This window comes from Urocitellus parryii, chromosome 12, assembly GCF_045843805.1.
Source record: "Urocitellus parryii isolate mUroPar1 chromosome 12, mUroPar1.hap1, whole genome shotgun sequence".
Taxonomy (NCBI): domain Eukaryota; kingdom Metazoa; phylum Chordata; class Mammalia; order Rodentia; family Sciuridae; genus Urocitellus; species Urocitellus parryii.
Window position 1 is genome coordinate 114,566 of NC_135542.1, and position 72,089 is coordinate 186,654.

Sequence of the window (72,089 nt, forward strand, 5' to 3'; positions counted from 1 at the left end):
CTTAAGCAACTTTGCAAGATCCTATCTCAAAATAAAATAATAATAATATAAAAAAGCCAAGGAGGTGGCTCATTGGATAAGCACCCCTGGGTCCAATTTCTGGTACTAAAATCAAACAAACAAAAAGCATTGAAACAAAGGCCATCATACTAAGTTTCTGAAAATTCAGTTTTTATTTAGATACACACACACAATTTAGAAGGAAAACTCCAATGTTCCTGTGTAAAATAAGTAATATTTAAAAGTGCAAAAGCTGAGGCTCCATCTCAAGCTACTCAATCAGAACCTTTATGGAAGAAAGTCCAGGAAATCTAAAACCTAAAATAAAGTGTCTGCATAAAAGCTTATCAAGTTTGGGAAACATTTGATCTGACCAAATGTGGGATCTGAAAACCAGTAAATGTATTCTCAAGTATCATTCTAAAACAATGAAGGTTGAAGGCCAAGGACAGTTCGTGAAATAAGTACATTAATGAAAAAAAAAACATTACTCATAATTTTAGGGTCCTCCTGAAGTCTAAAGGAGTTCCCTTAGTTTATTAACATCATCCACTATATTTGAAATTCAGACTACCAATACTTGAGCTATTTCAATGATTTTACTCTAGCCGTGATGGATCTGAGCTGAGTCACATACCCATCCTGCAGCTCCTTTACCTCATGAGATTTGCTACTACACAGTTTACTCACAGTTCACCATGCTTTTATTCTTTAATTAAATAACCAGGCTGGACTATTAACTAAAAAATTGACATCTAGTAAAATATATTTTGTTCAGGCGAACTGACTTGACAGTCCAATAGTAAATTCTCAATCTATTTCTGAATCAATTGAAACTGCCAAACTTTTTAAGGGAAAATGTACTCAGGGTAATCTTTGATGTTGCTTGAAAATATGATATTCAAGAGTCTGGGCTTTATGTAATTACTTTAATTGTATAATGTCTGGAGGGACAGCTACATTTACAAAAATTGAGAATTTTATACTCATTCATGCAGTAGTATACATAGTACTCAGTTGAGGAAGAAATCCTAAAATTGTATCAATAATTAAACTGATGCTAGCAATGTGTTTTTATACTGAGATACTCACCACTCCTGGTAACTCTTATTTCCAACCATCTAATAACTACTGTAAAGAGAGCACTTTATATGAGGTTTTAATATATCTTATTTCAAAGTCTCACAACCAGATTCTAAGGAAGATGTTAAACAAATCCCATTCTTATAACCAAGTTAACTCTCTTAAATCCATTTTACTATTAATCCAAAATGGCATCAAACCAGAAAATGGCACTGATTCCCCCCGCCCCCTTGCAAAGGTTTAGGTTGAGGTAACTTTCATGAGCAAAAAAAAAAGTTACAAATTATGAAAACAATTTTGAATTTCTAAGTTGAAAAGCGACTCTATTCCCTATGTATAAACAAGAACAATGACACATCTAATAAGTGGAAAAATTTTAAAAAAAGGATGCCGGATTTTAAATTCCATGTGTATCCTTTGCCTTATAACATGCTCAATTACAAAGATAAGTATCCATATCTTGATTGCATATGGATGTTGATTAATTTAGACTTCCAGTATCTTCTAAGTCAGGGTTCTGTCATGAAGCTTTCTGTCACTGTGACAAAATATCAGATAAACAACTTTAAGGAAGTAAGGATTGTTTTGGTTCATATTACAGAGGTTTTGGGCTATGGTTGCTTGGCCCTGTGACCTTTGGGCCTATTATGAGGCAGTACATCATGGCAGGGAATACACGAGGAGCAAGACTGCTCTCGACATGCTTGCCAAGCAGCAAAATGGGAAAGACATCCCAGAGTCTCAATATTCCCATTAAGGGTGTGCCTCTGAAGACCTAAATTCCTTCCACTAAATTCTACCTCATAAAAGGTTGCAAAGCCTCCCAAATGGGCCATAAGGTGGGGCCCAGGCCTTCAATACATGAAACTTTGAGGTCAAAAACTTTTTCTGTAGAGGGACATAGGCTTTGCAGACCAAATTAAGTCTGTGTGGCAGGAACATGAATTCTGATATTTCAGTATGAGAGCAGAAGAAGACAACACACAACAAACAGGAGTCGATGAGTTTCAACAAAATTTTATAGCAAACCAGGCCTCAACCTACGTTTGGCCACTGGTCCATAGTTTAACAAGCCTTATCCTGTCACTGTTTCAAATTTTAAATAATTATTTCATAAGTCTCAAGATGACCATGATAAAACTAAAAAGAAAACTCATAGATCTTCATCTATAATTGAGGATTTCAACACCCCCTTTTTTGCCAATCACTCAAGAGACCAGAATGAGTGGAGGTAATGGTCTCTAAATTGGTCACAGAAAAGGCAACAGAAAAACATAATTAACTAATAACTGCTAAAACCCACAGGAACAAAAGGTGACAAGAAGCAAGAATCTGTAAATTTGAATGTTAATAAATTTTCTTATAATACATAAGCAATACCTAAATAATGCACTAACCATCTCTATAAAATTATACAACTATATAAATCACTATATTTACATATACTGTATATGCTAAATCATATGTAATATCTTCCAAAGTTACACGTAGTATACTTTATAAGCATTTATAGAAGTTTGAAGGAGATTTTGTAATTATAGACTGTTGTTATCATATGTGCTGGTATCGGGATGTAAATTCCAAAAATGTGTCTTCCTCATAAAGAGTAATTTTTTATCTTTTTAAAATAAAAAAGTATAAATTTATGTGAGAGTTACACATCTATATAAGAGCAAAGAACTAAAAAAAATATACACCTAACTTACCTGCTTAAACTCTCCCAGGAAAAGATGTGGGAGTTGAGATGATGAGGCAGGGGAGGGGGCAGAGTGAGGGCATAAAGTTGAACAAGGTAAAAAATTTGAGGCCAGATTCTAAAAGGCTATGGATACTCCGTTAAAAGAGTCTATACCCTGCCACAGATTCCTTTTCTAGGATTCATGGGTGCTATATATCAATAACACCAATGAAATTAATATCTTGATTGATAATTTTCAATTTGCAAGGGGTGATGTATCTCTAAATGACAATCAACAAAGGAGTCTGTATTTGTCTGGCTGGCCTAGAAGGAAGCTGTATATCCCCATGTGTCTCAGTCTAGCAGAACTCAGCAAAGGAAAATCTGTTTTAGAGCCTTTAAACTCTTTCCCTAAAAGCAGATATCCACTCTATGTTTTTACCCCCCATCCCACCCCACTTGGTTCTAATAGTATAAAATTTGCTACTTCAGCTCAGACAGGAGAGTTTACCAACTATTACATTTGATTTCCAAAACAATTATTAAAAAAACAAGCATCCCAGGTAGCAGCATTCCCATTTAACAGATAACCAAGGTCTAGTGAAATGATTTGCCACATAGTATGATTTGAATCTGACAACAGTATTTGCAGCAGCAAAAAATAATTATTGAGCAATTGGTATATGCCAAGCACTGTGCTAAGTGCTTTTATCAATCAGTTCATTAAGTTTCTAAAATAATTCTGAGGCACATTAAGGCCCATTTATAGATAAGGAAATGCTAGCTTAAAGAAATTAAATGACCTATCCAAGAAGATATTTTTGACAGTCATAAGATGATCACCTATAATAATATATGCCTCTTGTATTTCAGAATATAATAAGTAAATATAAATAATCATGTAAATAATTTGAATTGGACATATGAACCAAGAAAAATATTTGACAGAAAAAGATTTCTAAAGGTAGGATTACATTCTATGGTTTAAGGGAAAAATTGCCAACTGAATACAAAAAACTCAAATATCTATTTTTTTAGAAATTATTTTCCCCCTCAATTCAGTCCTGATCCTACAACCTCACTAGTAATTTACTGATCATTCTGGAACTTAAAAAAAATGTCTTTCAATAATACACTTATATCAAATGCATAATTCATAAAGTCCAATTGTACTAAATATCTCTATGCAAAAAGTGTGCCAAAATAGTTTTTATAAATACATTTAAATTCAAAATGTAGATATTAACTCTAATCATTTAAGTGTACTTGTCTAATAATATTAGATGATATAGATAAATATTTCCATAACCAACCACTAGGAAGTGATGATGCAGCTCAATTCAGAAAAGAATTGAATTCATCTATCTTTGGCCCATTTCCCTGGTCTTAATACCTAGCCCTGATAATTCGCTTAGTAGTATAACCAGTAAAGATACATGCTTATTTTAAAACTAGTAATTTATGTTTGGGTGGCAACCAAAGGTGGATGAGAGATAAAGAGAAGAGAAAAATAATTTAGAATATTGAGGAGAGAACTGTGTGTCTAGTGGCTTACTTAGTTTCTCATTAAATATGACTTACCTCATATTGTACAAACAACCCTTTCCCTCAATTCTCTTGTTAAATGGAGATATCATTTAACTAATTTCCATCTCAGAAGGAATGTCCTCAAAAGAATAATACATAAATGAAAATGCAGTAAAAAGAAAAAAAAGACAACAAAAGATCTGGAACTGGGGTTTTGGTTCTCAATCCCTTGATGAACTGCAATATGATTTGAGCAAAAAATATATTTCTGGGCTTCAATTGTTTCATAAGAAAAGTAAGTTTTGAGGGTACATTAAATGATTTCATAGGTTCCTTAAAACACCAAAATTTCTACTACTAAGTCTTAATAGAATGTAGTTCCAAAAAAACAAAAGTTTAATACATAATGTTGAAAATCAATTCTAATAAAATTCTTAGGATTATAGAAATATACCCTTGCCAATACAAGACACTAACATTATTAACTGTTCTGAGTATATTTACACACTGAGATATTTTAATATTTAAAAGTATATTAGGTCTCTATGGCCTTAGGTAACCATGATTGTCTCCAAACATATATTTATGATTATCCTAACAATATGTTAATCTGAAAATATTCTGTAATACATTCTCAACATCTCCCCAAAATGTATTTCAATATCCTCTAGTTTCAATGGTCAAAGAGATTTGGGATAAAATGTGTTTCTAACATCAATGTTGATTGCCTTTTCAGAAGAAATTATTTGTGCTCTTTATATTTTTCATGGGGTCATCATTACATTATACACAAAAATTCTCAAATTTATGAGGATAACAAAACATTTTCTCAGGAATATCTATTAACCTCATAATATTTTAAGCATTCACACAGTTCCATTTCCTAGAAAACATGGGTCATTTATGAAACAAACTAGAACACTGATATATATATATTTTTAAAACCATTAAAATTTTGAGATTTTAAAAGTATAAAGTTACCAGTAACTGGAATGATAAAGAGTTGAGATTAAAATTTCCAATAATCTACCAAATATTAAAAATTCTGTGATGATGTCAGATGTACTTTGTTTGTAAACATGATGTCATTTTTAATACCTTTATTTTCTTCATTTATTTACTTTTTATGTGCTGCTAAGGAATCAAACATGATGTCATTTTTAATATCTTTATTTTATTCATTTATTTACTTTTTATGTGGTGCTAAGGAATCAAACCCAGTGCCTTGCTCATGGTAGGCAAGCACTCTACCACTGAGCCACAACCCCAGCCCTGTCAGATATATTTTTAATTTGGAACTAAGAAAGTAAACTTGTCATTGCCTAGGAAAAATTAAGGGGAAAAACACTGATCTCCTCCCAACTGCTATACTGCTCTTGCAAATCCAAAATGACAGGGAGAATGGAACTGAGTCAAATGAATATATCCAAATCAGAGAGCATAAGGATTTTAAATATTTATTTTAAAAGTATCATTAAGTGAGAAAAATAATTGGCATTTTCCTTTGAAAACAAAATGTCATTCAGAAAAAATATATTGTATAACTACTGTTATTATATCCAGGGTCTTAAAGTAAAATTATTTGAGTGGCAGAATCTAAAACATCAAAGTTAAATTTTCAGATTGAGTTAAAAAAGGAATCAACAGTAAGACATACTAAAGAACTAAAAACCAATCTAATAACAGTGCCTGACTATATTCTCTAGTATCATTCTTAATATTTTCTAATACAAGGCTTCATGATCACAAATTGATACAATCAAAATAATACAGTAGGGCTAGTGTTGAACTCATTCATGATCCTCCTGTCTCAGCCTCCCAAGGCACTGGAATTACAGGCACATGCCACCATACCTGTCATGCTTTTTTTAAGTTACAATGATGTTTGTTATTAACTTTTATACTTTATGTCAGGAATTTTAAGTGTTAACCTTTTTAGAGCTTGATTTAACATTTGTTTCTTCAACTTAAAATATATTATAGCCCATGCACATAGATCTGATGCATGGTAGTTATAAGTAGGCATATTTAAAAACATTTAAGATCTTGAAATAGTGGTGCACATCTGTAATCCCAGCTACTATGGGAGGCCAGGGTAAGAGGACTGTAATTTAAGGGCCAGCCTTGAAACTGAATGGGACCCACTCTCAAAATGAAATAAAATAAAATGGGTGGTGGATGTAGCTCAATGGCAGAGTACTTGCCTCACATTTGTGTGGTTCTGGGTTCAGTCCCTACTACTGCATAAGAAAAAAAACTTTTTGAGCTCTGACTTGAGATAACCATTGATGAATAAAACCAACAGTGATAAAATAGCTTTTCTGATTTAAAAAGTTTTCAGAGCAAAGATCAAATGTCTCCATATGATTTCCATGAACTTCTGAGTTGCCAGAATGAAGAATGATTTGCCAGGTGTTGGTACACAGTAATCACAGTCATTTGGAAATGGCCATTTGGAAAAGCAAGGCTGCTTCAAAAAGAAATAACAAACTTATTTTCAAGATGTGTTAAATGAACAGTATATGATCTTAGTGTAGCTATTACTCTAGAGTTGTTACAAAAAGTCTTCATGGAGGGAGTCGAATTGAGGTATATCCTAAAAAGATTTGGATAACTGAAAGAGCAAGGATATTAATAGGGAGACCATAAAGAACTCCAAATTTGTTGCTCTCTTTTAGGTTATATTGTCCTTAGGCTGGAAAGTTTCTTGAGTATGGAAAGTGTAATAATATGTGTCAAATTTGGGGAGACTATTAGAGTTTTTAGATGATGGACTTGAAAGTAAGCCTTATCTTGAAGGCAGTGGACCCTCAACAGTTGAGCTCATTAATCACACCTGATCATCTGTTGGCCAAATGTGTTTCATGCTCTTTTGAGTTACTTATATTTCCTAACCCTAACAGGGTAACTGTACTTCAACATGTTTGGCAAGTCATTTAAACACTCTGAAACTTAGTTTACTTATTTGTATGAATGGTAAAATAATTACCTGCCAGTCTTGTGGGTAAATGACACAGTATAGAGTGCAATGCTTAATAAACAATAGACTTTCCGGAAACATGAATTTATCTCCTTTTTTCAAGATTCTTCATTTTAATATTTTTAATTGCTTAATTATTTTTGCTCCCAAATGTATAACGATTTTATGATGTTGATATTAACATAGATGTTGTGATCTAAACATGAGAGCATATTTTAAGGAAACCTTGTTCATTAAAATCAGTGTTTTAGTTTACCTTTCTTGATAATGGGAAATGTAATCTGATTCAGTTGTCAATTATTAGATTGAGACATTTCCAGTTTGTAACTGCTATATTAACAGTTAGAAGTGGTAATTTCATGAGAGTCACCCTAATTAAATTTGGGATATCACCTGGTAGGCCAGTGGATGCTTAAAATACTTATTTTTTAAATTTCCTTTTTGCTCTTAAAGGTCCTGATAAATTCAGTGCCTTTCTATTTTCTAATGATGAAGAAAATGCTGTTACTGAGGCAATAAATGATAAAAAGGTGGTTTAAGTACTAATATTTTGTCAATACATACCTCTACTGCAATGTTCAGCAGATATTGTAAAAAAAAAAAAATCTCTCTTCCATTTTGAAATAAATTCTGCTTAGTTTTATTCCTGGGAAACCAATACCATTTTTATCTATTTTCCACAGATACAAACACACACACACACACACACACATAGACACACACACACACACGTGTGTGTGTGTGTGTGTGTAAATAAAAGTACTGAGTAATCATGATCATGACTTTAGGGTTTTACTATTGAATGGCCTGCACTTGTCATAAATCTCTACTCACCTATTGTATTTACACGCAGTATCTGCTCATTTTCTACATTCATTTTATACTGTTTTTTCATTTCACTTGCACTGATTAAACAAATTACCAAATAGAAGTCTTCTTTTAGAATCTATTTTTTAAAACACAAAATTTTAACATTTTCTAAACTGATAAAACCTATGTAAACCCATCATATTTAAGAACATGGTAAAAAAATTACATAATTCTATTTTGGGGGATCACTGATGATTGAATTCAGGGGTACTCAACCACTGAACCACATCTTCAGCCATATTTTGTATTGTTTTTTTAGAGGCATGGCCTCACTGAATTGCTTAGTGCCTTTCTTTGCCTGAGGCTGGTTTTGAGCTTGTGGTCCTCCTGCCTAAGCTTCCTGAGCCACTGGGATTACAGGCATACACCACTGTGACAGGCTCAGTTCTATTTTTAAGAGTTCAATTTATATTCCAACAAAGCAGGAATAAGTTAATTAACATTTGATTCAAATTTTCTTGACAAGTTTAACTATATGAAATACCACAAGATTTCAGTATGTGGCACCCTTTAAACTTGGAATTAAAACATACATTTTCTGTATGTATATATTTCAAGTTAAAGACATACACATATCCCAAATCTTTTAAGGATACCAAGCCCCCAAATCTGATGTTTACATACACACACACATATAAATATGGGCAAGCTCTCTACCAATTACTTATAAGAACTACTCATTATTTTAAAGAAAGACTTTAAAATTTTGTTTCTTGAGAATGTATTTTAAAATATATTACCAGATGTCAAAAGTGAAGTAAGATTTCAGAATCTCTGGATTATTTTTTTATAAAGTAGTTTAAAGTACATAAGTGTTGTATACTGTTTAAGTCATAAATTCTGGATATAAGTTCTTCCAGTAATTTACATTGATTACAGTTGCAGTGTGCTTATCTTTCAAAATAAAATGCAAAATTATTGAAAAACTAACTTCAGAAAAATTTTTTTTTCATATACAATGACTTGCTGTTAGATGTCATTTTAGGATAAAATGATATATGATGCCTTTAGGAACACAAAGATGAGCTGACTTTTGAATTCCTCAATACTTCTTACTTAAGTCCAAAGCTCTTTTCTCAAAATAAGAGGCTATGAAATTGTGAAACCAACACAAATACAGAGTATGCTAAAGTTATAAACATATGGTAATCCTTAGTGTAAGATGCTATCATATAGATTCAGAAATTAAGAAAACAGAAATATCATTATCTAAGTCTATTCAGAATAAACTGGCATATGTGATTCTATATAATCATTTTGCATTATAATTCCAACCAACTCTGGATTTAGGAAAAAAATGAATCTTATAATATGCATAAGAGGGCTGTGGTCGTAGCTCAGAGTGCTTACCTAGCACATGTGAGGCACTAGGTTCCATATTCAGCACCGTAGAAAAATAAATAAAGGTATTGTGTCCGGCAACAACTAAAAATATTTTTTAAAAATGCATGTACAGTGATTCAAACACATATGAATAAAAATAATTTGTAAACCAAAACATTTAGCCCTTTCCATGTCTAAGAATGCCACACACTGTTTAATTTCAGTATATTATAGGAAAGGGATAATGTGTTACATTTGTCATATAATATATGTTGAGTTTTTTTAAACTAAAGTTATATTTTAAAGTGTTTCACTCTTGATGCAAATATAATCTATGAGAGTTTTTCCTACAGAACCTTAGAAAGAAAATGATTATAACCCAAGCTCATAAAGCGTTTATATTTCAAAATCATTTTACATTCTTCATTTTATGCACCTCACAGGACAATTTTGAGGTAGTTTATTATGCTTTGCACACAGTTCAACAGATTGAGAGAAGGTAGGTTATCAGGCCAAGGAGAGACAGCTGCTCAATGGAATAACCAAGGTTAGAATTCAGACCTAATAAATGAAGTAAAACATTTTATAATATTCTACATGAAAATTCTTTTTAGGGTTAATAGAGAGAAGCTTATTAAAGCATAGACTTCTATTGTTAAATCAAAATTTTAAGTACTGCTTATTGAACAATAAAATTATTTTAAAATATTATACAGAAGGCATTGAGTTAGACAAATAAAATTATCAGGTTTTGCTTATTATCTATAACTTACTAAATTTGTTTTTATTAAGTAATCACAAAAAGTAGTATCTTTAGACAATGATAACCTTATGAAGAAATCAAGAATTCAGCCACATATTTGGTACAGCAAAGTAGTTGAAAAGATAAAGATTAAAACATTTTTAAATAAAAAAGTAAAAATAAATAAAAAAGAAAGGATAAAAAAATCCCACATTTCCACTCTTCAAAGTAGATTTTTTTTTCCTATTTAACAATCTTAAAATATTCTCAGCTTCAAATTAAGAAAATGTGTAGGGGAAAAAAAACCTAAACCCTAGTTCTTTCATACTAATCAATAAAAGTTAATTTTCAATGAGGAAACCAGAGATGGAAAACATTAAGTTGGAAAATATTAAGGCTGAAATTGAATATTTTTTTCTCCAATGTTCTTCCTGAAATTTATCGGATAAATTACTCTGCCATTTTGGAAGTCATTTTTTTAAAATAGAAAATTACTTCTTTTTTAAAATAGAAAATTACTTTTTTGCATTCCCTGGCTCCAATCATCCTTATTAGCAACATAAAATTACCCAGAAACACTCTAGGAGTGTAACGGAAAAGATTGTGTTATAGAAATTATCCAAGTAGCACTTATTTTTGAATTCCTATTTTCCCTTGACATTTACTACTACATAAGAACAAAGTATATTAAAAGACACCTACTGAGATTCTTAGGAATTAAATTCACCTATAATGAAGTGACATTAAAGGCATGCATAATAATAGTTAAATTTAGAACATATCTGCTGTGGTCACTTTTTAAAAATGTATAGGGCGGCATCCCAAATAGTACCCCTTTAACGAAAACACTAAATTTCTGGAAAACAACAGTCACAATTTAAAGTTAAAAACAGGTGGCAACGTTTCATCCTGACCATCCTGCCGCACACGGAGCTGCATTTTTAGTCACCTGTAGATCCTATGGATGCTGCTCCTGCAGCCGGTTGGCCCCAGGGCCTGGGGGAGAAGGGAGACACCGAGGAAGGCAGAGCGCTCTAAGCTCGTGCCTCCTACAGCAGACTGACACAGGCGGCACAACAAGGACCCTGCCGTCCTGTTTCTTTGAGATGACATTTAATGTATGGAGACCCTTTTCCAGTGGAGGGACACAGCACAATCAGAGCAGGCCTGTGTGGTGGGCGCGTGTCTGACTCCCCCTGTACCTGCTGCCCTGCAGCCGCGGGTCCCCGACTCCCCAGGACCCCAGCCCCGAGGCTCCCGGGAGGTGCCTAGGCTTCTCCGGGGGAAGCAGAAAGGTGGGGACGGTGTCGACCACCCTCCCAGAATTTCGGCCTCGCGGAAACACACTTCGATCCTTCTCCAAAATTAAAACTCTGCTGCAAATATAAACTCTGGATTCAAATATCATCTGCCTCCCCGACAAAGCGCCCACGCCCGACAAAGCGCCCACGCCCGACAAAGCGCCCACGCCCACCAGCGCCTGGGGAGGGGGCTGGGGGGAAGGGGAACCGCCAGCCCCCGGCAGCACCGGGCCCTGGGATCCGGTGGCGCACCCCGCCGCCAGGACACGCCCGTTTCCCCTCCCCACGCGCGCTGTCCTCGAGGAGGCGCCAGGCCGGGGTCAGAGGGCACGGTCTTCCCGGGCCTGCCAGCCAGGCCCCACATGGCTAACCCCGAAGTCCCACCGCCACTCGCCCTGGCCGGCGGGTTCGGAGGGGCCGACCTCCCTGTCCACCGCCAGGGCCTCCAGGCCCAGCCCCTCCCCAGGTGCTGTGGCCTCCGAGGAGGCGCCAGCCGGGGTCAGAGGGCACGGTCTTCCCGGGCCTGCCAGCCAGGCCCAACACGACTAACCCGAAGTCCCACCGCCACTCGCCCTGGCCGGCGGGTTCGGAGGGGCCGACCTCCCTGTCCACCGCCAGGGCCTCCAGGCCCGCCCCCTCCCCAGGTGCTGTGGCCTCCAAGGAGGCGCTAGCCGGGGTCAGAGGGCACGGTCTTCCCGGGCCTGCAGGCCAGGCCCAACATGGCTAACCCCGAAGTCCCACCGCCACTCGCCCAGGTCGTCGGGTTCGGAGGGGCCGACCTCCCTGTCCACCGCCAGGGCCTCCAGGCCCCGCCCCTCCCCAGGTGCTGTGGCCTCTGAGGAGGGGCCGGGACGGGGTCAGAGGGCACGGTGTTCCCGGGCCTGCCAGCCAGGCCCAACATGGCTAACCCGAAATCACACCGCCACTCGCCCTGGCCGGCGGGTTCTGAGGGGCCGACCTCCCTGTCCACCGCCAGGCCAGGCCCCGCCCCTCCCCAGGTGCTGTGGCCTCCGAGGAGGGGCCGGGACCGGGGGAGCGGGCAGGGTCTTCCTGAGCTACCAGCCGGGCCCACCGCACTGACCCTTCAGCCTGGCCGCCACTCACCCAGGTCCCTGGTCCTCAGCCTTGGCTGCCGCCTCGGGCCACCTGGCCCCTCTCACAGCTTTTGTATTCTACCCAGTAAAGGCCCTGCACACAGCGGTGTTGATTGGCCCAGACCTAGAGGTCCTCTGGCCAATCAGAGCTGCGAGCTAGAGGGCTCCTTGGAATTGGGGGGAGGGGCACAGCGGGGCGCCTGCGCCTTGGGCTCCTGGCGGTGGAGGCACTGGGAGTCTGGCAGCTCCGAGTTGTTGGGGCACTTGCCTGGATGAAACGTGGCAGAACCTGGGATGGGAGCTAGGACCAGGCCGCCTTGCCCCAGCTCACCCATTCTCTCCAGAAGGCCTTCACCAGACTCGGCTGAAGCCAGGGCTTTGGGCTTCCTGAGGGCCCTGATTGTTCCAGACCGCCTTGGGGCATAACCCCCAGTCTCCAGTTCCTTCTCTCAATGGCCCATGCTCACTCCTTGGCTGTGTGAAGTTCCCGTGCTAAGAAGTGTCTCTTTGTGAATATCCGCAACCGTTTGATATAGAAATAGTTCCCATTTCACAGAAAAAGAGACTAAAACAAGCTTTGAAGTCCCTTTGCAAACTAGGCAGGTTGCTGGAATTCAAATGCACACACGGAATTTCAAGGCTGTGGTTCTCAACCATGAAGGTGGGTTTTCTATTGAAACAGTCTCCTGTGGCTGGTCTCTGCGAATTTTCCTCACAAGCTGTCTGAATAGCAATATTTGAGTGGTGTGTTGGTCTCTCCAAAACTAACCGCCTCCTCCCCTACCAGCTAGCTCTTTCTCCTGTCTTCAAACCTCACTATGCCTACGTATCACCTCTTGTATTACTATTTCTCTGCACAAAATAAAACACCCTTCGCTAGTTTCTCATCAATTTCTGGAGTGTCAGAACCTCAGCTACACTTTCAAGAACCCCAGTGTGGTTGAAGGCTTTCTGGCCATGTCTCTATGCTCTTTCTAGTACTTACGCAGCTTGACTCAAACCCACTGGCATCAAACATAGCTACATATGCTTCCCCATTTCTTCATCGTATCACCTGGAAATGCATCTGTCCTACTCCATTTCTACCTGGTGCAGTCCTATCCATGCCTCATGCCGCACCCACTTAGTCTTTATTTTGCCTCATAATTTCCATGGTCTGTTTTCCTGTTCCCTGATTTCTCCCAGTCCCAGAGGCCCTCATCAAATTTTACCTAGCGTTATTTCATATGAGTCCCTGTCTGGACTCTTCCCCCTAACAGGAATGTAATCTTGATGAAGACAAGATTTGTCTCACTCATTACTGTTGTGGGGCCTAAGAAATTGCCTCATCAACTTAATGCACCCATGCAATGAATACATCTTGGTAGGAGTTCATAAAGGTTCTCAGCAGCTGGTAGTCTTCCCCATCATTTAGACAAGGGCGTCTGAATTAGCCTCATGGGTCATGTTTACATGTTAAGATCACAGCTTCCCACTCAGTTTTATGATTTTTTCATCATCTGCAACCATCCTTTCTCTTCTCAGTCCCATTTCCATCGAGAGGCTCTTTTATTCCCCAACCCTCTTTTTTTCATGTTTTTCCTTCTTACTTGATTTCATTTCTTGACCCTTTCCTTCTTCCTTCCTGTGATCAACCTCCTCTTAAAGCCCTTCTAGGAGCTTTCACTTCCATGCTCATTTAGCATATTTACTAAGTACCAGTGTCATAGCCATGCTGTGTTGGGCGGATATCCTAAGATTTATTATATAAGAATAGGATATAGATACCATTTTTAAAAGAACATCCAAAAAACTCTGTTTTGGCAAATGAACCCAAGAAGAACTCATAAGGGAGTAAGAGGTTCACAGCACTACTCATGATGCCTGGCATCCTAGGACCCATCTTAGGGTACAAATGACCATTTAGGCCAAATAGTCAGGAGATGGGGTTCTAGTTTCAACTTCCCCTCTAACATTCTCTAAGAACTTCAGCCCCTCTCAGGTGTCTGTTTCTGCACCAGTAAAATTCAGAAATGGGGTTAGGTCAATAGTCCCCAAGGTATTTTTCCAAAGAACACAAATTTTGCAGAAATTTAACAGATATCATGGAAAAATGGGGTAGGGATTGTTCCATGGCCAAAATCTTGGGAAAACCTCTTTCAACAAACTTAAAACTTTCTTTTCCCCCAACTCTTCACAATACCTTTATTAAACTATGCACCTTAAGACTCTTGGGGGACAAGGTAGGAGACTTCATGTGTTGACTGGTAATTCTCTTTGTAATTATAGAAATTATTTCCAGAAGCCATTTCTGTGCATATTGGAGACAATAAAGACAGATATATCATAAGATTTTGAACAAGGAATAATCTACAAACCTATTTCTCCTCTCTAAAGCCTTATTGAAACTAACAATTTAGAAAATTTCAATGTGTCCAAGATATGGGAGGAACAAAGGAAGAAAAAACTTTCTAAAACTGATTAAACCAGTGTGAGAAACATATTTTTGAGTAGAAGAATTTTGCAGGTGACACTGAATTTTAAGCAGGAATCTTGGAATGATTATTCTCAAATATAGAAGAATTAACAAAAAAGAGGAAAATATATAAAAATACACTTAGAAATGTCATTTTTCTAAAGAAATCTTAGCCAAATGGATATTAAATAGGAGAGATAACTTTGATGGACTTTAACCCTAAATACCTGGGCTAATTTAAAATGCAATGTCAGTCCATATTTTGATGTGTTAAACTGATTTCTCAATGGTTCTGTTGAAAGTCAAAAAGGAAACAAAATTAGTTTACACCATTAATTTGGCAATTTGGGGGTAAAATTCATTTGGTTAGCAGAGATACACAAAGCAATGTAGTGAAACATCCTCAAAAACGTGTTCCAACTGGAAAACATGCATGTATATTTATATATGTATGTATTCCAATAGAAGGATATATGTGCATTATATATGTGTGTGAAATATGTGTTTGTACACATACAGATGTCATGGACATGCACTGGGACTTAAGAGGTTAAGCAGCTTATAATTTGAAATGGTGATTTTAAAATACTTTAAAGCATAAAGGGACTTATGTCGATAGGAAGGAAAATACATAGTCTAGGGTATGCAAACTACTATTCTCTTTGGTTGTTGAGTCAATATGTAGGCAAAGCTTTCATGTGGAACATAGTGCAAACATGAAACAAAGTGATTACTCCTTGGTTTGCCTTTGGACTGTACTATTGTCCGGGTTAAGAGAACAGATTCTTCACATCCAGGGTTATTTTATGAGTCTTAATTATGAACCCCTGAGGAACTCAGTGGAGCCTGGGGTTACTGGAGATGATGTCTTGCTTGGCATATTTATCATCTACAAATCATCTGCTATAAATATACCTCAGCAGGCTCCTCATCAGGCTAGCTCAGGAACCTGTGATTTATGAAGGTTACAGGAAACAGTGTGAAGGCTGAAGCACTTAAGGGTAGCTTTCTTTTCTGACCCAGCCCTGCACTCTACTTGAATAGAAATGATCCAGGGAATGAGTGCTCTTTAGCATTTAGAATTAAGCCTTTTAAAATTCCCTTTGGATGTTATTCTTACATCACTGAGTTTTGACATTTAAGAATTTATAAGAAACATCAAAATCACTATGTTAAAGGATAATGTGAAAAAACACTAAACGTAAAATAGAAGCATATTTAAACCTTACTTTTCTTTCCTTTTTTTAAAGTACAAACTGTGCAAAGCATTTTCTCTCAATTTTTATTACACATCTATCATTAGTCTGTATTTTTCTCTGGATAAAATAACAGAACTGACCAAAATGTTTTGGAGATACCATGATTCCAATCTCTGGAAGTTGAAATAAATAAAATGTGTTTCTTCTTTGTATTGCTGAATGTTCTTTGTTTTTGAAGAAAAATGTGTTTGTTTTACAGTGTTTGGATTTTTCCTTGAACATATAAACAATATTTTCTTTGCACATTTGTTTTAATAAATAAAAATTGTTTTAATGAACCAAAAATGACACAAAACAAAGATGCCACCCAAGTTTCTCTCACTGGTGATTTGTTCCTGCAAATACTCTTAAAGCCAACTGGGGAATGATTAACGTTTCCCTTACAGGGTTTTTCTTTAAACACTTATCCTAGAAGAGAAAGCCTTGAAGAGGGTCATTCTATTAACATGTATTAAGAAGTCAAGGGCCAATTTTAATATTTCAAACCACTCGGTTGTTTTCACTCAGCTGTTTTTACTCTAACATTTTAATAAAATATCTTGTTCTTGGCTACATAATCGCCCCAGGGGAGAGGAATAAAAGAGGAATAAAAATGCAGAAGAGCGAGGAGACAAAATGATGGGAAATGGCTTTATTCAACTTTATCTGTGGCTCAAGCAACTCACCCTTAGGAAGACTCCACACTTGAAATGAATTACCCTTTGTGGTCTCCTCCCACACATCACTGCACTGTTTTAGCATTTGTTTTGCAAACCACCAACTGAGTCTACAAGTAGAGACATAGTAAGGAGTCCAATGATATTTTTGCAGCCCATATATTTGAAGCTAGTTCAGCAAATACTTCAAGAGCCTACAGTTTAGGAGGCTAAATAAATAAATAATAAAATATGGGGGGGGGCTCGGAAATTTATCTTTTCCTTCCCTCTTACATGGAGAATCAGGTCCTTCTCTTGGTTTTCCCGGGTTTCTTCCCACTCGTTCCTCAAGCTTGTTACTAGGGAAACTTGAAAAAGAAAAAGATACATTAAGACCACAAAACAAAAGTTTTGACGTCACAACCATGATCCCATTGCTATGCAAAAATCAATGCAAGATTCCCAACCTAGGTCGCTTCACCACAGTCCCTGCAAAGCCTGTACCGAACCTGAACAAACAAGATGTTAATTGCACACTTGCTGAGAAAAACTACTAGGGTTCCAGGCCGAGACCCACAGCAATGGAAGCTGAGATATGCCCCCCTCATGCTGAAAGACACGAAGAGAAAGATGGTCAAGTCCAGCGTCTACTTCCCACCCTCAGCGTTTACTTTCCCCTTCGCCATACGCCCCCCACCAAACCCCACCCTGCCTCACAGAGTTTCTCTTACAGTTTGTCGCCGCCAGCACCAGCGGTAGGAACCGAGGACCAAAACCCTCACAGACACAGAAACTACCGCTTTGGGCACGTGCCTGGGTTTGAGTAGTGGTGACCTGCAGGCACACCGCGGCCCTGGCTGGACCTCCAGGGCGCACCCCTCCCGCACGCTCCCTCTCGCCTCTCTCTCTCTCTTTCTCTCTCTTGCCCGCCCCTCTCTCTCTCTCCCTCCCACCCACCCCTCTCTCTTTGCCCGCCTCTCTCCCTCCCGCCCACCCCTCCCTCTTCCCCCACCCTCCCTCTTCCCCCACCCTCCGCCCGCTTCTCTCTCTGCCCGCCCCTCCCTCTCTCTCCCGCCCCCCACCCCCCTCCTCCCCACCCCCCTCTCTCCCCCACCCTCCCTCTTCCCCCACCCTCCGCCCGCTTCTCTCTCTCTGCCCGCCCCTCCCTCTCTCTCCCGCCCCCCACCCCCCCTCCTCCCCACCCCCCTCTCTCCCTCACCCTCCGCCCCCCCCTCTCTCTATTTGCCCACCCCTCCCTCCCTCTCTCTGCCTGCCCCTCTCTTTCTCCCCCACACTCCGCCGGCCTCTCTCTCTCTCTCTCTCTCTCTCTCTCTCTCTCTCTCTCTCTCTGCCCACCCCTCTCTCTGTCTCCGTGCTTTATATTTTAATTTAAGGGCCCACCCTCTTCTCCCACCCAGCTGCTCTCCTCACTTGCTCTTGCACACACCCGCTCTCTGGAGACAGAGGTCCAAGAAGGCTCCCCAACCTCCAGGCACACGAGGAGCCTCGGGCCAGCTGTCCTGCGCACAGCGGGAGTGCGGGCAGTGGGTGCGCAGGGGGTCGTCTTGCAGGCGCGAGCTCGGGGACCGGCACCTCTCTGGCGCGTGCCCAGGGAAGATGGAGCGCGGCGCCAGCGCACACACTGGAGACTGAGCTTTACTGTCTCTCTCCCTCTCTTGCCTCCCTCCTCCCTGGGAATTCAAATGGCTTTCTGATATCACCAGCCAAAGATATTTTGCCTCCTCTCCTTAGTCACCCTCTGTCCCTCAGTACTTGTGGGGGGTGGGTGGGAGGAGGTAGAGAGAGGAAAGCGGAAAGAAGAAAAAGCATAAGCTTGAGCCTTCCCATCCAACCAGGAGTACTCCTGTAAGAGACCGACCGCACCAACAAATCTGCCTTAGCAACTGCCACCACCACCGGTCACTCCTCCTCTCAGTGCATTCTTTGCTTCTTGGCTAATCGGTTTGTTGGGAGATAGATTTGGTAAAGCAAATCTTTGTTCTTAATCTACTTTCATCGTTCTTTTGTGTGTGTGTGTGTGTGTGTGTGTGTGTTTATTTGTTGAGAGATTTATATCTGTGCACAGCTGGGGACATATCTGCCACTTGATGATTTAAAAAAGCTAGGGTAGACTTAGGCCTTAGTCCAGCCTTAGACAGTATGCTGCATAATTGAAACAGAAACATCAACAGCCAGTGTCACCCTGAGAAGAGCAAGATTGGGACCATATATATGACACCCTAACTAAACAGTTTTCTGTGCTTTCTATTTTAATTTACATTGTGCTATGAAAGGATCTACACATTCATAAGTGCTAAGATCAGAGAAAAAGTGAGAGTTGTCTATGTTCAGCAAGGACCTCCATGGGCTTTAACTCCTGGGATCAGGAGAGAGAAGTTAAATCTAAAAGAACTTGGCTTCTGCCTTTATGAGTGATCAGCAAACAAAGAGCTCCAATCTTGGGTTTTCCCCTGTAAAAATCACAAGACTGACAATTATTTCCAGAAGGAAAATTTTTCATCACTGAATAATAATAGCTTCCGTTCAATGAAAGAAACTAATTGTCTCACATAAAACAAAACACTTGGCAAAAGAATGGTGAGAGGCTTAGGCTGAAGGACCCCAAATATAAAGCCATTTTAAATCCTCAAGGGCTGGGAGTAAAGCTTACTGAATGCGTGCAAATCTCCCCTAGATCACAATCCAATCATTTCTCCTTGCTGTACAAGTTTCTCAATGGGCTGCTAAAATCCCAAGCAATAGTGCAGAGAAGGTGTTAAAAACAACACGTGCCTATTAATCCCCCCAAAGGTTTGCAACACCAAACTCTCGTTGGCTACATGACAGACTGAACTCTACAATATTTCATCAGGGATTTGATGCACAAGTCAAACAGTGGACAATTGTATACAAACACCACTGTTAGAATAGCTTTTATAACCAGGCATGGTGGTGCATGCCTATAATCCCAGCAGTTCAGAAGGCTGAGGCAGGAGAATTGAGAATTCCAACCCAGCCTCAGCAACAGTGAGGAACTAAGCAACTAAGTGAGACCATGTCTCTAAAGAAAATACAAAATAGACCTTGGAATGTGGCTCAGTGTTTGAGTGTCCCTGAGTTTATTTCCCAATAGCCTTCCCCCAAAAAGAGAGAGAACAGATTTTGTCAATAATTTAATAATAACCAAGACTCAAGAAACTACGGATATGGGAAAAAGAAAGCCCTTGTACACTGTTGGTGAGAATGTAAATTTTAAAAAGTCATTTTTGAAAATAGTGAAAACTCTGAACCATTTAAAACACAACTAACATATAACATAGTTAAATTGATTCTGGGTGTAATTTCAAGGTATTAGAATGAGGAAGTTAAAGAAACAAATGTATACCAATTTTTATGTAGCAGAATTGTCAGTAGTTAAAAAATAAAAGAAGAAATAAAAATTTCTTCAAATGAAAGGTGTACCAGGAGATTACTTTAACTGCAGGGCATCTAACTACTCTCCTGTTAACCCTCACACCATATTTCAGACCATTTTCTCTTGTCAACAGAGGACACTGAGACTCAAATTAGCTAGACACTCCAAAGTATATAGACATGAGAGCTGTGGATACCTCAGACACCCCTGAGCCAAGAGAAGGTATGAAAGTGACATGAGGACACATCATCCTGTCAAGTCTACAATGGGGAATCCCCACTCAAAGACTTTCCAATAAGGTATCTGTATCTATGGAAGATAAATAGGGGCAGAAATGAGCATTGTTTTACAAAAAGAGCCAAGTGATCTTCTCTCTTTTTTTTTTTTCCTCTCATATAAAATACAACAGAGAACAATCCCATAAACAGTGCCGTCTAGTGTTGGAGAAAAATAGTTACACAATATTGTGTCTGAAATATAATAGGAGAAACTGTTTATTATACTGTGGAGTAATAAAGATAGCATCAGGAATGTGAACAAGAAGATGAAAATATAGGATATATTCTGAGATATGAATATAAAGCTAAAGGTCAGTTCCAGCATTCTGAATTTGAGTTTCTGCTTCTCAGAAATTTCAGGAAGAAAAAGCAATTCAATCACCTATATACCAGCAAACCTTATGCAAAGAAACAAAATCACACTTGGATTTGGGATTCTCTCCTGATAATCACAGCAATCATTAGCATACAATTTGGGGAAATGCCAGGTTGCCAGAACAAAGCTATGCACATGGGCTTCGGGCCATGATTGAAGATATCATGAATGGAGAGAACAGAAATTCCAAAATTTCAGCTGATATATTTCCCACTTTATTTCCCAGAGGAAACTTAGAAATTAACTGCTCCACAGGAGGATTTATTTTGGCAGACACCGGAGTCTAACTGTAATCGGTCCACAATTTAGTCTTTTTTTTTTTCATATGTAAGACCATTTTATTTAAATGACCCATAGAATGCTTAGAAGGCAGGCATTGTACAAGCTGAGCTATACCTCCAGACCCATTTGAGGGAAGGAAACAAGGGATTGAAGTCAGGGGCATTCCACTGTGCCTGACTTTTGTTTCTCATTTTTAATGTGAATAGTAGAAACTTTAAAATTATACTTATTGAGTCACTTTTTTTGAGGGGAGAAATATGGGAACATAGCTGACTCAGGGAATTGCTAATGAATTTAAATCTCAGGCTGTTTTTTTTATAAGACCAGAGAACAGAAAAGTTAAATAATTTTAACGTAATTGTGATATCATTTCCATAAATAAAAATATATACATATTTATTCACAAATTACTTTAACCATATATACAGTGATAAGTGACAATGCACTTCTCTCTGGGCTGCACTCCAGCAGCAGCTGGTCAATCTCCTTAAAGCCTCCGTCCTGCTGCCTTCGTTTTCTTTTTTAAAAACCTTTTGTTTTTTTAGTTGTTGATAGAACTTTACTTTTATTTATTTATATGTGGTGTTGAGAAACAAACACAGTGCGTCACACATGCTGGGAAATCTCTCTTCAACTGAACCATCACTCAACACCTCATTGTTTTCTTAAGTGAATGAAATTTGACACAATCAACCAGTCCTTGTACTTTTTTTAGCACATGTGATTTTATTTATTACCCATTTATTTCACCTGGAATCTAAACTTTATTTACCTGTTGATTTGTGTGATCAATTTCACAAGGCCTTAGTTGTCACTCCTGCTTTGTATGCAATTTATTGTTGGAAACCACTCTTATTTGCACTAGTACATAGATCACGGATCTGAGACTAGAGGACATAGATACAAGATTTTGCTGAAACAACTAAAAAATCCATCTTCATCTTTCTCTCTTTCTGATATATAGGACATATACCAGCATGTGGAAAAATAACCTGATACATTAAGACTGCAAGAGACAATCCTCATATATATTTAACCACTGATCCACATGTTCAGATATATTTATTTATTTATTTGTTTTGATTTTGATTTTGAACCACCATCTATAAAAATTGCTTATGGCCTCAATAATTTGCTAAGTATAGCTTTGAATTTGCAATCTTCCTGCCTCATCTCCCCATGCTTCTTGTATGAAAGGCAAGCACCATTACACCTGGCTCATATCCTTCTGTTTATAAAGAACAAACCATGTGAGTTGTTTGAGAAGAGGTCACAGGGTATTAACTAATAAACAGAATAAACCCAGAGAAATAAGAACCTGGTCATAAAGAAGACCCCTGACACCATCTATATGAGTATCACACAAATTTACCAACAACTAAGAACTATTTTAGAGTACTTTAATACATAGCTGTAACCCTAGCAACTTGGGAAATTGAGTTCAGAGGATTGCAAATGAAATACCAGCTGGGAGACTTCATTGTACTTTCAAATCTGGTCTCTTAATGAACTTTAGTTTACTACTTATATTTTTAATGCATTGTCTTCTCAGGAACTGCCTATAGAGAATATAAACCTATTGCACTTTGCCTAGGACTTCTTTTGAAATATCTGTGGAAGAATCTATGACATTCTAAATTCAGCATTTTGCAATCCTGCCCTCTCAAGCAGTAGATAAGTCTCTAGGTATCATGGCTATAATGGCCTCTGAGTGCTTAGGTGACTGAGCATTGTGAAAAAACTCCCAAGGCTTCCCAGCACAAAAAGGGTGACCTAGGGTTTCTTCTCAAAAGAATTATTACTTTTAATTCCTACAGAGGGATTTAATCCCTGGGACGGGTGTGGTCAATCCACTGAGATGCCCTCAAGCCATCTTTCTTATTATTTCTAGGTAAGGTACTTAATAGTGTCTCTTTGGTAGCTATAAGGTTTTTAATGACCATCCATATTTTTTTTGAGAGAGAGAGAGAGAGAAAGAGAGAGAATTTTTTTAATATTATTTTTTAGTTTTCTGTGGACACAACATCTTATTTGTATGTGGTGCTGAGGATCGAACCCAGTGCTGCGCCCATTCCAGGTGAGTGTGCTACCACTTGAGCCACATCCCCATCCCCAAGACCACCCATATTTTTAGCCCCATTTTTACTCTGTTTTGTGGCAAAACTTCAAGTTTTTAAAATCTTCCTGTTCTCCTTTCTGTTCATGATTATCACAATAATCTTAGCTCAAAGCTGATAGCAACACCCATGTCAACACCTGAATAAAATGCTGCCTTGAAATTTCTTCCACTAAATTAACAAATTCATCTCTTTAAATTCAGCCTCACAAAAATTGTCAGGAAATGGGTAAAATATTAAAAACTTCTTGCCCAAAATATAAAATGAATGACATTTAGTCCAATTTCCAAGAGTCTCCCTTCTCCTCTGAAACATCATAAAGGTATTTTTTTACCATTCTATCATCATTTTGCTCTTCTGATCTCTGACTAGAATTGCCCATTAAGGTCCACATAAAACAATAACAACTTTTTTTTCCAGTTTGCATCTCTAAACTTTTTAAAAATTCCTTGAACAAATCCCCCAAATCTTCTAAATCTTCTGAATTACATGGTCACATTGGTCACAACAGTGACCCCACTTCTGGTACCAATTTCGTTTTCAGTCATCTTTTTCAACATTGTGACCACAGTAACTGATATGGACAATTTTAAAGGAAAACATCTATTTTCGTGCTCATAGTTTCAGAGGTCTTAATTAAAAAATTACCCACTTAATTACTCAGGTGAAATTGAAAGACATGTCAGAAGAGTATGGTGGATGAAAGCAGCCCTGAAGAAGGAAACAGAAAGGAAAAAGAATTGAGAGGCAGGCAAACTTGGGATCCCCTAATAATGGGGAAAAAATGTATATTTTAAAGGCATGCCTTTAAAGAACCACTTCTTCCAGCCTCATTCTACCAGCCTATAGTTACCACTCAGTTAATCCCTATCAGGGGTTTAATGCATTGATTAAATTAAATTTCTCATAACTCAATTATTTCACATATAAACTTTACTACATTGTATCATAAATAAGCTTTTGGACCTCATTGCCTACCTAAATCACAACAGTATTTATAAGGGAAGAGTTTACTTCTGTGAGTAAACTACATAAAAACAACATGAAACAAACAAAATAGAGACATATCAAATAAACAATCTAAGGCCCTAGGAAAGCAAGAACCAATCAAATAAAAAAAAAAACAGCAGAAGAAAGGAAATAATATCAGGTCTAAAATTAATGAAGAGAATAATAAAGCAATATAAATAATTAATGTGAAAAAGAGTTGTTTGTTTGAAAAGATAAATAAGACTAATAAACACTTAGCCAAATTAACCAAAACAGAGAGAAGATAAACACAATATTTTTAAAATTGGAGATGGAAAACCAGGTAACAGAACACATCACTGAAATGCAGAGGATCATTAGGGACTATTTTGAAAATATGTTTCAATAATTTGGAAAATCTTTTAAAAATGATACATTTCTATAAACATACAACCTACCAAAATCGAATCAAAAACACATAGAAAATCTAAACCATATAAAAAAATTGAGATTGAATTGGTAATACAAGGCCTCCCAACAAACAAAACACCAGAGTGTCAGCTGAATTCCACCAGAATTTTAAGGAGTTACTACTGATAGTTCTCAAATCACTCAATGAAATGGAAAAAGTGTGTGGAGCATAGATATTTCCAAAATCATTCTAGGAAGCTGCTATAAGCCAAATACCTAAGGACATATCAGGAAGATCAGGGTACTATAGACCAATATATTTTATGAGCACTGTTGAGAGCCACAGCCAAAGGGGCCCCAGCAAACTTCCAGCTGCCAGCAAACTTCCAGCTGCCGGCTGATGATTGGCTCACAGTGGCCCCAGCAACATCTAGCTGATTGGCTCCTCTGCGGTGATGTTCATTGGGCTGTTTCCCTGTCCTTCAGACTGCCAGCTGATGATTGGCTCACAGCGGCCCCAGCAACATCTAGCTGATTGGCTCCTCTGCGGTGATGTTCATTGGGCTGTTTCCCTGCCCTTCAGACTGCCAGCTGATGATTGGCTCACAGCGGCCCCAGCAACATCTAGCTGATTGGCTCCTCTGCGGTGATGTTCATTGGGCTGTTTCCCTGCCCTTCAGACTACGGAACTGCTCATTGGGGGACTTCTTTGGCTCCGCCCACGCGACCCAGCCAATCGGCCTCAAGAGCAGGAGGATGGGGGGAGGTGGAGTGGTTTGTGTGGTGAGAGGCTTGTGGAAGCCGGTGGTGGCAGTTGGGCTCTGAGGGTTTTTCCTGAGGAGCTGTTTTGCTTGGCGTTTGTAGTTCTAAAAATAAAGTTAGTTTCTTTTGACAAGTGGCTCCTGAATTGTGCCCAGCCAGACTGCGGCAGAGCACAGATTAAAAAAATATATTTTTAAATATGTTTTTAGTTGTAGATGGACACAATATCCTTATTTTATTTACTTATTTTTTAATGTGGTTCTGAGGATCAAACCCAGTGCCTCACGTGTGCTAAGCAAGCACTCTACCATTGAACCACAACCCTAACCCCCACAAATTCTTATTAAAATTTTAGCAAATCATTTACAGAATAAATTAAGAAGATTGTACATCATGATCAAGTTGGTTTCATACCATGAATGAAAGTATGGTTCAACATATTCAAATCAAAAATTGTAATTCACCACATAAACATTATTAAGATTTAACAATAAAATGATTATCTCAAAATGAATAGAAAGAGATTTTGACAAAATCTAGGACCCATTCATGGTAAAACACTGAAGAATCCAGGTATATAAGGAACTCACTTCAACATTATATTTGTATACAACAAATTAAAAAACCATATCCTACTGGATAGGAAAGAACTGATAGTATTTTTTAATATCAGAAATAAAACAAGGATGTCTACTCTCATCATTGCTATTCAATGTAGTACTTGAAATTTTAACCAGAACAATTAGCCAAGAAAAAAGAAATATGAGATATACAATTAGTAAAGAAACAAGTCAAATTATCACTTTTTGCAGATGATATGATTCTTTACCTAGAAATTTAAAAATTTCCAGCAGAAGAACTCAATGATCCATAAAAGTAATTCAGCAAAGTAGCAAGATACAAAGTCTAAACACACCAATAATCAATCCACTGGGAAAAAAATCAAGAAAACATTCCATTTACAATACAATTTTAAAAGTAGCTGGAAATAAATCTAACCAAGGAGGTGAAACAAAATATGTCTACAATAAAAATTATAGACTGTTGAAGCAAGAATTTGAAAAAAAGGATAATAACAGATGGATATGTTCATGGATATGCCCAATTGATATTGCTAAATCATTTATGTATCAAAAGTGATTTACAAATCCAATGCAATCCCTATTAAAATAATATTGGTATTTTCCCCAGAACCTAGAAGAAGAGTTCTAAAATTTGTATGCAAAAATAAAATAACCAGAGAAGCCAAGATAATACTGGGAGAAAAAACAAACAAACAAACAATGCTGTAGCCATCACGATAACTGATTTCAATTTAAAATGAAGGGCTATAAAATAGCATGGTACCAATATTAAAAACAGACATGTAGATCAATGGAAAAGAAGACTCAGAGACAAACCTACATATACAGTCATCTGATCTTTGACAAAAGTGCCAAAACATACATTGAAGAAATAACAGTCTTTTTAACAAATGCTACTAGGAAAATTGGACATATGGAAGAATTATCTTAGATCCATTTTTATAACCTTGTACAAAAGTCAATGTCAATCAAATAAAATTCAATCAACTCAAAGTCAATAAAATACCTGCAAATGAGACCAGAAATTATGCATTCCATAGAAGAAAATACAGAAGTAAAATTCAAACATATAGGTCAGAATGGCTATGAAGAATTTAAATAATAATAAATTCTGGTGAGAATCCTAGGGGACTGAAACTAATGTAATATTGGTAACATTTTTAAATAAGTGCAATGTCTATGGAAGTCAATATGTGAGTTCTTTAAAAGACTAGGAATGGAGCCAGTGTATGATTAAGCTATACCACTCCTTATATGAAAGAATTAAAATCAGCATACTTTAGCAACACAAGCATCCCTAGTTCACAACTACCAAGTTATGGAAACAACCTAGATATTGGCCAACAGACCAAACACAGAAAATGTGGTATATAATGTAGTTTTATTCAGCCATAAAAAAAAAAACCATATAATTCCCAGGAAAATAGATGGAGATGGAGAACATCATGTTAAGCAAAACAAGCCAGTCTTAGCCAAGGATCCTATGTGTTCTCTTATATGTGGAAACTAGACAGAAGAATGGAAAAATTGGGATCTCATTAAAATTTAATGTGAACTATAGGGTAGAGGAAAGCAATCTGTGATAGGAAGCAAGGAAGGGAAAAGAGAGGAACTTGGGAATAAAATTGACCAAATTATACTATGTGCATGTATAAATATGTCAGACAATGGATCCAAATATTATTTACAATTTTAATGTGGTATTAAAATAACTTTAAAAGGCACATAGTATAAATTATGTGATTATACTATCTCAGACTTGATATTATAGTAAGAAAAATAAATATATATGTGATATTTTGTTTTTGGGTCTTTAAAATAAAATATATTTCTGAAAAATGAAAGGAAAAATAGGATTCTGAGATACATTGTTATAAAAGTACGTGTTATAGAAAAAACAAGGCTAATATAAATATTTTACCACAGACATAAAATAATTAATAAATGTACATACTGCTTTTCTAAAAATGAAAAGAGAGATGATGCTTTTTGTATATAACAAGCAAGTCATTGCTAAGGTAAAAGGCGTATTTTATTCAATTTTCCATAACAGATAGTATTTGCATTAGGAATAGATAGAGTATGAATTTTTACATTTGAACATCATTCTGACATTTTTTTGGCAAGTCCAAAACTTCTCTTGAATTTTAAATTGGGGGAAATTTGTAAAGTGTGATCTTTCATTAAAAACTATGTCACATTCTTTACATTTGTAGGGTTTAATCACTACTGTAATATTCTTGGCATTTTTTAAATGTTGGGCTTTGATTAAAACTTTGCCACTTTTTTGGCAATTTAAACTATTCTTCCAAGTATGAATTTACTAGTAATTAATAAGTCATGAAAGCACAATAAATGATATTTTACATTCTTTAGATTTGTAAAGATTCTCTCAAGTATGAATTCTCTCATGCTTGATAACCCTTGAATTGTACCTAAATACTTTGCCACATTCTTTACAGTTGTATAACCTTTCCAGTTTGAATTCCCTGGTGTCAGGTAAGGCCTACTCTTCAAATAAAAGCCTTGAAATTTTCTTTACATTTGTTTTGTATTGGTTCTTTCCAGTATGAATTCTCTGGTGTCTACTAAGATGTGATCTTTGATTAAAATCTTTGCCACAGTCTTTACATTTGTATGGTTTTTCTCCAGTATGAATTCTCTGATGTATACTAAGGTATGATATTTCATTAAAAGCTTTGTCACATTCTTTACATTTGTATGGTTTCTCTCCATTATACATTCTATTGTGCAGAACAAGGCTTTGCCTTACACTAAAAGCTTTACTACATTCTTTATATTTGTATGGTTTCTCTCCAGTGTAAGTTCTCTGGTGCACATAAAAGCTGTTCTGAACAGTAAATGCTTTGCTGCATTCTTTACATTCTATGGTTTCTCTCCCGTGTGAGTCCTCTGGTGCACAATACCTGTGTGCCTAACATTAAAAGCTATGCCACATTCTTTATATTTCTATGGTTTCTCTCCAGTATGTATTCTCTGATGTTGAGTAAAATGTTATATTTGATTAAAACCTTTGCCATATTTTTTACATTTGTATGGGTTCTCTCCAGTATGAATTCTCTGGTGTTTACTAAGCCATGTTCTGTGATTAAAAGCTTTGCCACATTCTTTACATTTGTATCACTAATCTTCAGTGTGAATTTGTTGGTGTCAACCAAGATATTGTCTCTGAGTAAAAATTTTTCCACAATATTTATATTTGTATGGCTTTTCTGCAGTATGAATTCTCTGGTGAATTATATAGTTTGAGATTTGATTAAAATGTTTGCCAGATTCTTTACATTTGTATGGCTTTTCTCCAGTGTGAGTTCTCTGTTTCACAACAAGGCTTTTCTGAATGGTGAATGTTTTGCCACATTCTTTGCATTAGTATGATTTCTCTCCAGTGTAAATTCTCTGTTATCCAATAGGGGTTGCTGTAACATTAAAAGCTTTGCTACATTCCTTACATTTCTATGGGTCTTTCCACTATGAATTCTTTGGTGTTAAGTAAGGTGTGAGCTTTGATTAAAAGCTTTGCCACAGTTTTTACATTTGTATGGTTTCTCTCCAGTGTGAGTTCTCTGAGGCAAAATAAGGGTTTGCCTAACATTAAAAACTTTGCCACATTTTTTACATTTGCATGGTTTCTCTCACTTAATGTCTATTACAAACTTCTAGAGAACACAAGTTTGTTAAATGTGTACTTCATTTTGGTTATAACTTTCATATTTCTTACTAACTAATGTATATTTAGCATAGGAGGAGGAAATCCTGGTGAGTATGGCAAGATACTTACTCCTAAGTAGTATAACCCAATCCTAAGACACAGACCTGTAAACACATACACATGTAAACACATGTAGTACTCCCTAAGGCTTCATAGTATTGAGAATTTGTCAGGGACTTCGGAAACCTATCTTAGTCTAATCAATTGTGACACACCTACCTCTGAGGAGGTTACTTTCTTTGAATCTTAAAGCCTTTGTAATATGATATTTACTTTGTAGTGTTCTTGTGAAGAGTAAGAGAGAATATGTGTGTGTGTGTGTGTGTGTGTGTGTGTGAGTGTGTGTGTGTATGTGTGTATGTATGTATGCATGAATACATACAAGCATATATGTATATACACATGTGTATAAACACAAACACACACACACACACTATATATATATATATATATATATGAGCATGAATGCATCATGAAACAGTGCATATTCCGAATTCTGGCACATGTATTACAGTTAACTGATTATAGTTCTATCTCTCATATGAACTAAAGTTTTCTCAATGATGAGCAATATCTACTAATGACACCCAACCCAATATCTTGCATATGCTAGAGTCTTCAGTAAGCATTTATCTAATGAATGAAGCCAGCAAGCACTCACAACAGGAGGGTCAGGATAACTATCTGCCAGAGATAATGACATAGGAGCAAAGAAAGGTTATGTTAACTCACCCTACTTTATAGTAATGGTTATAGGAGAGATTTCCTAAACTGTATGGCCTATGTGGAGTCCAGAACATTTATAAAATATTTAAAATCTTTCTGATGTATTTCAGAGTGCAGTCTAATTTGGAACCAGGCACGGCATTTACAATCACTCTTTCTACAATGTTTAATTAATTAGTAAATCGTAAACGCTTTAGCCTTAACAGCAATGGAAACAAATCTGTTCTGCAAAAATGATGGAGAATAGTTAGTTGTGCATTGGTTCCAAACTTTCTTAAGTGGAATTAGTTAATTTCATTTTATCTTCTTATTTTCGCTCACTCTCAGAAACTGAGTTGCTTTGAATTGTTCCTGGCACATATTAGATGCTCAATAAGTATTTGTTGAATGAAGGAATGAATGAGTGGAGGCTGGTTTCATCTTTTACCAAGATCTTCATGCTGTCAGCATTCCCGTGTACCAATATCTGTGAGTGTTTTATATATGTGTATAAGTGCTATGCATTTTATATGTGTGTATGTATACATGTATAATTGCATGCCTTGAGTGTGTATGCACATGTGTGTGTTTATATACACATACATGTGTGCTTACCTAGGTATGGGTAAATAGTTGCTGAAGTGTGTCACAGGCCACATATTCTGGAAGCACAGTCTGTGACTGTCTGTGTATAACCTGTTCATTGGGGATCTGTACTCATGAAAGGAAGAGAAAATAATTTGTATTTGGCAGTAGAAGAAGTGAAATTTCAACATAACTTGACAGAGCCTGTATAAGCCAGTAGAGAGTTCTGGAATAAGTGTCACTAGTAAGTATTATCTTACTTAGATGGAAATGGCTGGACCGAAGTGTCCAGGCCATCATCTTCCTGCCTCCCTCACCACTGGATGTGGGCTGCCCAGAAAAAGCATGATGCTGGGGGAAAAGCTCTCTACAACTGAGGCAGAGGCTGATGGTGCTGACAGCTAGAGGCTGCCATCTGCACTCCTTAGTACTAGGCAGCAAACCTCCTTGAAAGAGAAATCCAAAAGCTGCCTCTGCATGGCTACAATACATGAGTAAAGGAAGCAGTTCTGTTGATTGTCCTCCCAGGCCACACTACCACGTGTCTGTGCCAGTCTGGAAACAATACACCTAAGCGGATGTTGTCTGGACTCAGATAGTCTCCAGTGAATCCTGGAAAAATAAATTCCTAGTTCTAGTATGAGTAGGTATAATAAATCCAAAATGGGTACAATTTTTCAAATATATCTCTCATCACGAACTGGAGTATGGCACTGGGGTTGTAGCTCAGTGGTAGAATGCTCGCCTAGCATGTGCGAGGCCCTGGGTTCGATCCTCAGCATCATATAAAAATAAATAATAGTAATGTGTCCAATGACAACTAAAAACTAAATATTAAAAAAAGAACAGGAGGATGTATCACCTTTCCCTGAATGCATTGGCCTTTGAGTGATTTGGTCTCTGGGATATATAAGAAGAAGCACTGTGCTAACTCTAGGTGTAACTTTAAGAGAACTTACTCTCTAGAAGCCTTATGCTAACAAAGATGTCCAACTGCACTCCTGGAGAGATCACACAGAGGAGCTCCAAGAGTATGTGGAAATGGAGGAGGACCCATGTAACTCTCTTCTCCCTTTTTCTGTAGCCGTAGGGCTGGGCACATAACAGACAGGACCAATCAGAATCCTGATGGCATTGAAATGGACCTGGAAAGAAATATTTTCTGTTCAGATGGAAAAATTGGAAAAATGTGTTCCAGGAGCACCCTGTGGAGTGCATCTATCCTATGCTTGGCTTTATAGACGAGAGAATGGGCAATAGAGAGAGTGTATCAGTGAAGAACCAGTGGTCTGCTGCTCTCATCCTCTGCTGCATAAAAATATTTCTTTTAATAGTGGAGCAGGTACACCCTGAAATCCTTAGTACTATTTTCATAAGACAGTCTTATGATTAATAGTCCACAGGAAAAACATAGGATGGATGGCAAAGCTCTTCTTACCTTTCACACAAACGGTATGTACATTGAACTCCCCGGCTAGGAAGAACTCATGTATAGGAAGACAGAAACAATCAGTATCAACTAAAAGTAGTGAGTTTTGGATGGAAACCAAGGCATCTGCTGGTGGGTAGATATGTATTTACCAAGATTTTTATCAATTCCTGTGAATAGCTACTAATATAACAAAATCTAAACCATATTAAATTTGTTATGTTTTAAATCCCACATTCTATCCATATAAACTATCAGTTCATTACTTATAGACTTGGTGCCTCAATAATAAACAATCCCACAACAAATTATAATCACACTTACACCAGTTACTAAGGAGAAATCAATGGAAACATACCTTACAGAAGGAATTTGTGAACATTTCTGTCAAAGGTTGTGAAACTGCTAGATATGTATCTCATGAGCTGGTCTTAAAAACTGTCTCCAAACACTGAATTGCAGCTTGCAACAAATTTAATAGTGAAAAAAATTAGCAACTTAAAGAAAGAAATGATGATAGCACTGCACTCTGCAGTAACTGGTATTTATGATCACACAATATAAGGAAAACTAATTGGTTCAGTTGTGTACAGATATATGTTTATAGATCAACTATTGAGGGGAAGAAAACTTGATTTATTATGTCTCCCTAAAAGATAAATGTTATCTAGAATATAAATCTGAATATATGTAGCACATTAAAACTTGTTGAAAGCAGCAGGAAAGAGAGCAGATATCTAATTAACCATTTTTGTGTTAATGCCTTTAACAAAAATATTATCTGTTTTTAATGTACAAGAAATAGAAGTAGCAATCTGATTTAAAATTGTAAAACAAATAGTCCCTGACACATTAAAAGAATTAAATATTACTCCTCGTATGTGTACATGAATATAGGTGAGTTTTAAATATCCATTCATATATGCTAATTTACCAAGTGCCTACTCTGTGTAAGATGCTATTCTAAGGTGATAGGTAAACTTAACAGAAGTAAACTTAACAGAAAAAAAATCACTGTCCACATGATGAATAGTTTATGCTTAATAGAAGTAGGTAGATAAACACAATAAGTAAAATGTATAGCCTATTGAATGGTGGAAGGTGCCTCATTTATTTTTGGTGTAGGACAAGAGAACTCATTGGAACACATTCAGTGCTAAGACATGGTGACAGATGATGTTAGAAAAGCAGAAGAATTTGATTCATTTACGATAAGGAAGCTAATTTGGCAGAAAACAAATGAGAAACAGTAAGTGAACAATACATCACAGAATTACAAATTCTATAGCTACTTTAAACAATGAGTAAGTAACATGAGGAGTTATTGCAACATTGCAAGATTCTGAGTAGAGAAATGATCAAATCTGACATACTCTTTGTTTTTTTGGATGGGGGATGTGTACCAGGGATTGAACTCAGGTGCTGAACCACATACCTAGCCCTTTTTATTTTTCATTTGAAACTGTTTCTATACTAGCTTGCTTTGGACCTCACTAATTTGTGAAGCTGGCTTCGGACTTGCAATACTCCTGCCTCAGCCTCCTGAGCCACTTGAATTAGAGGCATGTTTTAGTCAATTTCTCACTAATGTAACTAAACAATCTGTCTAGAACAATTTTAGGGAACAAAAGGTTATTTACTGGCTAACAGTTTCAGAGGTGTCAGTCCACAGATAGCAGGCTCCATTCATTGGGATTCAAGTTAATGCAGGACATCATAGCAGAAGAGTGTGGAAGAGTGAACCAGCTCACATGATGAGAAATCATCAGAGAGAGAGAAACTCCACTCTTCAGATACAAAATATAGACCCCACAGCCAGGTCCTCAACAAACCACTTCCGGGCTGGGGATGTGGCTCAAGTGGTAGCACGCTCACCTGGCATGCGTGCGGCCCGGGTTCGATCCTCAGCACCACATACAAACAAAGATGTTGTGTCCACCCATAACTAAATAAATATTAAAAATTCTCTCTCTCTCTCTCTCTCTCTCTCTCTCTCTCTGTCTCTCTCTCTCTCTCTCTCCCTCTCTCCCTCTCTCTTTAAAAAAAAACACTTCCTCAACCCAAACCCCACCTACCTCCAGTAACCACTCAGATAACCCCATCAAGGAATAAATAATTCACTGATTAGGTTAAGGCTGTAACCCAATTCTGCAGCAACTACTGCCACTGAGGGCCCAACAACCAAGCCACTTGGCTACAATACACATGCTGACTTTGTCCTTGAAATAAATACTTCCAAGAATACAAGCTATGTAAAAACCTTTCTAGATCAGTTCTTATTCTTTAAAAAAAATGGTTACATGATTTTCATTTTTTCCCCTGATTTTCTGCTATATCATGTCAACTTAAAGTCTCAAAATCAAATAACTCTTTGAGGACATCCATTTTTTCATTAGTTCAAGAGATTCATTGATAAGTTCTTATATTAGATAATGTTCTTATTCGAGGGGCTTCACAGAGTTTACATTACTATTACATTACGATTATTCTCCTTCATTCTATCTTGTATTTTGTTTGGAATTTTTATACTAATTCCTCACATGACATCTAAACAGGGTTAACCCATTGCATTTATTCACTACCACTACATATTTAGTAGTATATAGAGTACTTATAACTTGGCTACTTATGAATTTGCATGAAATAAGCTGACATATATGATATAAATAGAAACAACATATATTTTAAAATGTAAATATTTTATGCTTCAGGAACCATTTGTCAATATATGAAAGTAATATAAAATAATATACATCAAAACTATTATATAAATGCTATATTCACATCCATTTTAAGTAATTTTTTTCATAAAGCTTGTACAAATCATGGCTCTTACATCTATGACATTTAGTCTCTGGGACTCTCTTACTCACCTATCCTCTCAGTCTTAGTGTCCTCATTCCAAGAAAGAAATGATTATTTTTTTTCTCTTTATTTTCTCTTTCATCATGGTGAAAAATGGTTGAATAATTCAGACACAATATATTATTATTATTGTTGTTATTATATCTCTAACCTTAACGAACCAAAGTATGATTTCTTTTGTTCTTTCCCCACTAACCCCTTCAAACTTCATTCACCTTCATCCACATTCCAAAGTATTTCATCTTTGTTTTGAAATCTTTTTGTTAACTTGATTAGGTTGGAGAATTATGTGTTAAAATCAGCCATATATAGGTTAAAATCCATCAAATATGAATTATGTGTTCCACAAATGATATTTATTATTATTAATTTATTAATTGGTGAGACATATATGAAATAATTACCTAGTAGATTATACCATAATAAGTAGTAGGATTGTAGAAAGGAATACGACAAGTTCTTCCGTCAATAGTTTTTCTACCTAGTGGATACAACAGGGATGTGAGCAAGATATTTCATACAGTCCATGTTACATAAAAGGTTGGTTCAGGAACTTAACATGTTTGTTGAGGTTTTTTTTTTAGAGGTGACTACATATGCTGAAATTTATCCTTCACACATCTGACTAACTTAATTCCTTTAACATTGTTTTCCCTCTAATTTGAAATTGGCTTATTTTCAAGTGAATTGTCCTGTTGCTGCCTGCATTTATATACTCTCTCACAAACTGTGTTATTTAGCTTTCTGTCACTGTTACAAAGTACTTGAGAAAAACAATTTAAGGAATGAAAGGTTTATACATTGTTTCTGGATCTGTTTTGAATAAGAGCATCATGGTGAAAGGTGGAGCATAGCTGCTTACCTCATGGCAGCCAGAAAGAAAGGGTGTGTGAAGGGAGAAAGAGAGAATGAGCACATAAGAGAATACATAAGAGGGAGGGGCTTGATACAAAATATATCATTCAAAAGCCTTCTCCTAGTGAACTACTTACTCCAATTAGGCCCCACTTCCTAAAGGTTGTGCCACCTCCTTATAGGACCATAGGCTGGCAAACAAGCCTTTAGCACATGGCCTTTGCACAACATTTCATATCTAACTCTTAACAGGCCTAATCAAAACTATATCACTTTGTATCCCCTATGAGTGCCCTCCTTTTTGTTCATGGCATTTTTCAGACTACTGCCTCCATCTCACAGTGTGGGGCAACCTCTAAATTCCCATGTCCCTTGCAAACCCAAGCATACTTTTATCTTACCATGTGTAACAAACTGTGAAAAATGAATACCAAAGCACTAACTCATTTACTCAAAGAAAAAAACAAGTATTTAACAGTTGAAGATATTAAATAAAGCATGATTCCGAGAAGTTTCTCCATCTAAAATGTAGAATTGCTATATCCAAATCGTTCTCCTTCATAGGAATGGGCAATGTGAAACTAAACCCATGGCTGTCAGATATGTTGAGACATTTATAGATAATACTGACCACAGGACACATCTGGTTTCTTTCCTTTGGCTTTCTTAACAGCTTAAGCTCACTGAAGAATAATTGAGCACATGAGTTTAGTTTCACTATTACTTTGCTCTCTGGATTACAACCTCAAGTTAGAGTTCTTTGAGATAAACCTCACCTTTGTTGGTGCTCTAAGGGAGTCATGGTCTGGTTTTGGTGGTGCTCAAGGAAAAATGCAGAGTTATTAATCACCCTAAGGAGTAAAATCTGCTGCCATAATAGAGCTTTCATTCATCTTTCCTGCTGATTTCTCATGTTTAGCACCATGTTAATATATAGGCTGTATGGAGGAACAGGCTTGCTCCAGAGAGCAGTAGACCACTAACATTTCCCATTCCTTCACAGATGACTTAAGCCATAAATTAAAACCCTTGTTTGAGGCAGAAAGAGAGTTTATTTTGAATTTGAAAAAAAAACAGAATGTAAAGAAAGATGTTTTGAATATGATGGAAAAAAATCAATGCCTGGGATCTACACTATTTCATAATTCAGACAGAAGAACTCAAATACTCCATAGACCAAGAGTCTCTCAAGGAGTGGTCATTGAAGCCTTGCTGAACATCTACCAGGAATTGTGGTGACTTTCCTTTGAGCAAGAGACAAATGCTCATGTTTGGAATAAAAATGTTACTCTTTATACTGTGAAGGGTAAAGCTAATGGATAAGTGTTGTGACAGTTCTGCTTGGACCTCTCTCCAAGTTTCTGAGGATCATATTGCTGAAAAGGACTTAAGGGATTCAGCTAAGATACAGTTAAGACTTCTCCCTTTCACATTTCCCATCAGTGATTCTTAGTGGAGGTGTTTAAAATGCAAGCTCTGAAGCCAGAATGTCCTGGTTTCATCATTACTGTTCAAGTAGCTTAATTTTTCTGTGCTTCAGTTTTCTTAAAGATCTGAAAAAAATGGAAATTCTTGTAGCATCTGCTTTGTAGGGTTATTGTAAAAATCAAGTTGACTAGTTACCTCCAAATCATTTAGAAGACTTCCCAGCATATACCAAGAGGTTTTACATATATTGGGGACTGCCATCATCTATTGTGTGAACCACATTTGTTGAATTTAACATTGACCCCAAAGATGTTTATATTTGGGTAATCTGTTTGCCAATGCTCTTAAATCTATAACCACTCCCTTCAGTATGGCTAGGAGGTGGCAAAAAATAGTAGGAATAGCAAAATATTTGTAGTCAATTAAATTGAGTTTGAATGTTTTAATGACATAAACTTATTGACACTGTTTGCTTCTAGTGGAGAATTGATAATCCCTTTATAGAATTGATTGTGCTATAAGACAACATATGCAAATTACCCAGCCCAGCTGTCAATCACTGATTAGAATTTCTGTGACATGTGGCAAATGGACTCCATAATTTTTCATCTAAAACACAAAGGTTTTTGATCTCTTTCTCCCTAATTGACTTTATAAAACAAAGCCAAACTGTCACAATTGCTAATTCACTTTACTAAATAGACCAAAGGAAATTGTAGCATCCCTCTCATTCGCTAACATATATCTTTGTAGTCCACTGACTGGAAGGAGCTGGGTACATGTGTTATCCAGTTGACAAGCACAGGTGTCCTTTTGCCTCCAGATTATCCCACAGCTTTATGAAGAAGGACTGAAAAGAAAAGGCAGGAAGTGAAGTGCAGTTGAACTTAATAGCTACATTATGCTGCTGCTTAGAAAAATAAAGTGTCTGAAAAAATAGCCACAATCACACTTAAGATTCTAGACTTCTGTTTAAATAGTAAATAATGCTTCAGAGCTTAAGAAAGGCACACCATTTTTCTTTTTTTTTTCCTAAAGCAAACTAAATTTAGCTCCAGATCCTCATCCCCAGAATTTTCAGTAAGTTCCATATCACTGTTTATAAATCTACTCTTTTTAATAAAATCTATACAAAGCTTGTAATTGAGGCAACAAGTTTGCCATGTGCATTTTCTGTAGTCTGTATTGGAACATTTACAAGATCTCCTGAAAATCTTTGTGCTCCAGGACCTAGACGTCTCCAGTATGGTAGCCACATGTGGGTGTTGAGCCCTCAATATGAAGCTGGTACAACTGAAGAACCGAATTGAATTTATATATATATATATATATATATATATATATATATATATATATATATATTTGAAGTATACTAATATATTAGTATAATTCAGTTTTCAGCACCACATATTAAAAAAATAAATAAAATAAAAAGGTTCATCTACAATTAATAAAAAAAGATTCTTAAAAACTGACTTCACTTATTTTTTTAAAGTTTTAAAAATCTAGTTAGTAGAAAATTAAAGTTATATACATTTATCTCATATTTATATTTGACAGTACTATTGTAGAGTTTATGAGAAGAAAACTTTATCTAACTTACTTGTTTCTGACTTAGTTTCGGGTTGATGTTAGATGATAGCCTGTGGACAACTAATAAGTCACAAGTAATTTCTATGCATAACTAAAATGCAACCCAAAAAGTTTCAATTGTATGGCTCTGTAGGGTATTATATAGTTTTGCATCTCAATTTGTAGATATTATTCGTGTTTTATTTTCCTAACAATTTAACAAAATTATCTAATGGTTGTACTAAGCAGAATTTTGTTATAAGTCAAAATTTTGATTATTTTAGTCTCTTCCAGTTTTCTAGCCTATACTGGAAAGAATAATTAGTCCTAACCCAGGCATGGTAGCTAACACCTTAGTCTCTTCCAGTTTTCTAGCCTATACTGGAAAGAATAATTAGTCCTAACCCAGGCATGGTGGCTAACACCTTAGTCTCTTCCAGTTTTCTAGCCTATACTGGAAAGAATAATTAGTCCTAACCCAGGCATGGTGGCTAACACCTGTAATCCCAGCAATTTGGAAGACGAGGTAGGAGAATTACAAATTTGAGGCCATTCTCAACAATTTTGTGAGGCCCTATCTCAAAACAAAATACAAAAAGTGCTGGGGATGTGGCTCAGTACAAAAAAAAATTAGTCCTACTGATCAAATTATACAATTAATGTAAACTGAAGTGTTACTCTGTGAACTATTTATGTGTGTATCTGGAAATAAGTTTCATTGAATTGTCTTGCCTTGCTTCCCTAAAAGCACAGTTTCAGGAACTGAAAGTAATCATGACGAGTAAAAACTGTTTTCTTTTTACATCATCTGCTCATGTGTTTATGTTAATAAAGGCAAAAGAACTGTAGTATGTTTTGAAATTCCATCCCTAAAGAAAACTTTGCAAAGGTTCTCATATCAGTGCTGACCCCAGAACTGCCTTACTGTGGACAATGTGATACATTGTTCTCTCTAACACATTCTCTAAGGAAGACTCTTGCATGTTTTATTTGTGATATTTTATGAGCTAAAAACAAAACAAAACAAAAAAACTGAAGCCATTTCATAGACGTGTTACTATTTCCAGGCATGCGGAACTCCCTATTTGTAGCCTTCTGGAACACTTGCTTTGCTAACTACCCCTCCCCTTTTGTACAATACTGGGGATTGAACCTAGGGATCCTCAAGAACGAAGTCATATACTCAGTTCTTTTTATTTTTACTGTGGAACAAGGTCTTTCCAAGTTGCTGAGGCTGGCCTGGCACTTGCAATACTCCTGCCTCAGCCTCCTGATTTTGTATCTTGTATTAAAGTCTAAATTCCATTTCAGCACATAACTATTTTGGCATAGTTGGCAATTATAACATAAAGTAAGTCCAGGCTGTGCGTGTGTGTGTGTGTGTGTGTGTGTGAGTGCGTGCACATGTATGCAGACTGGGATTAAACCCAGGGGCACTCTACAATTGAAAAAATCTTATTTTTTACTGTGAGACAGGGACATCTTAAGTCACAGAGGCTGAACTCAAACTTGTAGTCCTCCTGCCTCAGTCTCCTGAGTAACTGAATTTAATGTCATGTGCTTCCTGCCCAGCTAGGAATCTTTTGTAGGGTTGGGTATTGGGCATTGAACTCAGGAGCACTCGACCACTGAGCCACATCCCCAGCCCTATTTTTATTTTATTTAGAGACAGGGTCTCACTGAGTTGCTTAGCACTTTGCTTTTTGCTAAGGCTGTCTTTGAACTTGTGATCCTCCTGCCTCAGCCTCCTGAGCCACTGGGATTAGAGCTGTGCACCACCCCATATGGCCTAGCCAGGTATCTTTTTGATTCTCATGATTCTAATAAGAGGTAGTGACATTGCCTCTCAATTTGATCACCTCCTTGCAGATGACATATAGACATGTCAAAATGCATATTTAGATGCAATGGGGAAGAGAGCTGATGCTGATGTGGCCATAAAGAAACTACAGAAGAGGAGTCAGTTTAGGCAGAATGTTAGAGTACAGCTGCTCTGTTCTAATGCTACTAGGTCTTGTGGAAGAGCCTCCTGCATAGCCTGTTTAATCTGGTGATTTTTAAAGTGATCCTTTAGATTTCTCTTTCACACTGCTTACGGTGGGCCTAAATTCCAATACTTCAGCACAGCAAAAAACTCAGTACTTATTATTCCTATAGGAGTCTACTCACTAAAAAAAACAAGATAGGATAATTTTTTTCATTAAACTTGTTTTGTGTTTGTTGTCATTGGAGTGGTGCTGCTGGGAATCAAAGGCAAGGCAAGGGATGTACGCTTGAGGTACACCCCAGACCCTAAATAAACTTTGTGCTCGGCATAGAACCTTTCTTTACTTTTATCCTAGTGGGACTTTGTGTTAAATTCAACAATTATTATGTTGCATAATAAAATTTAAGACAGCATGGTAAACCCAAAGCTGTAGCAGCAACACAGAAGGAAATTTTAAGATGAATATTGACAAGCAAATACCCCAAACATCCACATGAGATCCTACCTTCCTTTCCAAGATTAGTTGCCAGTCCCTCACACTGCTTCACTGTCCGGGGTCACCAAAGCTATTTTTGTGGTATTCATCTCTCCTAGACTCACTGAGTTGTTTTCAGACAAAAAACAAAAGAATCTCCTCAGCTTTTTCTCTTTCCCAATGTCTTTTTCACAATTAATTTAGCATTTTAAGCCTTCACTTATTTCATATGGAGAAACTAATTTTTGTGGGAAAGTTTGCACACAATAAAGTTACATTATTATCCACAAAAATGAACTAACACATGTGTGTTATGGGGTTTTCTGCAAGTTTTGTATGAAGTAGGTTTTCAGAGAGTATAATTTTATTTTAATTTGAATAAAGCTCTGAAATTGTGGGCATGTATAGGTCTTTTTTAAATCGGTGGAGATTTGTAAAGCATAAACTTTCATTAAAACTTTTATCATGGTCACTATGTTTGTAGGGTATAATCACTATTATAATCTTTCATTTTTTTAAATGTTGAATTTTAATTAAACACATTGCCACATTTTTTAATATTGCAATTTATATTGCCATTTTGAATTCTTGGGTGGTCAATGAAGTGTGATTTCACAATAAATGTTTTTATATTCTATAGATTTTACAAGATTCTCTCAAGTATGAATTCTCTGGCACTTGGTAACACTAGGAGCATACTTATCGTCTATGCAACATTATTAATATTTTATATATCTTCTCCAGTATAAATATTCTGGTGAACATTGAGGCTTGGACTTCGTTTAAAAGATTTACCATATTCTCTATATTGGTATAATTTCTTTCCAGTATAAATTCTCTGGTGAACAATAAGGCTTTGCCAACTGGAAAAATATTTGCCACATTCTTTACATTTATATGACTTTCCTTCAGAATAAATTTTATGGTTTATATGTTTTAAGCTTTCATTATAATCTTTTTCATATTCCCAATTATGTTATTTTCATTGGCTCAGGATTCTGAGGCAGGAGAATTGCAATTTCAAAGCCAGTCACATCAAAAGTGAGGTGACAAGCAAATCAGTAATATTCTGTATCAAAATAAAATACAAACTAGGGCTGGGGATATGATTCAGTGGTTGAATGTCTCTGAGTTCAATACCCATTAAAAAAAAAATAAGCCATATCACTAAATTTGTATGGCTTTCTCTGATAGAAATTCTCCCGTGAACAATAAGGCTTTGTCTGATCATAAATTCTTTCTCATATTCTTTACATTTGTATGGCTTTTCTCCATTATAAATTCTCTGTTGAACAAGGCTTTGCTAAAAAGTAAAAGCTTTCCCATGTTCTAAAGATTTGCATGGTTTCTTGGTAGTATGAATTTCTGTTGTTGAGTAAGGTATGATATTTGATTAAGTGCTTTGCCACATTATTTATCTTTGTGTGCCCTCTCTCCAGTATGCATTCTCTGGTGAATAATAAGGTTTTACCTAATAGTAAAAGCTTTACCATATTCTTAATATTTACATGGCATTTATATGGCATGAATTACCTGGTGTTGTGTAAGGTATGATCTTCGGATAAAAGCTTTGCCATATTCTTTATATTTTTATGGCTTCATTCCAGTATGAATTCTCTGGTGAACAATGTCTATGCTAATGAGTAAGACCTTTGTGACATTGTGTACATTTGTATGGTTTCTCTCCAGTATGAATTCTCTGGTATGTAATAAGTTGGGATCTTTGATTACATGCTTTGCCACATTCTTTGCATGTGTATGAATTCTCTTAGGAACAAAAAGCTATACGTATCAGTTAAACCTCTCCTGCATTTTTTTACATTGTATGGCTTCTCTCCAGAATGAATTCTCTGGTGAATAATAAGGCTTTGTTAATAGTAAAACCTATTCCACAGTCTCCACATTTGAACAGCTTTTCTTCAGTATAAATTCTCTCATGAATCACAAGGATATGGTGAATACTAAAACCATTTTCACATTCATTACATTTATATGACTTCTCTCCAGTATGAATTATCTGGTGAACAATAAGGTTTTGCTTAGAAACAAAATCTTTCCCACATTCTTTACATTTGTATGGCTTCTCTCCAGTATGAATTCTCTGGTGAACAATAACACTTTGCTTATAAGTAAAAGCTGTTCTACATTTTTTTCCAAATGTATGGCATTTTTTTTTCAGTGTGAATTCTCTCTTGAACAACTTACAAATATTTTTTCAGCTTTCAGGGCTTCCCTTCAGTGTTAATACTCTACTGTTCAGTTATACTTACAATTTTATTTAAAATTCTTTCATATTCCATACATTGGTAACTCTTTCCTTGAACACAAATTCTTGGATGGGTGAATAATGAGCATTAATTAAATACTTTAACATTTTTATAATTTTCAGAAACCTCCTTTTTAAAGTGATAACAATGATGTTTTCTAGTATTTAAAAAAAGAATTAAATTTCATGCATTTCAAATAATTTATTGTTTTACACAAAAATAAATATAATTAGTTAATGTAGAGATGTGTCCAAAGAACTTGAACATTTATCGTAAATGTAGAGGTCTTTCCATGTATCTATAACTAAATTGAGATTAAGTAATAGTAAGTAAGTACAAATCTTCCCACTTTCATTACAATCCCTTGCTTTGGCACAAGTAGAAAGTGTTTGATTATTGCAGCACTTTTGTCAATAAGAATCAGATTGATCACAGTCAAAAATGTTCTTTTCATTTTTTTCACTTGTCTAGGGAAATATTTAAGTGAATATTTACTTCATGATACATTTCCAATTATTCCAGTAACTATCTGAAGCATGGACTAGGCTCAATACCAAATACTCTCATTTATTTAGAGGAAATGCATAATTCCAAAAATATTTTGGAGATATATTTAACAACAAAGATATGTCCTCAAAAGGGACTGGCATACATTGAGCTGCTTCCCTGGGCTCAGCTGGCAACCCATGTCCCCACAGAAGCATCTCACACTCGCCCAATAGCACCCGCTTGTGGCTGGTATAGGCCTCCTGGGCATGCATACACATGGGTCCATGGCTGTTACTCTATTTGGGGCCATGGATAAGTCCATGAAGTGGAGGATGGATAGGCAAATGAGTTGGGCCACTGCATGCCCCTGTTCATGGTACTCTTGATTGAAATTCCTGAGTGTGAAGAAGAGTAACAGCCATGGCTCCATATTGCAGAACGTGCATTACCTTCACAATGATATACACCTGGACATTACTAATTGCCATCACTTTGCCATTTTCTACAGCAGACCAAAAAAGTGCATCAAATAGACATATTTTCCTCATAGGCAATAAACTTGAACATGAGGACTTCTATGCAGATTTCAAACTATTCAATCCAGAAATGGTTTACAGATAATCTTGAAACAAAAATAAGAAATTCAACTGCATTATAAGAATAAGGAGGAGAATTATTCATTTTACTAGCTCTGATCAGAAAAAAGCTACTGCTGCTTTCTTTGTCATATGGGATATGGTTCTATATTTGAGAGAAGTCCAGAAAATGCACATAGAATATTAATCTACGGAAATACATCCTCTAATCCTTTCAACTTTTATATCACTATGGAAGTTTCAACTTTTATATTACTTTCTTGACTGTTCTCATATAATGAAGAAGGCAGCACATTATGGCTTCTTAAATTTCAACACATTTGACATTGATTAATACAAACACTATGAAATAGCAAAAAATGGAGATTTAAACTGGAAAATATCAGACCAACTTCTGCAGAATTTATGCAAGATACACAACATTCTCCTGATAGTAAGACTCAAAATGTTACTATAGGTATTTTTTCTGAATAAAAGGATATATGTGGCTAAACTCTTTGATCACCATGGTTTTTTCCTTGTGAATGATAGAACCCCAATGGATGGCATTGTAAAATAATTTCTGGGTATGTATGAAAATGTGGAAGGTGCCATTTCCATGCACTGTAAAGTCTGCCCTGATCTAATGTCCACTCAAAGAGACCACATCATAAAGCATTATGGGAGGAGAGCAGCTGAGACTACTTCCTGGGTCCAAATCTGTAGACCCAGCTCAGAGATCAGGCCTCAGCAGAAGGTTTTGATCATGAAACAAACCAGTGTCTGGCTGGATAGGGACCATATTCAGCAAAAGTTAAGGAGGCAGAAGAATGGAGCACAACAAGCAGCATCAATCTTCACCAGACTTCTCTAGGTGGGATTTCAATAAGCAGTGTGAAAAATCAAGACAATCAGAAACCTGAACAAGGTAGTGATGGGGACATAATAAATCGAGTGCCACAAGGTGATAGAATTGGGGCCTTGAAAAGCTGAATATGGTAAAAATCTAACATTATATCACCCATAGTAATCCTTTATTACACACTTCACAGTTTTAAAACATCTGAATGTAACTTAAACAACCAAATAATCTGCTTTGAGGAAAAGCAGTTTTAAGAGTCCCTCTATAACAAGGACAAATATTGTTGCATTAAATAAAAAGTTGTGATCAGAAATGAAGAAAGAATCTTTGAATAGAAAACTCTGACAAGATATATAAAAATTTCTTTCAGAACAAAACAAAATTTCAGATGCTTTAGATGCTTTCCCCCTTAGAAATTTATCTGAACAAGAAAAGATCCACTAGAGTTTCAGTAACCCAGAGTCTGAGGTTTGAGCAGTGACATGAAGGGCCTGTCTCGCTTTTGTCTGAGTTAAACCACAAAAACACTGTTATCAACTTACTTTCAGGTGAAAGTTGCACACATCTCACCATCCAGAGTGTTGGCCAGTCTGTGTGGTGCATTTTGTCCTTCTGCTGATAATCATATTCACTTCTGGCCCTCAGAAGTGTAACTAATGAGGGATTTTGATGTGCTTGTTTTTTATTCACACTGTGACCTCAGCAGATGCTCCTGCCATGGATCTTTACAAATGGGATACTATTCCATTCAACCATTCTGCCTTTTCTCTTTGAAATATTGTGAATTTCACTATGTGAAGTACTCAACTGATTGCCTTCCACAAAAGTCTGCTTTACAAGAGAGAACTTTTGAAAATGTCATTTAAACACTGTTTCATATTGTAACACCAAGTAGTACATTGGGCACTGTAAACTTGCCAGGGAACTTTTATGAATACTTTAGAAAACTTAGGAGGCAGAACTGGTTTCTAAGTTGGAAGACGATTGCTACTTCTTACTCAGGGTTGTTTTCCACTTAGTTTTTGTGCAGACTAGTCTCAGAAGCATTGCCAGTGTTCCCATGAAGCCCTATTGTCTGCTTTGGGGGCCTGATGCAGACATGCAGGCCATACAGACTATAAATTTTCTGGAAGCTTGTGCCAAGGAACTTCCTTTTTGATATTACTTAGGGAACAAAGTGTCAGAAGGCTATGCATTACTGGGTATCCCCGTCAGTAAAATTTTGTTTTCTTCCATGTATGAAAACACACACATACACACACACACACACACACATACATACTCACTGTTGGGCTTTGCCCCTGCAAAGAGCAATCCCATATTATGGTGGCTTTACAATATCAATAGTTTTCAGGGTCTTCCTGTACCAATTTGGATTATTATTTCTGTGTAATCACACTGAGGACATTCCAGTGATAATTGTTACTTTTGAGCTACAGTTGTTGGCAGTGACAACACTTAATTGTTGGGTGCCTTCTCCTTTAACCTTCCTGGAGCACAGCCAGGTGTGTGATGCACAATGATCACAGAAAGAGTTCATATGCTGCTAAAAAAAACCTGGTTTCTGTAATTAAAGAATATTTTGCAACCACATTGGTTACTTCCCTAAGAAGTGAACACCATCCGTCCATCGTAACCATGCTGTCCTCTCCTAGTCTGAATCCTGGACAGAGGTCCTTTTGGAAGGCAACACCAGGCAATGCTTTTCTTCAAAGACAACCTGAATGTGTGAGGAAGACTGAATGCACAGAGTTGCCTTTTTTTCAAAGTTGGAGCAAGACAGGATAAATTGTCCTTGGATTGAAACATGACATTAATGGGAACTAAGGCAGAAGTCAGATGCCCATATCTTTATGTGCAATTCTTTCTGCAGTAGACTCTGAGGGGGCAGGATCTTGCCAGTTTCTTAAACCTGGAGACTAGATCACAGGAAAGCAGTGGATTCTTGTCCCTGGGGCAAAAAAGGCGAAGAGCTGGGTGGAAGGAGGACCATTCCATGTGCTGTTTCATGCTGAGAAAATGCTAAACACTTGAGCTGTGCCCAGGATTTAACTGCTGTGACTCAGGGTGAAACTTGTAAAGGCCAAGTCCTCCATAACTAATCTCAGTGGATGCCAATCCACATGTCCATCTGCAGCAGATGGTTATGTCCTGCATCAGAATGCTTAGATGTTCTTTACACCTTGGCTCATGCCACATTCTGGCCCCTCATAGTGCACAGCCATCTAGGGACTTGGTCAAAACTTTTGGTCACCACAGTGCTTTTCTCTAAGTTGCTTTTTAGGGTTGGCTTCTAAATTTTCCAGCTAAAATCACTGTCACTGTGGCTCTTGCTAAAAACCCCTGTATGTAACTAGTTCACTAAATTAGTCAGAGGACACTTTGGATTTTTTGAAGGCACATTCCTTCAGATGCCCAGGTGACTAGTGCTATTACATCAAAAGAATTGTATAGCAACAAGATTAAGCTTACTGGGGACATGTGTATGAACCAGAAAAATTTCTGGGTCTGATACATGGAAAGGTCCTTCTGCAATAAACAAGAGAAAACTCCATTCAACAGGAAACCACAAAATACACAAATCTTCAAGGATTCTAACTTGGAGTCCAGTTGAAGACCTTCCTTCAATAGAAAATGAAGGAGTACATTTCAGGTAGAATGATTCTGCTAACTTATGGGCCTGAAATACCTTAAAATATACACCAAAACCACTTCCACTGGAATTAAAATTAGAAATGAATATTCATAGGTGCCTTTCACTCAAATCAACAACCATCAGAAAGAGTCCCAGAGCTGAATGTCTAAAAATTATGCTCCTCTTGCATAGAGAAACTCATGGTGTATAAAAGACAGACTAGAACACTGTTATCAACATTAGAGAAGGTTGATGGTAAGCCATGCTTCATTCATAGGCACCCTTGCCTGTGCTGTGTGGTGGCTTTAATTTTCTGTAGAATTTTCCAGTTATAAGCTTGAGCCTTTCAACTCCCCCATTTGCCCCAAACTCACCTTGCTACTGCTTACTAAGGGTTGTTTTCCACTTTTGTGCAGACTAGTCTCAGAAGTATTCCCAGTGTTCCCATGAAGTCCTATTTTCTGCTTTGGGGGCTTGATGCAGACATGCAGGAAACACAGACTATACATTTTCTGGAAACCTTGTGCCAAGAGTACCTTGAGTCTTGGCTTTTATTGAATTGCCATCCATGACAGACGAGCAGTGCACTTAATTGGTGCTTTCTAGAAGGAACTAGTTGCTACTTTTCTTTTTCTTATTTTTATAGCATTTAAAAAGCAATTATTCCTAAACTTCCACCAAAAAAAATTAATGAATAGTTCTTGTCAACTAAAATGTTCTAGTGAAGCTCACTGCCACTCTTCCATTTCTTCTTAATTTGAATGAACAATGTCTCTATGTGTAATACTATGGGGTGTGTTGAAAACATGGGACAATTTGCCCATACTCTGAAGGAAATTACCTCCTTATCACATGGAAGAACTGTCAGAGAAGAGTAATGCAGTATTATATTAATAATTTGCAGACTTTTATCTAATCTGCATTCATGTAGAGATTATTAATTTTAAAAAATAAATGGTTAATCAGTCTTTGATCCTTGTTTTGATTTTTTGTTGCTGTTGTTTAAATGTTTATCATACTTTTAAAGCTAACAGAACTGATTGAATGTTGATTTTCTTGAAAGTATTTTGAAGATAGCTTTACAATGGCCTGTAAACTTTGCATATATATGTAGGTTGATACATATTCTTGATTTGAAAATATGGTATATTATTACTGGTTTAATACAAAATGCTGAATAGTAAAATTGTAATTATATAATTAAAAGTATTACCCCCCAAAATGGGAATGGAATAAGTTGAGGAGTCTTCTGAGATACTATTCAAAAACATAACCTGATTTTATTTTAAATAATAATCATTCATTTGTTATGTTCATTAAGACAAATTTTTTACCTTTTCTCTCTCCAAAAAATTTCCATTCCTTCTTAAAAAGTAAATTTTCATTCTCATAGTTTTTATACCTTCCCTCTTTATTGGGTAGTGATAAATAATTTATTCCATGCTCCACTGAATATTCTAGGGTTTGGTGAGAATACATTCTTGAAAGAAATAAAAATATCAAGTTATTCCGTTTACTACATTGTGGTGAATATGCTCCACAAATATATAAAATTTTATCAAGCTGGGGAAAATATCCATAAGCAGTATGAAACAATTTCTGATAAATTAGAAAAGTGAGGAGAAAAACATATCAAATGTTAGAACATTAATTAAAATATTCAAAATAAACATTTATATTCAAAATTTTAAAAATCTTCAAGAAAAAATTTTGATAAGACCAAGAAAAAAAGACCAAAAAAACAAATGAGCCATGTGTATAGATACTTATATTTGGTTAATAGTTAGATTCTTATCAGATGTTTTCCAGAAAGGAATTGGAGACAAACACTCATAATATTACCAAGACCCTGAAACTTGGCTCATCACCTATCAGCAAAAACTATTGTAGTCTAACATTTTTGGAATATTTAAAGAAATTTGCCTACAGTGAAAAATTTGCTAAAATGTAAAATTTGTTTAATGCAACTACAGACTTGTTATTCCCATGTTGCTAGTGTTCTCTTTGATTCACATGCTTACACTAATAAGAAAAAAAATGAAGTTCTAAAACTCATTTAAAACAGTATATTCTGTCTGGGCATGGTGGTGCATGCCTGTAATCCCAGCAGCTTCAGAGGCTGAGACAGGAGGATCGCAAGTTCAAAGCCAGACTCAGCAAAAGTGAGGCGCTAAGAAACTCAGTGAGACCCTCTCTCTAAAAAAAATACAAAACCAATATATTCCATCTTACTCAATTTTTTCCTAATTATTGAGAAAGTGGATATAGCATTTTAATATAACTCAGGATCTTTATGAAAATTACTAGATATTTTACTTGTGTTGTTTCACCCGGTACATTTGTGAAAACTGCAATTTAAGAATAAACATTGCTGTTCCATTTTCTAAAGCTATCTTAAAACAAAGAGTATTGTTTTCTCAGGGATCATTGAGAGACTTACTAGACAAGATATATTAGCTTTCTGATCTCCAAAAGACCCAAGGATTCATCAAAATTAATTTCAGTCAGGCACAATGGTTCATGTCTGAAATTGCAATAATTCTGGGGTGAGGCAGGACTATTGCAAGTTCAAAGCCATGTTCAGCATCTTATTGAGGCTCTGAGCAACTTAGCAAGACCGTGTCTCCAAATAAAAAGTAGAAAATGGGCTTAATATGTGGTTCAGTGCCTAAGTGCCCCTGGGTTCAATGCCTGTTACAAAAAAAATCAACTTAAAACTACACTTAAGACACAACTATCTTCAACATTTCATCATAATTAGCTTCTTAACAAATAAACCTAACAGGTGATAACAGTTTTTATTGTCCCACAAGAAATACTTGGCAGGAATTCTTAGGGCAAGAAAAGTCCTTATAAATGTGGCAAGAAATCCTTTGATATAACATATTTTCCCTCATAGAAGACAGCTAGAATTGTTTTATGTGTGACTAGAAAGCAATTATTGAAGTGTCCCTTCCCACAATATACATTATAGAAAGAAAAAAATTAAATGGTTAAAAACACCCTGTTGAAACTTCCTTTCTGTTATACAGCACACTTAATGTTTTTCAAGCTTTAAATATGAATAGGAGAAATCTTGCATTTCTATGTCCTGGATTTTATAAGAAATTCTTTTAATACCATAATGATCTTACTTTCTGGAAAGTAAAAATGTAATCGAAGACATCAAACATATCTCTATTTCCTTCACTGAAGTGTATAAACAAAAAAAGTAGGGGGTGACAGATTCACTCTGATGTAAGGCATAGTTCACTATGCCTTGCATCTGGCACTCATAAGTATTCCTGTTTTACTATTATTGTGATTGTTTCTGGATATCTTTTTATTGCCACCAAAATAAAACAAATAAATAAAACAAAAACCCACAATACACTCCCACATACACACACAAAGACAAAAAAAAATACCAAAAATTCTAATAAATTTAGGAAAGAAGTTGGAACAGAATAAACCAAAAGGTGAATGAAAGGAGAAAATCATAAAATAAGCAGAAGACTTGGAGTAGGATGTGACAGGGTAAGATTGGGAAGGAGACATAAATGTGCACTTAAGACACCTAAATGTCAACACCTGCTAAAACTAGGGATCCAAATGTGGGCTCTCTGTGCTTCTGAACCAACCACACATTGCTACTGTGTGGAGGAGCAGAGCCTAAACTTCTCTGTAGAAACTACTCAGCCCTGATTGAGTGGTACGACAGCAGGCAGAAAAAATACATGAAATAAGGGGCAGGGCTTGTTCCAGAAGAAGTTCATTTCCAAACAGAGGCTTCATTTCCACGCTGGCTGGGCCTGCAAGCAGCAGCATGGCAACCCAATCCACATTTTTAGTAGTTCTATAGTTGTTCACTATACAATTCCCTCAGCTTCTCTGTACATTTTAACATTTACATGATAAAAGTTGGAAAAATATGTCTTTGAATTATCCAACAATTTTAACCATTATGCAAAGTTTAAATATTTGGCACAGTCTGGGGAATGAGGGATGCCTGTGGGAGAGAAGACACAGCCAGGAGGAGTGTATGGCTTTTAAGGGGTAATTCTGGACTCTCAAAGGGAGGAAGGAACCTATTTCCGCCACCTACAGCTGCACCTGCTTGCAAATGGGACAGAGCAATAGGATTTAGTCAAGGTTAGCTCTGATTTAGACTGTGCTCTTGTGTGACTTTTTCTAACTTGAGGAAACTTCAAATTAGCAATGTTGAAATTTTGCTGAGAGGTGACAGTATAGTGTTGAGTCCACAGCATGAACCCTGAAGCCAGGCTGTGTGGGTCCCTATGGAAATTCTGTCACTTACAACTCATATAACCTTGGGCTAGCTTCTTGAACTCTATGAACTTCAGTTTTCTCCTTTCAAAAGAGGTTCTATGCCAGGCATGGTGGCACACACCAGTAATCTTAGCAGCTCTGGAGGCTGAGGAAGGAAGATTGCAAGTTCAAAGCCAGCTCAGCAACTTAGTGAGGCCTTAAGCTGCTTACTGATCAAGGCCCTGTCTTTAAATAAAATATAAAAAAGGAGCTAGGGTTGTGGCTCTGTGGTTATAAAAAAAAAGAGCTGGGGATGTGGCTCTGTGGTTAAGTTCCCCAGGGTTCAATCCCTGGTACCAAAAAAAAGTTTCAGTGATGTTTAAATGAACAAATATACCTAAACCACTTAGCACAGTACCCAGCACACAAGTGGTATTAATTAGTTGTGTGAGTTTATAAGTTTATACTGGCAACTAAGAGTCATATGCTAACATGTCTCCCCATGTCCAAACTGAGTGTTATCAGTCATTACAGTAATAGTTTGTTATATGTTTACCAGCATATGGCACATCAAGAATTTTTAATATGTAACTAAAGCACAGACTGGTTTATTTCAATTCTTTGCTTTTCTATAGGTGACATAAACATTTAGAGGTTGTCCCCCAATCCTCAACCCACCAACCAATACTCGTGCTCTTCAACCTACAATAAAGGGATGCCCACAGGAAGTTAAATACATTGTATTGAAAATGCATTCAATGCACTTAACCCACCAAATATCAAATCTCAGCCAAGCTTGCCTTAAACAAACTCCAGTGGTGTGAGTCTACTGCAGAGCAAAATCACTGACACCATGCCTCTTTTTGTCATGAGGGGGTACTGGGGATTGAACTCAGGGGCGCTCAACCACTGAGCCACATCCCATCCCTATTTTGTATTTTATTTAGAGACAGGGTTGTGTTGAGTTCCTTAGGGCCTCACCAAGTTGGTAAAACTGGACTCGAACTTGTGATCTTCCTGCTTCAGCATCCCAAGATGCTGGGATTACAGGTGCAGGCCTGAGCCCCTGTGCCCAGCACAGAGCTCAATTTATAATACAGTGTGATGAAGCTCATGGAATTCACTGAATATTGAACTCAAAGTGAAAAAAACAGAGTGGTTGCCAATATCTGCTCTCACATCACTGTAAAGTTGAAATATTTTAAGTCAACCCATCATAAGGTGGGGGCCATCTCTATTTATGGAGTGCCATCAATCTATCTAGCACAGACTCGCTCATTATGGGGTACAGAAATATCATGAAGGTCCAAATAATAATCTCCCTAACCTATTTTACAAAGATAAAGCCATGAGGAAGAATCAAACTCACCCCACTCCCTGCCCATCAACCTCTGCTCATCTCTTAGCTTAAAGGAAGAACAAGCAGGAATCTGTCACCAGCTAGCTGGGGAGCATTGCTTTCTCTGGAATCATGCTTAGTACCACAAAACTTTATCAGCTAGTGTTTGTTTCCTCTCCCAGGAACCTCAGGTCTCTGCCCAAATAATGTGGATAAATACAGCCTGGCCCTGGGGCTGTGTCATCTGCTGCTCCACCTGTGTTCCTACTAGATACAAACCTAGCAAAACCATCATGGACCCTAGGAGGGGCACACAGAACCCCATTCACGATATTCAACTGAGTAAGAATGTATCAGGATTCCAGAATGTGTCAAAGTGCTTTTACTACCACTTTCTCCCACTGGGGGATATTCATTTCACCCTTTTTAGCTGTGTCTTCTGATGTAAGCTACTTGAAATTGTGCATGATACATTATCACAATGTCTAAGGATTATAGAGAATCTATTCTTCTAAGCACTTTTTCTAACTCCTCTTTGCAACCCTGTGAAGTATGTTGGTAATATTCCACTTGACAGGAGGAAAAGCTGAGCTTTAATAAATTAATTTGTGGGCTGGAGTTGTGGCTCAGTGGTAGAGTGATAGCCTAGCACAAGTGAGGCTCTGGGGTTCAATCCTCAGCACCACATAAAAATACATAAACCAGATAATGATATTGAGTTCATCTACAACTTAAAAAATATTTTTACAAATGTCTCTAGTAAGAACCTAAGTCACACAAATATGTGGATCAAATGCCTCTGTAACTTAAAACTGCTCCCTATCTGGGCATGCCTGTAATCCCAGCAGCTCAGGAACCTGAGGCAGGAAGTCAGCAAGTTCAAAGCCAGCCTCAACAACTTAGCAAGGCCCTAAGAAAGTCAGGGAAAACCTTTCTCTAAATAAAATACAAAAGAGACGGGGCTGGGATGTGGCTCAGTAGTTGAGTGCCACTGAGTTCAATCCCAGGTACAAAAAAAGAAAGAAAGAAAGAGAGAGAGAGAGAGAGAGAGAGAGAGAGAGAGAGAGAGAGAGAGAGAGAGAGAGAGAGAAAGGAAGGAAGGAAGGAAGGAAGGAAGGAAGGAAGGAAGGAAGGAAGGAAGGAAGGAAGAAAGGCTGTTTTCCAACCCCCTTCCTCTTAGGTAGTGAAAAATTTCACATGTATTAGAGATGACTTTTTTCCCACTTGAAAAGTGGCTGCAGCATTCTTCAGAGAAAAAATACCTCACCTCCTCCAAAACGTGCAGGCATAAACTAGATTCACTAGGAATCTGTGCCTCAATGTAACCTGAGGGGGAATGTGATCATACTTTCCAATTCACAAAATGTTTTTGTCATCTGCACAGCCAAATGCAAAAGAAAAAAACTGGGGATTATCTACAAAATAGACAGCAGGCTTTAGTGTGAAAATCCCAGCTCCTATCCCTGTCCCCCCCCCAATAAAAATTTATGGCAAGAACTTACATCAGAAACTGCAAAATTCTTGCTGAAACTGTATATGCTAATCAAGGACAAACTGTGAAAAGTGATGACCTGTCTAACCATTTGCTTAGGTAGACACCACTCTTTGTTTTTACCATTCTGTGGCTAATCTGCAGGTTACGTCAGTTGACGTCACATTGACTTTATACACTCATGTGTAGAAGTGGAATTAAAAGTTATGTTTAGCTGGGTGCAGTGGTGCACACCTGTAATCCCAGCAGCTCTGAAGGCTGAGGTAAGTTGATTGTAAGTTCAAAGCCAGCCTCCGCAACTTAGTGAGACCCTGTCTCTAAATAAAATAGAAAAAGGGATGGGGATATAGCTCAGTGGTTAAATGCAATTGGGTTCAATTTCAGGTAAAAAAAACAAAACAGAAAAAAACTTGTTTAAAGTATGTGGATTGATAAAATAAAAAACAACAATCATTCTTCAACTTTAGAGAGGGGAGAATCCTTGTAAAAATGCTAACCAGAGTATTTGTGAGGGGTGAATAGGAGGGGATTTTTCTGGCTTATCAAACCACAGTACAATTATGCTCAGAAATTCATTTTACCAATTAATTAAGAGATGCTCAGATAGTGTGAAAACAATTTACTAGAAATGGATATTAGAGAAAACAGGTTTGTAGCTGTAACTCCACTCCACTCCTCTGAGGCACAGACTACTGGTACATTTTCTCCAGGGCAAGCACTACCTAGCATTCAAGCTTTTAACAAAATGATTCTAATTTTCTTTATGACTGTGGAATTATAGAAGAAGGGAATCAATAGATCTTAAGTAATATGCCAACAGGTCATGATCAAGTATAATAAGTTCCTGTCTTCTATTTCAGTCTCAATTTATGTGTTAGGTTCTGAAAAGGTGTTATGAAATATTTGTTTCCAAGCCAAAAGGACATGACATAAGCCCCGCCCCTAGCTCCATCTGTTGGTGGTAGATGGAGTCTTAGTTCTGTGGCAGGCTTGAAAGTTTCTTTCTTTATAGGATTCATGATAATCTGATTGATAAGTTTCATTCAGGGTACCCTCCCGTTGCATCCTTTCATCTCTTCCTCTGACCCCTTTGTCTATGCTGCAGTTATCATATATGCACTTTCAAATATACCACAACAAAACCCACTATTCTGTATAATTAGCATACATAAAAAATCTCCCCTTTACAGGGAATTGAACCCAGGGACACTTAACCACTGACCCACATCCCCAGACCTTTTTCATATTTTATTTAGAAACAGGGTCTCACTGAGTTGCTTAGGACCTTGCTTTTGCTGAGGCTGGCTTTGAACTTGCAATCCTCCTGCCTCAGCCTTTAGAGCCACTGGAATTACAGGTGTGCACAACCACGCCTGACTGGAAACTATATTTTTTTAGGAGAGGGGTCAAGGTACTAAAGTGCGTGTTACAAGAGCAGCTCCTTGTTCCTCTGTTCCTCTTCTGCTGACATACTTCAGTGTGCTCTCATTTCTAGCAGCCCTTACTTGCAAGGCTTTATGGAATCAGTCAGGTTTTGACACAGCCATTCCCTAAAGTCACCACCAAAAGGGAAAGGAAAAAAAATTCCAGTGTGCTCTTTGCATTCCCAGGATTAGCCCTTGCTCTGTTCCACATGTTCTCTGGCTGAAAGGCTGCCCACAGAGCAACCTGCTTTATAATCCAGAGACTGGGGAGGCTTCAAGTTACAAGTCACGTATTAACAAAGAGGATTCATCTCATCACTGCAGCCCAACAGATGCACACAAACTTCAGACTTACTGAAGATGCTGTAAGTGTGCTCCCAATTTGCTTTTTTGAGACCTTTGTTTTCTTGAGACCTTGCAGCTTCCTTTGCCTCTTCCTCATGTGGGCACCTCTCCTGCTTGTGCTCCTTGGAGTCTGAGTAGCCCTGGGATGCATGTGGCCCCACCAACCCTTTCACTCCTCTTCTCCCACAGATGCTGCTCTTTGCTGGCTCCTGCTCTCAGCTGGTCCAGCTGCCCCTGGCAGACTCTATGAAGTACCACATCTGTGCAGACTATGTCCTTGCGCAGGACTCCTACTGTGCCTGGAGCATCAACACTAGTCACTGTTTGTCTGTGGCCAGCCACTCTGGGTGAGCTGGGTTCTGCAAGGGCTGGGACCAGGAAGGTGGGTGGATACAGTGGTTGGAGCCAAGCTTCTGATACTCCTTTCCTCTGCCAGATCTCTGCTTGTTCAGAACATGGGGATCTCAGCCACCATAGGCATTTGTGACCTTCATGGCACTAAGAAATGTGAGCTTTTTTGTGGCCCCCTCCCCTCCAGATGGTCTGTGATCCTCAGGTGGATTTTCTACATCACACCTCCCTGGCCCTTGGTCTCTTGCACTGACTCTGCTACCTTCCCTATCTGTTGCTACAGTCAGGCAAATGCTGAAAAACATCACAATGGTAGTGGGCACAGACTTGGAACTGCCCTGTTGCCTCTCCTCCAAGTTGGCCTATGCCCGCTGGATCTTTGAGGGCCAGGACCTACCTGCAGACCAGCCAGGCTCTGTCTGCTATGATGCCCGTCTCCAGGCCCTGGTGGTGATGGCTGCCCAATATCACCATGCTGGGGCCTATCACTGCTTTTCAGAGGAGCAGGGGACATGGCTGGCTATTGAGGGTACCTGGTGACTGTGATAGTGGGCCCCTCAGTGATCCTGGAGGTTCAGGCCCCCATGGAATACCTGTGGCTGATGTGGCTGATGTGGTTGCCCTGGGGGCTCTGTGCCTGCTGTTACTGGTTCTTCTGGTTTGGTCGCTGTGTCAGCGGCTTCAGGAAAATCTGGAAAAAGGTATCAAGGCAGCAGAGAGGGACCTGGTGTACCCCCTGGAGCTGCTCAAAAATCACATCAGTCCCCTTTCCAGCCCAGAAACAGATGAGAAACTTTGAGATCCTGTTGGGTACTAGTAATTGGATGGCCCCCTCAAGATTGTGCCTGGACACGCTGGGGCCAGCTTGGAGGTGGGTCCCTATCTGCACCTTCTGGCATCCCAGGCCAGCCCCTGCCTTCTTGGGCACCTCTTTCTAGGGCCCTCAGAAGAGGGCCTAAGGGCCTGTGATATTGTTTAGAGACACTTCTGGTTGTTAAAAGGGCGGGTGTTGTCTACATCCTTTCATGCCCAGGTCAGCTCCCACCCTAAGGACTGTTCTGGCTCAGAAGTTCAGTTGTCCTGATGTCGAGAAAGAAAACTTGCCCTGTCCAAAGCAGGGCCCTTCCCCTCCAGGTTGCTCTGACACACCTGTCACCTTGCTCTTCTCAGAGCATTGTTGTCACCTGACTCCATTTTGTTTCTTCGTTTATTTATGTTCTAATTCTACAATGATAAAGATCTTTTTCAATTGTGTTGTGTGAATTATTCCTCCTTTAAATCATACCTTTTCTCTTGGGTCATTTTGCTTTATTCATATGTATTATTTTTTGTATTGGGGACTGAATCCAGGGGTGCCACATCCCAAGCCCTTTTTTATATTTTACTTACAGACAGCATCTCCCTGAATTCCTTAAAGCCTCACTAAGTTGCTGAGACTGTCCTTGAACTTGCAATCCTCTGCTATCAGCCTCCAGAGCTGCTTGGATTACTGGTATGCACCAAAATGTGTGTCCAGAAGGACATTGTTTAATAACTGCTTAATAGTTTTTTTCAGGGAAAAAGCTGTCCTTTCCTGCCCCTACTCTAGTTATAGTTTAACTAGTCATAAATCTCTAGGGTGACAGGTTGTTGTTGTTGTTCAGTCCTTTGGAAATCTTTTTTATCTGCTTGTGTCTGCAGCAGTTGTTAAATCTTCTGTTAATCTGATTATTGGTCTTTGATGCATAATGTTCTTTTGGGTTTCTTTTAGATGTTCTCTTTTTGTTTATATTTTAATTATTATTATTTTATTTTTGGTTTTGGGTACTGGGCATTGAACCCAGGGACACTCTAACCCTGAGCTACATTTCCAGAATTTTTATTTTTTATATGGAGTCAGGTTCTCACTAGGTTGGTTAGGGCCTTACTAAGCTGCTGAAGAAGGCTTTGATCTCCAGATCTTCCTGCCTCACTCTGAGTCATTGGGATTATAGGCATGCATCACCACACTCAACTTAGATTATAACTTTTTAAAATTGGTATATTGTAAATATACATAATCATAGGATTCATTATGCCACATCTGTGTATGCCCATAATTTGCTCAATCTTGTATATAATATTCTTAACTTGGGATTTTTTCTCCCTGGGTTTAATGTAGATTTCAGTCCTATAACTCCAAGTGGGTGTCTAATTTTTTGAGGGAGTTTCTGCTGCTTTTATTGTCTTTGTACATCTATTCAAATGGTCCCTTTTCTCACTTCTTTTATCTTTGTTCATTTGTTACCTTATCAGAGAGGCCATCCCTGCCCACTGCATTATAGCCTTCACTGACTTCAGAGCACCTAGCACCACCATAATATACACATACACACACTCAGTTTATGCACACAGATATGTTTCAGACTAAGCATATTTATGTATAAGATACACACATATGTGTCGCGACCCCTTGCCCGCAAGGAAGACGCAACTCGGGAATCTTCTCTCAGCAGTTTATTCAGGTCCTTGATACTTTTTCTTCTCTCAGCTGTTTATTCAGGCCTTTGTATTGACATGTCTTTTAGCTTCTACTGCTACTCCTACTACTACTTCTACTGCTACTCCTACTGCCACTACTACTACTGCTACTACTACTGCCACTACTACTACTCCCGTGTGCCCCAGCCTTAATAAAGCAGATAAAGCCCCAATGCACAACTGCCACGTGGACTTTTCTCACAGGGTGCCAAGTCACAGCGTGCCAACTCATTCTGATAAGGAGTTGTTTGTCACAGACTACAGGGGAAACCAGCGCCATCTTGTAATGGCGGCCACAGTTCACAGAAACGGCTCACCACAGTTCCCCCTTTTTGTTTTTGTATGACAATACAGGCGAGAGTAGAGGTCCTATCCCACTGTGCAGAAGTGGCTGCATAGTATGGCCCAGCCTTAAGGAGGGCCCTTCCCCAAACCTGAGGCCATATCAGCTGACGCCTTTTTTCGTGGGGCGGGGCGTGGACGTCAAACCCACATGCAATAGGACATGCTCCCCTTGAGGTCCACTCAAGTGGATCACTCAAGTGCAGTGCCTTGCCTCGTATCCTGTATCGTGACGATGGTAGACAAAGGGGGACAACTGAGGCTGTCTTTGTAGTGCAGACAAAATTAAGTTGGCAACACCCTAAGAGAAAGGCACGGACAATAGAGAGGGGGAGAAATTTGGTTGTGACATCTGCCATTGTTAGATAAAGGTCAAGACGTTCCCGTGGAGCACATATGTCATGGCCTTGTGAGCTGGCCACTTTGACATGCAGAACAAGGAATTGGGGGCTGGGCCCCGGGGGCCAGGGAAGGCCTGCTTCCAGTAAGTCAACCTCTCTTGCATGTCAAGGGGAATCAAGTAGCCCCTGTCTTAGGTCCTCCACCGCCCCTGCACTGCTTACCCGTCTCTGGGGAGGCCCCACTCCCCTGTCTTAGGTTGCAGTGCAAGCGTGGAAGTTGCCCGTCACTGGGTACTACAAGATCAGCTCAGCGTGTTGTGGCCAACAGGACATTGTTATGGTAACCGCCTCCATAAACAGGACCCATGACCATCACCATCAAATGGCAGGTGTAGTTGGACTGTAAGATTAGCTAGCAAAGATCCTAGTGCAGAAAGGCAGGGAGGAGAGGTATGCACAAAGGAAAGATATGGTAGAAGTTCCAACACTAGAAGAGTGACAAAAGAAGGACATGTCGATCCCAGTGCAATGTAACTTGGGGTGCAATGACCATGTCAAAGGTTTACTGTTTAAGATGCACAAGCCAGACTTGTGGCGAGTTGCCATTTTCTAAAGCAGCAAGAGCTTGTATGATCATAGCCCTATCGTGAGCACTGCGGGCCTTGAGGCGACAGAGAAACCACAAGTAGAGAAACATACCAAAGCAACACATTGCACCAAAAATGCCTATTCCCACCCATTCCTTAAAAAAGGAAAAGGCAGAAGAAATCCAAAGGGTGAATTGTCCCAAAGTCACCGGTATGACACGGGTGTCGTTCAAAACAGCTATCTGAGTCAGTTGAGACTGGATCAAATTTTCTGCCACCATGGACCAATTTCCGGCCAAGTACTCTCCGATGATGCGGGAAGCATTTCTGGAATTATTAAATCTGACAGAGGTTATGCATAAATGTGCATGTTGGTCAACACAACCCAAAAGCACCAAGTCAGCCAATTCTTCTACCTGAGCTTGGAGTAAATCTATTCTTTGGTTGGCAGCTAAAATCCCTGACAAAAGATGTTGGTTAACTTTATTTTGAGAATCGAGTATGGTGGAAGTTTGTTGAATAACCTGATTAATAGTGGCAGCAGTTTGGACCTGATTAAGAGCCTGTTTGCATTCAGCAAGCTGCTCCTTAATCTTCACTTTATCAGTTAAAAGAGCATCCTTTACCAATCTCCATAGAGAGAAAGTAGCAATCGGGACTCTATCTGGACTTTGGTCCCTCAACAACTTTTGGAGATCCTGCTTTACCAAATCCCAATCACTGTTATTAAGAAAGCCTCCCGTCAGAAACCAAGGACAAGTCTGGGCTATAGCTTTAACGAATTTAGTTGCTGTCTTGGTTTTTATTCCTGTTTCTTGTTTGTTTAACAGTTTTTTAACTTCGTTGGCCAGACGAAGTTTCACTGTTGAGTTACCCATGGTACGTACCCTGTTTTTTTAAATTATCTTTGATCCAATCTTCCCCCTTCTCCCTTAGAAGGTGAGCCTTGTCCGCTTACCTCTGCTTTCCGAATCTCGGTAAGGACCTCCAGATGTCAAGTCCGGCTAACGGAAACCGAGTCCGGCGAGAGACGTCGAGGTTAAAAAATAATAAAAAAATCACAGGACACCAACGTTTTTCATCCAGGAGGAGGCATGTGTGTTTTTTTTTTTTTGTTTTCTTTTTGTTTTTTTTTTTTTCTTTTTATATTTTGGAACAATTTTTGAAAACCTTAGAATCTATAAACAAATTATTATATTTTGAGAAGAAATATCAATGAAAATAAAGTTAAAACCTTTAGATATTTTGGAGAAATAATTATAATAATTTATCATTATATGAGTTTGAACAATAACCTTGAGAAGTAGAAATTACTTGATTGTATTTTTACTTAAAAGCAAATTTATAGTAAACGCATTTATCTCAAATATCTGTAACTGAAAAAACAGAGTACCTGATAAATGTAAATATAAAACTTAAATTATAGGTTTTCTGTTGAAGAAAAACAATTAGGCAAATATATATTAACTAATCAATTAGGCATGTGCTAATTAATTTATAGATTAACAAATATAGGTTATCTAAATATCTAAAATATATATATAAAGAATAAGAACATAACTTATAATTGTATTAACTTTATGTAACCACGTGGTCTTAAAATATTTGGATCCATTTAAATTTATTTTTAACTAGGAGTGCACTCTTCTATGTGACGTCACTTGATGTAACTGAAATAAGATCCTTGAGTATACATTTTTATTTTTATAGTTAGCAATGAAAATAAGGATTTTTTGGTCATCACAGGAACTTTGCCGGCTTGTTCCTGTGGCGAGCAAATGCATCCTCATAACCTTCAAAATAAAAGTAAAATATAAAGAAGCATATTTGATATCTCCCATCAATAGAACATTATTTAGTAACACAACTATAGAGAAAAAGTCAGGTTATTGAACTTAGAACTAGCTTAAATTTAGGACTGTAACATAGAAACCTGTGGAATTAAATTTTGTCTGAAAAAGATATCTTTCATTAGCATTTACAGGTAGGCATTTTTTTGTAAAAAAAAAAATACAGGCTCTGAGTAGCTCCGGTAGAAACCTGAAACACAGCAGTACAGGTTAGTGGCTGGAAAGCGGGACCAGAAGTCCTGTCTGAGTGACTGTGGAAGAACCAATCAGAAGCCCGTAAAAGTGTGGGAGGTGGGACCAGGAAGCAGCTATGCCGGCCAGGCACCCCATGGTTACCATGGTGATGCAAACAACATGGAGTCTGGTGCCCATTTTCAGGGCAAAAGTTCTCCAAGTTTTCTTAGCCGATTGTATTTTGTTTGATTTTGTCTGCATTTTCCCCCGCCTGGCCAAGATCTTACTGCGGTAGCAGCTTGTTCTGTCTCTGCGACCTGCGGTTGCAGTTGTACAACCTGTACTTCCTGGCATTTCCCTAGGGAGTCTACAGATAGAAAGGGGTTGGTCCCTGGGAGGTGACGAAGTCGCCCACTCCCCGGGGTACCATTCCGTACCTGGATTGCCCCATACACCTAGGCTTCCGGGGCCCGGGCCGGGCCCCTGTTTCCGTTTTGAGGGCAGCGGCCAGAACCTGTCCTGTAATATGAGCTCCATCAATATCCTTACAAGCTCGAATCATGTCATCAACACTCTTTGTTCTGGTAGATTTAATGGCATTTTGGCAATAGGAATTTGCATATTTAAGAGCCAATTGCTTAATGACCGGCATGGCTTGTTCCAAGTTAGGGAATATTTTTTCTGCTACCTGTATCAATCAGGCAAGGAAGTCAGAATAAGGCTCAGAGGGTCCTTGAGCAATTTTTGAAATTTTTGTTTTAGCATTTGAAATAGGTAGAGCCTTCCAAGCCTAAATGGCTGCTGTAGCTATCTGAGCATAGACCCCAGGATTATAATTAATTTGTTGATTTATGATAGCATATAATCCCAAGCCTGTTAACATTTCAAGGTTACGCCGTGGGAAGCCGGCGTCCTGATTGACTCGGGCTAGCTCGAGACACCTCTCTTGATTTTCACTTTTCCACAACAAAAAATCCCCTCCGGACAACACAGCCATGCAAAGCTGTTGCCAGTCACTAGGTGTCAGCTGATTGGCAGAGAAAGACTCGAAGAGAGTCAATGTAAAGGGGGCATGGGATCCGTAATTAGTAACTGCCTCCTTTAGTTGTTTAATATCCTTAAAGGCTAAAGGAACATGTACTCTGGCCGGCTGTCCATCGGCATCCAAGTTTTCAATTACTGGGAAGTTTGGGCCGTCTTAGGCTGCCACTGAACACCCCCCAGCCTTCTGGGGTTGTCCTTGTCCCAATCGGGGTTATAAGGAGGGAGCGTGACAGCGATCGGGGCTGTAGGTGCTTTAAATCTTGACTTTTTCAATCGACCCTCCAGTTCCTCTATCTCCCTTTCCAATTCTTCCTCCTGCCAGCTGTTACCATGGAGCCCAGTTAGTAACTCCCTTATCTTAGAAATGTAGTCAGCACTGTGAAGCCCAGCTCAAGGCCAGAGGCCTTGTTACATATTTTTGTGAAAAACTAGTAAGGGAGTGTCCAGTGCCTGGAATGCTGATTTTTTCAGACAGTAGCCAAATAAAACAGGGCAACATGAAAATAGGAAGTTTATCTACATTAAACCTTTTTGTAGAGATTCTTTTGCTGAAAGTCCTAAAATAAGCCATGGTGAATATTCTGGAGAAGGTCAATTAAGACTTTTCTGTGGGCCTGATAGGGAGGGGGAAGATGAGAAGGCGGGGTTGAGAGCGGCTAGGGTGGATCTAATTCCTCAGAACTGTCCGAGCTACTTGTGTCCTTGGGAGTTTTTAACTCAGTCAAGTCCGGATAGAGCCTTCTCCTCTGTTTAACTTCAGACTCCCTTATCTGTTCACCACTCTTACTCCTAATACTTTCTGCTACCTCGCTATGTGACCCCTCCGATTTTTCTTCATGCAATTGCTCAAGAACGGCCTGACCCTCGCTCACAGCTTTCTGGCATTTACCATCCATTATACACCCCCTCACTAATTTCCAAAGCGGAATGGTACCGCCCCTTAAAGTTCCTTGTTTGTAAGCAAAATCCAGATCTTTCCCTAATTTGTCCCAACTGGCGATCGTGAGACTCCCTGAAAAAGCAAACCAAGGAGCTACAGAGTCAGTCTCTTCTAAAAACCTCTGTAATGTGCACTGCTTCACTTTAAGTCCCTTAGAATGCAGTAACCCGTCCAAGGCCAGCAAAATTGGACTTGAGGGAGTAGCACCCATACTGTTCCAAGCAGTATAAAGAAAGTGAAAATACAAAACCCCGCTTTCTCTTTATCTACAGAGGAGCGTCTTATTTATTTATTTATTTTTTCCCCGCTCTCTCTTTATCTACAGAGGACACAACAACAAAAGAAACACAAAAAACAAAAGCGAAATGACACAACAAAAGAAACACAGAAAACAAAAGTGAAAGTACACAGTGCAGCTGCAATAAATATGAGGCTCTCTCTTTCTTTGTAGAGGAGCTGACCCCGCTTTGGACGCGGATCCCACTTACTGGGACTATCCCTGCTTTGATCGCAGATCCCACTTACCTGGGACTAACCGGTGCACCACCCCTGACTGACTGAAAGTTCTGGTTCCCGGGTTTCGGCGCCACTTGTCGCGACCCCTTGCCCGCAAGGAAGACGCAACTCGGGAATCTTCTCTCAGCAGTTTATTCAGGTCCTTGATACTTTTTCTTCTCTCAGCTGTTTATTCAGGCCTTTGTATTGACATGTCTTTTAGCTTCTACTGCTACTCCTACTACTACTTCTACTGCTACTCCTACTGCCACTACTACTACTGCTACTACTACTGCCACTACTACTACTCCCGTGTGCCCCAGCCTTAATAAAGCAGATAAAGCCCCAATGCACAACTGCCACGTGGACTTTTCTCATAGAGTGCCAAGTCACAGCGTGCCAACTCATTCTGATAAGGAGTTGTTTGTCACAGACTACAGGGGAAACCAGTGCCATCTTGTAATGGCGGCCACAGTTCACAGAAACGGCTCACCACACATATGCATTATTCTTACCTTTCCATAAACTCCATGTAAGCTCCATTAGTATCATGCTGGCCTGTAATCTCAGTGACTGCAGAGTCTCAGGTAGGAAGATTGCATGCTCCAGGCCAACCTGGGCAATTTAGTGAGGCCCTGTCTCATAAAACAAAAATGGCTGAGGGTGTAGTTCAGTAGAAGCACACCCCTGAGTTCATTGCATTAAACAAGTTTCTTTAATTTTTCAAATTATTATTTGCCCAAATCTACGAGTTGGAGGTAAAAATTTGGTATTTTATACTTATTTGGGATGATAATTCATGACTCTTAGTTTATAAGTCAGAAGAAAGAAACAAAGCTTAGCTTTTCAAAATTTGGTTACCCTGACAAAAATAAAATTCTAAATTTGCACTTGCTTCCATACCCTGAATAATATAAAAGAATTGATTTTACAAGCACTACAAGAAACCTGAAATTCCTTGAAGAACCAGTTTAACAAACTTATCCCCATTATAATTTTGAAAATATTAATTTCATTAAGGCAAATAATTATGTCTTGTCAAATGGGAATATTGGACCTCTGTTTGTTAATTTTTTTATATTCCAAGGGGCTTCCCAGAAATGCACCAACTTGAAATCTTGTTAATTAGCCACTATTTAATGAGATTAACTATCATTATTTTGGGATACTAAGTATAGTGAAAATAATAGCTGAAGAATATAACTATGCTAAGCAATCATTTATCCTAACAACAATGCAAATTTTATAAAGAAATACAAGAATATTTTTTAAAAAAACAATGTTTGTCTGTTTTCCACAGATACATCACCATGTATCTGTGGAACACAATGCTGGTGAGTGTTCAAAACATTTATTGAATAATTGATTGATGGATATAAAACCAATCTAATAACATGAAGGACCTATTTCCTCAAAATTATTGTCAATTTCCTCCAGGTTCCATTGGGAACATAGGTGCTGCTAGTTATTCCTAAAGGAATTGAGATAGAGAACTGGTTAGAAAAGGATATACATATCTTCTGAATTTATTGCAAAATAGTTTCACTGATTTACAATAGCTATATAGTGGATGAATAAAGGTATGGGAAGAAATGTTACTTGCTGAGATTTTTTTATGGGCTAATAAGGAGTTTGATCAAGGTCAATTTGGACAACCAAGGAAAGAAGTAACACCATTGACAAGATGTGAACATAAACTTTTATCCAGACCCATTAGAGTTGTCAGCAACACTGGACTTTTTATCACTTTGATATATTTCTTCCACCTTATGCCCAAAATATGGTTTTACTTATATATGAGGAAAAAGCTATGTTTTTGGATGCTATCTTGGTTAGTGAAAGTTGAATCTTCCCTCTGATAAAATGACTTAAGCCTGAACATTGGTTGATTCACAGTAGGCTATAACCATGGGCCAATAACATCAAGAGAGTCTCCCTATCACATGTTTCTATGCTTTTGGTTAATCTTCAGCATCTGATAGGATATCATTACAGGGACAGAAGTCCTGTTAGTTTGAACATATTTTAATCACTATACCTGAAAAAAAGATATGGTCACTTGTTTCTTCTACATCACACGACATGATTTTTGCTCCAAGCTACCTAAACATGTCCACATTTGCTTATGGTTTCCTTGTTCCTGAAATGTATGATTCTAGAATTTAGCTGTGCCTAGTGATGGGACACACTACCAATGGAAAGGAAACGTAGCAAAGCCCACTCAGTGAATAACTCAAGGTGCCTTTCTTTGTTTGGGGCCAAGCTCCAGATAAGACATTTACTTTCCTCAACTAAAAGTACCATGAGGGTTTTTTTTCAAAAATATAATTTATGAAGTGAATAACTTAAAATTTATCAGAGTTAGTATTTATCTCAAATATATATACAAATTTACTTCAGTCCAATCAGTATGAAACAACTAAAACTTCCCCTATTTATGTGCAGATAAAATAGCCAACTAGTTGATATTTTTAGTCAATAAACTCCTTGGGGATAGTTACCTATTCTTTGTAAATTTTTATTTCTAAAATATCGAGATAATATCTTTATTTGACATGCAATTTGAAACACAATTGTTACATTCTTGTGGAAGTTTTATAGCTAGTGATTTAAAGAATCATCAAGAAATATAAGCATTGTAGAACCAAGCAGTTAGAGACAATGTGATATGAAATGCATTTTAATTCTGTGAGAGTATAAGAAACATTAAAAATAATATAAGAGGGGCTAGGGTTGTGGCTCAGTGGTAGAGCACTCGTCTAGCATGTGTAAGGCCCTGGGTTCGATCCTCAGCACCACATAAAAATAAATAAAATAAACATTTGTGTCCAGCTACAACTAATAAATAAATAAATAAATAAATATTTTTTAAAAACCTAGCAGAAACTTTAAAAAATAATAATTATAATTATAACAATAATAATAATAACAATAATAATAACAATAATATAAGATTCCAATAAGGGTCATTTCAAAATCTCAAATATGTAATCCATGAAATCATCCATATTGTAATTATATTACTATATACATTTTTAAAATATTGTTTTGGGGGCATTTTATGTTATAGAAGAACTAAAATATCATTGCCCAAATGTGTAGTCCTAAGTACACTCTTTTTATTTTTACATTCTTTTTAGTTGTACAATTTTCATCCACTTGTTTTGAAAATAAAACAATTATTCTTGGTAAGTATTAACAGTGAGTTTTCTGCCATTAATTATTCATTACAAATATATAATATCTTTTTAAGAGCCACCTAAAAACAGAATCACTTGGTACTAAACAATGGTACATAATGAGGAAAGGCAAAAAAGAAATGTTGTTTTTGAAGCAATTTTCCTCATGGAATAGAAAATAGAGTTGTCCAGTCCAGTACCCTTGAGTACACCTTGGAAATTAAGAGAAGATACCAGAAATCCAGAGACAATCAATGCTGGAGCAGTTCTAACTCTGACACTTACCTGCTCTGTGAGATTGGGTTATTTACTAGAATCTGACACTCAGATTTCTCTAAAAATAATTTTTCTCTTTTATTATAGAAGAATTGCTCCCCCAAAGAGACTATAGTACAGAGATAATAATTTACCAAAAAAAGTACATACAGATCCAAAATCACTTATACTAAATAAACATTGGAAACAAGATATACTCCATAACTTTGTGTCAAAACTCAGGTGATACCAAATTGACCTGAAGCAATTTACAGTTCTTATATAACCCATTTATTGTGAATATTCATACAATTTCCTTCAGAATATTAGTATTTAATAAGGGATTCACCACCAGATTCAGTGGTTATGGGCACTATATTATAATCAGTTTATAAACATCTGAATTTTAAAAAATGTGTTTTAAGAGTTTCACATTAGACTTGTGGGCACAATAGACAGGCAGATACTGAAGTACATCATCTCCATATGACACTTCTGCCTAAATGTAAGGCTAGAAAAAAATTTCTGAATACAAGACTAAATCAGCATGGATTTTTTGAAATTAAAATATTATTTGTCACAAATTACTTATTTTACTACTAACACATATCAATTGTACAAATCAGTGGGTTTCATTGTGACAGTTCATACATGCATATATAATGTATTTATCATGTCTTTGATCCTGTCTTTCCCTCATCTTTCCCTATCCCCAGTTCTCTTCACATTCCCTAATAGTCCATTTACTTTCAGACTTTTCAATTGTGTGTGTGTGTATGTGTGTGTGTGTGTGTGTGTGTGTGTATATATATATATTAAGATGATGTATGATATTTCTTTTGTGTCTTGCTTATTTCTCCCATCATGTTGTCCAATTCCAACATTTTCCTTCAAATGGCATTATTTTATTTTTCTTTATGACCAAAATACATTTCACTGTGGGTTTTTTTTTCTGAATATATGCCTGTGTGTGTGTGTGTGTGTGTGTGTTTATCTCCAGTCACTGCTGACAGGGACCTATCCTGATTCCATCTTGACTAATGTGACTAGTACTGTAATAAACATCGGTATGCCATAACCTCTTTTGTTTGCTAAATTTATTTCTTTGGACATATACCTAGAGGTGGCATAGCTGAATCATGTGGTGGGATCTATTTTATTTTTTAAACTTTTTAAGGAATCTTAATTTTGTCTTCCATTAAAACTCTACTCATATATTTTATGTCATATAAAATATATATGTTTCATTTGACTACATTATTTCCCTTTAAAATGATCCTCAAATCCTTTGGTTCCTTTCATAAAAAGTTTCATGATTGTATGTTTTATTTAAATATTCTTTTACATGTTTTATTTTCACTGACTTTTAAAAATTATGCTAATTTTCTTTAAATTTCTCCTTTTTAGAATTTATGATGCTTTTGAATCTGTGGCTTATTGTCTTATATCCACATAGAAATGTCTCTAGAAAGTATTTCGTGAGATGAAGAACTTCTAGAATTCCTCATAGCTTCATAAGTTTATTTATGAAAGCTTGCATATTTTCCCTATGAGATTATTGACGGGACTAGTATATTCTCTGTAAATTTTTTTCAGCATTCTACTAGAGTTTCAGATAAGACAGACAAGTAAATAAATAACAACATCTATCATGAAGAAAGAAGTAAAACGTTTTTATTCACAAAGTACATTCAGGTTGGAGGCAGAATCCACTTCCTTGCAGTTGTAGGATTGATGTTTCCATTTTCTTGATGACTAACAGCTTGAGAGTGCTATTAGTTTCTAGATATCACCTGGATTTCAGATGCATTTAATCTGTCTCATACTTATGAGTTCACTGACTTCTGATGTGCCTGTCTTCTAGCTCAGTTGAAAGTATTTTGCTTTAAATGATTCCTATTAGATTATATTCAACATATAAACCCAATAATTTATCTAATTTAAGATTCATTATGTTGACTACAACTGCAAAGTCCAGTTTGCCATATAATGGAACTCACTTTCAGTGTCCAGGGATTAGATCCGTGTGCCTCTTTGTGGGTCCATTCTGCCTAGCAGAGGTGTGGAAGGTTACAGAGTTTTTGGTCCACTGTTGTTATGTCCTGCCTCCTCCTAATCTCACCTGTTGTACCCATGTCACCTGTGACAACTTCTTTGTTGGCTATCTTACTTGTTTCTATGAGTTCATTCCTCTGTTGGAGTGACTTTTTGGATGCAGTATTTCTTAGAGGGCTCAGGCTTGAACCTCCCATGTGATATATATTCTGTTTTGTAAAGTGAATAGTATGTTCTTCATCTTCTCTCCATATCCTATCTTCTACAAACAATGACTTACTCTGGTGGTTTCTACCAATACCCAATAAATCAGGAACCTGTTTTAACTGTGGTAAAGCAGGTCATTTTAACAAGGATCGTAAGAAAAAAGGTAACAATAGTAACAATAGTATATCTCCCAGTGCAAAAAGGACACCTAGTGAAGTTTGCCGACGATGTAAACGAGGCAAACATTGGACAAATGAATGTCATTCTAAGGCAGATAAAGATGGAAACCCTTTGCCCCCCGACCCCCCCACTCCCCCCCCAC

General features: G+C 37.6%; 1 pseudogene; it reads left to right on the forward strand.

Moving 5' to 3' along the window:
* Positions 1–13,253: 13,253 nt before the first annotated feature.
* On the forward strand, positions 13,254–58,768 carry LOC113178386 (semaphorin-4C-like; annotated as a pseudogene).
* The last annotated feature ends 13,321 nt before the right edge of the window (positions 58,769–72,089 follow it).